Source organism: Pelophylax lessonae (assembly GCF_965119305.1).
Source record: "Pelophylax lessonae genome assembly, chromosome: 2".
In the NCBI taxonomy this organism is placed as follows: domain Eukaryota; kingdom Metazoa; phylum Chordata; class Amphibia; order Anura; family Ranidae; genus Pelophylax; species Pelophylax lessonae.
Genome location: NC_138769.1, coordinates 131,105,666 through 131,166,613, shown reverse-complemented (window position 1 = coordinate 131,166,613; position 60,948 = coordinate 131,105,666). Strand labels below are relative to the sequence as shown.

At 45.2% G+C, this 60,948-nt stretch overlaps 1 protein-coding gene across 1 annotated transcript; it reads right to left on the bottom strand.

Moving 5' to 3' along the window:
• Positions 1–365: 365 nt before the first annotated feature.
• SLC46A1 (solute carrier family 46 member 1) lies at positions 366–53,285 on the bottom strand. Its single transcript, XM_082246070.1, has 5 exons — positions 52,956–53,285; positions 31,005–31,857; positions 21,164–21,247; positions 7,846–8,002; positions 366–511 (listed from the first exon to the last, which is right to left on the bottom strand). The coding sequence occupies exons 1-5, from the start codon at positions 53,220–53,222 to the stop codon at positions 454–456; spliced, it is 1,419 nt and encodes a 472-aa protein (XP_082102196.1). The 5' UTR covers positions 53,223–53,285; the 3' UTR covers positions 366–453.
• Between the last annotated feature and the right edge of the window lie 7,663 nt (positions 53,286–60,948).

The window sequence follows — 60,948 nt, the reverse complement described above, 5'->3', positions numbered from 1 at the left end:
TGGGACTGACAAAAGCTGTAGGTTATTATTTATTTTTTTTAAACTAAACTTCAGCTTTAAGTATAGTATGAAGTGCTGATCTTTACGTCCCTTGCTAAATCCTGCCATAGCAAACGCCTTAGTGCATTATTTAAAGTGACAAGACACCAATAAATGGCTGTACCATGGAAGGCTGACACACAAGGCTGCAGGGAATAGGAAAAGTACATGAGCTGAACAATTCTGTGCATCGATAACTTGACCAACTCCTACATTGTGCAATCTGGACATCACATCCAAGTCATTCAGTCAAGTGCTGCATGGTAGCACAACCACAAAAACAGAACATCTGATATTTTTTTTACATTTTTCGTGGTTGTAAACAACGGATTTGACATGCTTGGCACAGGATGAAGCCACAAATACTTCACAGGTTTCTTTTTGAAGAGTAGCGCACTCATCTGAGAAAAGCTTTCAGGAGATTTCAGCAAATTGGCTATATACCGGGTTCTGGCCAAAGACTTCCAGCAACCTAAAATTAAAAGGAAAAAAGTTAATTTAAATCAATACAGACTATCTAAACCACTGCAACCAATGTGTTCAAGAGAACTCGTTTTTGAATAATAAGCTGCATGAGCTCTCTGGCTCTCCGGCATACAAGATTCCGGGCTGGTTCACAGTGTAACAGCATGCAGCCACCAACGAGCTGCATGCAAGCCGCCTGCTCACAGCCATAATCCCCTGGTGGCAGAAAGGCTCAGTTCAAATGCTTGTGTACATTATTCTCAAGCAATTCCAGCTGATGCTCAAGACTAGGATACAAAGGTCTCATGACTCTAAAAGAAATGGAAACTGAACTTGAGCCAGCAAGAATATGATCAATTAGAACCCACCAAAAGCAGGTGAAAACATACTCCCTTATAGGCAACAACCTGAGGTGGTCAACAGAAAACTCTGGAGAAAACCTCCAGGAAGAACAGGTCCTGCAGGGGAAACCAGCTGGACTACATGGGTAGGTGGGTGCAAGGATTGCAACCCCACAAGGGTAGGTAGAAATGGCATTTGTGTGTCAGCCCCAGAATAGTCCAGTAGGAACCACTAGAAGGCACTGAGGATGAAACAAAAACATCCTCTCCGACATTCTGAGGAGACGCCAGAATAGTCAGATAGGCCTGCAGAACAATGCGTGAATATACCCAATTACAGAGCAAAACAAGGGAAGGTTTCTAGAGGACCTTCCTGAAGAAGTTGCAGGTCAACCACAAAAAGGGTAAAAAAAAAAAAAAGGACCAATTACCATGTGAACAAATCTCAAAGTCCACTAAACCTACAATAATCAACTTTATAGGCATTCCTATAAATTTTATTGATTGACAATTTAAAAAAGGAAGTTTTTCAAACAGGAAAAACAAAAACAAAATGATAGAAATATATTGCCTCAGTAGACATATATGGCATTGGTATAACAGTCACAGTTGTGGACACAGTTGTCGCACAAGTGGAACTCAGGGACGATAGAAAAACTTTATTGTCATCGTCTATGAGACCTACAAGATGTGACGTATATACCTGGTCATACACTCCGATATGTGATATGCAATTTTGCTCTGTACCACAACTGTGACTGTTATACCAATGCCATATATGTCTACTGATGCAATATATTTCTATCATTTTGTTTTTGTTTTTCCTGTTTGAAAAACTTCCTTTTTAAATTGTCAATCAATAAAATGTATATCTTTTAAGCTATGAGTGCCTATAAAGTCCATATTTCCCCATCATTTCTTTCTAAGTAAACAGAATGTGGCACTTCCCCTATTATTTTGCGCCCAGATTTACTGCAGTTTGGTAGCGCATTTCCCAATTTCATCTAAACCTACAATATCGCCAATAGAGAGCACATGCAGCAAGAAGCTGGACTGTTGCTCCTACTAAATTCCAAGAAGGCACAAGACACTCAAAGGATGATCTTCACCTACTACATAGGATATCCCCCGTGTCGTCACTCATAGAGGAGGGGAAAGGACGTACGGAGCGATACACTATTGTCTAGGTGAGGCTGTCAGCTATCGGTGCACGCTGTGGAGACCAGCGGCGCTGTGCAGTCTCTCCCACTATACCACCACAATTTCCACCATTTACTTGATGCTATTGTCCAAGTGCATGTGTTGCACCTACAAATGTGAGATTTATCCACCTTTATTTAATAAAAGCTGATTGTTTAAGGATTTCATACACTATTGCAAGTCTTTTTGTTTGCATATATACTGCATTGATTGACGCTGCAACTCCTGTGAATGAGAGGAGCCCTGAAGGAGATGGATGGATGATCTTTTTGGGATAACAATCTATGCGCTCTTTTTAAGGATTTGAGGTGAGCGCCCATTCACAAGGGGGTGCACGGCTGGCTGTCCACTGTGACACTCTGGTCACTTCTCTCTGGGAGCACAGATCACTTTAGGATTACATTTTGAACTTTGTTTATTGGCTTTTTGCACACTGGACTTTTATATCTATATATTTTATATTTTCTCTTTTCTATGAGTATTATATTATATTTACCACTTTATTAGCACTTTAATATTATTTCACATATAAATATTTGGGGTTAATAATTTAAGCACAAATTAATTTAATAATTTTTTATTTGCGCAACACTATATATTTCGATTAAGCACACTATTATGAGAAGTGGAGTGTCTGCGGCAAATAACTGATCGATTTAGAGCCTCAGGGTCGCTCGCAGGACTTATTCCTTATACTCTTGCGATTTCTAACTGTGATTGGATGTCGCTTTACATGTAACAGCAGAGATCTACAGCCCTACATAGCAGGACCGTTAGATCTCTGCTGTTACCCAGGGAAGAATGACATGCGGCGGTTTTGTTTACATTAGCCGCCTGCCTTTCTCCCTTCACAGCGGACGACCATGAGTGACTGGCGGACATCGGGTCCCCCGGTCACTCGCGCGGAGGAGACAGTTAATGAGCAGGGGCCGGAGCGTGCGCTCGCCCCCTATTGGCTCACAGCCTAGTGACGTACCGATACGTCACTTTGCCTGGCCGGGGCTGACCGCCGCAGTATATGTACTTGCGGCGGTCAGCAACCAGTTAATGAAATTAACACCAAAGCAGCTGAAACTGATTAAAGCAGAGTTCCACTCAAAACTGGAAGTTCTGCTTAAAGGCCTCATGACCCCCAGACATGCCACATTTGACATGTCGTCAGTTTTTTTTTTGGGGGGAGGGGGGAGCGGGTACCTAGATTTGACAGGTACCCGCTCCCACTCCCGCACGGGCCACCTAGGCAGCTCAAGCAGAAGTTCTCCTTCCCCCCTCCCTGGGACACATCACAGATCCCAGAAGACTGCCTGTCCACTCAGGACCCGCAGCATGACTCGAGCATGCGCAGTGCGCACCTTGCTGTGAAACCGCAAGCAGCCAGGTGCACACGCTAAAGATGCCGGCACGGCGGGAAGAAGAGGGAGCGAACTGAGGCTCCCACCAGACGCATTGCTGGACTGTGGGACAGAGCAGTGTGTGTTTATTAAAAGTCAGCAGCTGCACTTTTTGTAGCTGCTGACTTTTATTAAACACAAAAACGAGTGGAACTCTGCTTTAAACAATCCCCTCAGTTGCTTAACTGACCAGATCAATATCCTAGGAGTTTAATTGACTTGATGCTATACTGATTAAAAAGTGTTCCTTTAATTTTTTTGAGCATTGGTATGTTCTGAGGAACAAGACATTGGCTCCAGGGAAAGAGGTAGTCCAGTGAGTGGAATCACGCATGTACAAGAAGAAGTAGGGGAGTAAAAGATCAGGCGCCCAGGACTTCAGAGGTTAAGTTAAAGCCAATAAGGGTGCAAAAAAAATTGAAAAATAAAAAAAATTGCTGCAAATTCACTGCAGGTGTGCAGGTATGGGTATGGCAATAAAACGATCAGTGCAGATTTTTGGGATTCCCAATATTCCAAAATACAAACAAACAGGCTGCTGCCTGTTTATCTCCACCACTCAATAAACGGTGCAACTGTAAAGGTGAATATAATTAATATTAAGATAACTATGGAACTAAAATGTGCCAAAAAAAATAAAAATATATAATTCTTAAGAGTGAAAGTGCAGAAATGACTCAATTCAGTTGTCATAAAAATATTTTTCTGTTTTGGAATATTGGGAATCACAAAAATCTGCGCTGATCGTTTTATTGCCATACAAGAAGCTACCAATGCCGCTATGAAAATGCAAGTCCCGGCAAGGACTTCCTCCATCCACCTAGTTTGTAAGGCTCCATGCACACAGGGCGTCATAAAAACGTGCTCCAAAGCCGTTTACTTGACGCCGGGAAACAGCAGCTGTAAAAACGTGCTTTCAGTAGCTTTTTCCACTAGCGTTATTGCACGTTTGGCCACAGTAGCTGTTAGCAGCGTTTTTTCTGCCTCCATTCAAAATCAATGGTTCCCTATGCTAGCTTATTGATTTGAATGGAAGTCGCACCGCAGGTCGGATCAGGGTGATCCGACTTGCGGAGCGACCTGCACTGTGAGAATCTTGAGGGGGAACTCCACGCCAAAAATGGGGAAAAAAACGGCGTGGGGTTCCCCCCCAGGTTCCAAACCAGGCCATTCGGGTCTGGTATGGAATTTGAGGGTAGCCCCACACCGAAAAAACGGCGTGGGGTCCCCCCCAAAATCCATACCAGACCCTTATCGGAGCATGCAGCCCGGCATGCCAGGAAAGGGGAGGGGACGAGCGAGCGGCCCCACACCCCTGGATCATACCAGGCCACACGCCCTCAACATGGGGGGGTATGGGTACTTTGGGGCAGGGGGGGCTCTGCACCCCCCACAAAGCACCTTGCCCCCATGTTGATGAGGACAAGGTCCTCATCCCCACAACCCTGGCCGGTGGTTGTGGGGGTCTGCGGGCAGGGGGCTCATCGGAATCTGGAAGCCCCCTTTAACAAGGGGGCCCCCCAGATCCCCGGACCCCCTCCCTATGTGAATGGGTATGGGGTACACTGTACCCCTACCCATTCACCCCATAAAAGACAGTGTGTGTAAATAACGACAGGAGACGTTTTAGAAAGTTTATTAAAAATCTTCATCCCGTCTTATCCCTCTCCGGTCTTCTGCTCTTTTGCTGTCCTCACTTCTTGTCTTCTCCTCTCTTCTGCTGTCCGCTCTCGTCTTCTCCTCTCCTGCTCTTTTGCGGTCGGCTCTTCTTCTTCCTCCGGTCCTCCTCCGACGACGTCTCCGGCGATTATGCCGGTTTCCGGTCTCTGCAGCTTATTATATAGCCATTAGGGGCGTGGCCACCAGATGACGTCATCGGGAGACCCCACCCCCTTATGTCACAGATGAAGTCATCTGTGACATAAGGGGGCGGGGGTCTCCCGATGAAGTCATCTGGTGGCCACGCCCCTAATGGCTATATAATAAGCTGCAGAGACCGGAAACCGGCATGATCGCCGGAGACGTCGGAGGATCTCAAATCTGACGGCCACGCCCCTAATGGCTATATAATAAGCTGCAGAGACCGGAGACCGGCATAATCGCCGGAGACGTCGTCGGAGGAGGACCGGAGGAAGAAGAAGAGCCGACAGCAAAAGAGCAGAAGACAGGAGAGGAGAAGACGAGAGCGGACAGCAGAAGAGAGGAGAAGACAAGAAGTGAGGACAGCAAAAGAGCAGAAGACCGGATAGGGAGAAGACGGGATGAAGATTTTTAATAAACTTTCTAAAACGTCTCCTGTCGTTATTTACACACACTGTCTTTTATGGGGTGAATGGGTAGGGATACAATGTACCCCATACCCATTCACATAGGGAGGGGGTCCGGGATCTGGGGGGCTTCCAGATTCCGATGAGCCCCCTGCCCGCAGACCCCCACAACCACCGGCCAGGGTTGTGGGGATGAGGCCCTTGTCCTCAACATGGGGGCAAGGTGCTTTGAGGTGGGGGGTGCAGAGCCCCCCCTGCCCCAAAGCACCCATACCCCCCCATGTTGAGGGCGTGTGGCCTGGTATGATCCAGGGGGGTGGGGCCGCTCGCTCGTCCCCTCCCCTTTCCTGGCATGCCGGGCTGCATGCTCGGATAAGGGTCTGGTATGGATTTTGGGGGGGACCCCACGCTGTTTTTTCGGCGTGGGGCTACCCTCAAATTCCATACCAGACCCGAAGGGCCTGGTTTGGAACCTTGGGGGGAACCCCACGCCGTTTTTTTCCCCCCATTTTGGCGTGGAGTTCCCCCTCAAGATTCTCACAGCGCAGGTCGTGCCGCAAGTCGGATCATCCTGATCCGACTTGCGGTGCGAATTCCATTCAAATCAATAGGCTCCCATAGGGAACCATTGATTTTGAATGGAAGAAAAAAAAAACGTATAACGTGGCTTAACGCACGTTAAGCAACGTTATTCAGCCTTTAGCAGCGTCAGACGTTTTTACAGCTTGACGCTGCAGCTCCAGAACGCACAGTTCCTGGGGTTTTTTTTGGAGCTGTAAAACGCCTATGCCACTTGGAGCTCCTAAAAGCTCTGTGTGCATGAGGCCATAGAATAACATGGAAGGGCGTTCTGCAGCTGCAAAAAAAAAAAAAAACGTCTGACGCTGCTAACAGCAGCTCCAAAAACGTCCAGTGTGCATGAGGCCTAAGTGTTAGGAATCCGTTTGTTATTTATCATTCAGCCTGCAAACTAAACAAAATAAATGTGTAGGTAACCTGCTGAAGCGAGACACTTACATTGGGGAACTGGCGCCCTCTTGTGGTATCTGGGGAAGCAACAAGTAGTCACTGGCAGCGCTGAGGGTTTCCCCTGCCTGCTCTCATTAGCCGCCCATTTCTTTCCAAAGAGAAGAGGTTGAAGGTGTTCCAGGCTTGATCTGATGCCCTGTCCTTACCAGTGAGCGGAAAGGGAGTGTGGGGCAGCTGGTTGGAACTGCCTCAGTTCCATTTACAACCTCACAAAGATGGGAACAGTTTATTTTTTTTTCCCCCCTCTTCATGAAAATTTCTTTTTTTTAATGATTTTTCATTCTCTCCCTGTCATACACAGCCGAAGGCCCTTTTCACACAGGCAGTCGGATCATGTCAGCCTATCAGTTTTTCAGGTGGACCTGATCGGACCCTGACAACTCCCCTCATCTGATCCTGTCCGCCAAAAACGGATGGATGGTGGTCCTATTTTTCATCCGTCCGGCAGATCAAATCAGATGGCATCGGATGGAAATGGATAGGCAGTCCATTTCCATCAGATTGCCCCATAGAGGAGGCAACATTAAAGCTAAAAAAGCTAAAAAAAAAAAAAAAAAAAAAAAAAAAAAAAAAAAAAACTGGCCGGCATTCGGCCCGTATGTATGGCAGGTGGTCCGACAGAAGCCGGCCATTCGACATGTGAAAAAAAAAAAAAAAAAAACCTAACTTTTGCTGGCTCCTAGATTCCAAGCAAATTTGTAAAGCCCTGAATTACTTCAGAGCAGTCTTGGTTGCTGCAAGTTACTACAATATGCTCCTTGTCCTTTAACATCATCCTGAATGTGTGTGTGTAGGACAATGCATACAAGAAACCATTTGTCTGCCAAGTTTGTCTTATGTTCTGCTGAAAAAATTGATTAATGCCAGCATTGCTGAATTTCAAGTGTATGTGACTGGGAAAAGGATGGCACATAAGTATACAGCTAATATAATCAAGGATTAATCGCTTAAAAATGTGTGCTCATTTTCTCACTCTGAATCAGATCACTAGAACAGGAGAGACAGACATATTATTACAGTGATGACTAAAGGAATTCTCTCATATCCAGCTTCCTGTAAACTCATCACTTGTACAAGTTTCCCTACTTATTACTGCTAATGAGATGCGCTTACCCAATTATTCCAGCTGGGATGAGGAGGACAATTGCTCCAAATAGGAAGGGAAAGCCTTTCATGAAAAAGAGTGTAGCAGGGTACAAGGAGTTGAAGATGGTGGTGGCGAGTATGAAGGAGATGACCTCTACACAGGCCACAAAAGAGAATAAAGTGCCTGTGGATTATAAAGACACAATCAGCATAATTGTCTTCTGTTAGATTACAAAAAACACAGACGAATGGTTATAAGCAAACAAAACTAAAACATCTAAACATTTCTGTAAATACCCACAACTCCCTTATTCACTATGACCAGCACACCCAGATGCCATTTATCTAAATGGTCAATTGCAAGTCTAGTCTAGGGCTGAATGATATTCGATTTCAACATAGACATCGAGCTGTGAGCGTGCGCGGTAGTCACATCGCCGGAACAGCGATGGTGTAGGGTAGGGCTTGACAAACCCCGGGCACCAGGTTGCATTGGTGACTAGAATTAGCGACCTGGCGCCTGGGGTGCACTGCAGGAGGTGTCCTGTCCCTTTTGTGCCCCCCTACCCCCTCCACGAGTGAACGGACTACCGCGCCATCTGATAATTGAGGCCGCAGCTTTTCGGCCTTCTTCAGTGAGAGACGCTTCCAACGGCGAACTGGCGCCCTCTTGTGGTGGCCGGGAGTTTGACAAGCAGTCACTAATGGCTCCGTTTCTCCTGCCTGCCCATCTCCTTACCAAGAGGAGAGGAGACTGAAGTTTTTGCAGGCTTCATCTTCCTGTCCACTTACCTTTGCTTTTTTTTCCTCCTTATTTAAAAAAAAAAAAAAAAAAAAAAAAAAAAAAAATTATATATATATATATATAATCATCTCTCTGCCATGCCACAGCCACACAGCCGAAGGCCCCTTTCACACGGGCTGTCTGATCAGGCCCGCCTGTCAGTTTTTCAGGCAGACCTGATCAGACCCTTCAGTCTCCTCTACACAGCGGTAATCTGCCGCCATCTGATCCTGTCCGCCAAAAACAGACGGATGGTGGTTCTATTCATCCCATGGATCGGATCAGATGGCATCGGATGGAAACAGACAGACGGTCTGTTTCCATCCGATTGCCCTATAGAGAGCGGGGTTCTAGTCGTCTTTATGTGTAAATTTAGTATCAGTTATTTTTTTAAAAAGAAAGCTTGGTTGTTCGTTAAAAAAAAAAAAAAAAAAAAGAGCTCCTTTTTTAGCTGGCTTCTAGATTTCAGGCAAATTTGTCAAGCCCTGGTGTAGGGAAGTATCACAGGTTAAGAACAGTGTGGAAGGCAGAGAAGTCGGGACTCACAGTGAGTAGAACACAAGAACACAGCCTGACATCCATCCCATCCCCTGACATGTTCAGTCTGCCCTGGAGCTAGCGGTGAGTGGAACTCCAGACAAACCTTTTTTTTTACTTGGACTTGGAGAGATTTCTGGGACAGGAATGGTGATCAAATTTGTTGAATGGGGTGCATACACAAGACTATTACTGCAGTGGCGGAGGAGCATGGAAGTGTGCATTGACCGCAAGTGCAGAGGTCGGCATTTGTGCAGTGGTCAGTGAAGTAGGGAGATTTGGTGAAAGCACTAGAGAATGGGGGCCTGTGTGCAAATGTGATGTTGGGGGGGATGGGGGAGATGGAAGTCAGCAGGGATGGAGAAAGTACAGGGTTAGAATGGTCTTATGGCACAATGGTGGGAGGATCTTAGGCATAGTAGTATAAAAAAAGACTGCAGTCACAGTGGTGAGGTAACAGGGTAGTAGATTCTGGCGCAATGATGTTGGGTTGCTGCAGGTATGGTGGTGAGTGATGCCTCTGCGAGTAGCTGACAGCTGTAACTCGAATGGTGATTCTCCTGGCCGGCAGAAAGCATTTAAAAAATGTTGCTTGAAGGTTTCTTATCCCAGGGCTTTAGAAATTTGCTTTGAATCTAGGAGCCAGGTTTTTTTGGCATGACTCCATAATGGTCAGATTCAACATCTGCTGTCATAGATTGTCCATGTAGAGACGGCTGCACATAGGGGTGGGTGATGGCACATTTCAGGGGGTGGACTCCTTTATCAAGCCTGCCCAGAGTCAGTATCAGACAATTAATGTGCAATGCTGTGCGCCACACTGTCATACATGGGGCTAACATTGGAAAATCTTCGCTACTGGGCTATACTGGGTATCAACAGCCCCCTGAAAAAAAAAAAAAAAAATACAAAAATGTAAAATAGAAGGGTAAGGGAACAGCTGCTATGCTGGGGGGGGGGGGGGGGGGAGCACTAAACACATATGTTGGTGGCTTGCGGGACTTGTTATTTTTTGACATGAAATAGTTCGACTTTATAAATTGGACATTTGTTATATATGCACTTTTTTTTTGTTAGCACAGGGCACTTTATTAGAGAATGATATATAGATTATTATTATTTTTTTTTTTTTTGCACATGAATTAAGCAATATTGTATTGTGTTTTTTTCACATGAATTAAGTAATTGATAATTGCACAGGGTATAGGTGATATATAGTGTATATTTTTTGTAGGTTTGTACATGGGAGTAGAGCTTCCCCCCTTTTTTTCATGATGGGGCTGACATTAAAATTGACTGTACCCACTTCCTTGATGCTAAAGGAAAATTACCAAATTAACTATGCAATAAAAAGTCTGGAGGACTACTAGGCTCAGCAGGCATTCTATGGGTAAATATAAAAGCAAGAAAAGAAAGAATAAAATAAAAAAAATCAATACAATTTGGTGTGTGCAGCGTGTGCTCAGGCTGGAGGTGCTGGCAGGTAGAGAATTACCTTCTCACACTCTCACAGTTCAATGAACTGCTCCTGGCTCTGCACCTCTTCTCCTGGGCTCAGCCTCTCCTCAAGCCAGAGGAGCAGGGTGCCAGGAAACCACTGACTCCGGATCTCCCATGTTTCTGAGCAAGGCCACCGCCTTCCTGAGCCAAGCCGCCGCCTCCCACAATACCGTGATACCGTGGGGTGGGTGGCAGCAACAGTAGTAGGGATGACAGGCCTTAACTGGACTTCCCTCTGCTGGCTACTCGCTCTTCCCCGCCATGTCAGCGGCTACTGCACCGCTCTATTCCTGCTCCATCCCCGCTGACGCTAGAGCTGCACGATTAATCATATGAAAATCGCGATCTCGATTCACCCCCCCCTGACGATCTAAACCTGACATATGCTCGATTCTTTGCATAGCTGAGGGAGCAAAGAAAACAGCTGTGGAAAACTCCCAGTAACTATAAACAAAATGATTACATTGTATCTTCCCTCCCGCAAACGCCTATCAGCATTAGGCTCCATTCACACCTGGGCGTTTTCAGCTCCAAAAACGCTCAAAAGAAACGCTTCCAAAACGCCCAACAAGTAAAACCCCATTCATTTAAATGGCCCCTGTTCACATCTGAGCGTTTTGCAAAACACCTGTAGCTGAAAAAAGTACATGAGCTTCTTTTTGGGCTGATTACCAGCGTTTGATAGATGTTAATGAAAAACGCCTGAAAAAAATCGCGGTAAAAAACGCTACGCTCAAGTGTGAATGCAGCCTTAGGCCCCTTTCACACAACGTCAGTTGTCATCCGTTTTTCGTCAGTTATTATCCGTTTTTCGTCAGTTGTTATCCGTCTTTCATCCGTTGTCATCCGTTTTTACATAGAGATGCATTGATGTCCGTTTTTCATCCGTCAACAGATGGATGAAAAAAACGGACAAACGGACAGCGGACAGCGTGTGTGAAAGGGGCCTTAGTCTCCCAGTAACTATAAACAAAATGATTACATTGTATCTTTTCCTTCCCTCTGCCAGGGAGAAAGGAAGTTTAACCTCTTAAAGACTAGACCTTTCTCTGACAATTGTTGCTTGCAAGTTAAAATCAGTTTTTTTTGCTAGAAAAGTACTTAGAACCCCCAAACATTTTATATATTTTTTTTAGCAGAGACCCTACAGAATAAAATGGCGATTGTTGTAATATTTTATGTCACAATGTATTTGCGCAGCAGTCTTTCAAACCCAATTAATAAACTTTAATGAATAAAAAAAAAAAAAAAAAAACATAACAGTAAAGTTATCACAATTTTTTTTTGTTACACAGAGAATCGTGATCTTTATTCCAAGCTAAAAAAATCGGGATTCTCATTTTGGCCAGAATCGTGCAGCTCTAGCTGACGCTGCTAATCACATTCCCGGCCAAGACCTCGCAGCCCCTCCACAAAAGCAGAGGAGCGAAGAAACTTGCAGTGCTGCAGTCTGAATAGACAAGCTCCCCGTTTATCTACCTCTAAGCTCCCTCCCCAACACAAATTTCCAGCTGCTTTTATCTCGTGTGTCAGAGAACTTGTCAGAAGTTCTCATACTGATAACAGAGGAGGAGCAGCAGAAAGACACGGAACTCAGAGCTTTGGAGAGAGATAAGTAAACACTACAGATATATGTGCTCAGGTCAGATTTCATGAATAGAGTTTACAACTACTTTAACTGCTTGCCGACCGCCTCACGACTATTTACTGCGGTGGTCAGCCCCTCACAGGCAAAGCGACGTAGTACTAAGTCGCTAGCCTGTGAGGGTCTCAGAAGCGAGCGCGGTCACGGACCCCCCCCCCGCACGTGTGACCGGCGGACCCGATCGTCCGCCGGTCACTCGCGATCGTCGGTGGAGAGGGAGAAAGACAGGCGGCTAATGTAAAACAAGCCGCCTGTCATTCTCCCCTGTGTATGAATGGTGATCATACGGTTCTACTATGTAGGACCGTTGATCACTGATCCTACACCTCAAGCCACAGCCAATCACAGTTAGAATCACACCCCTAGGGACACACACAACCCCTCCCTCTCAAAAAAAAAAAAAAAGTTAACCCCTTCACTGCCAGTGTAATTTTACAGTAACCGTGCATATTTATAGCACTGATTACTGTAGTAATGTCACTGTTAACCCCAAAGGTGTCAAAAATGTCAGTCAAGGGTCCGATCTGTGCGCCGCAATGTCACAGTACGGAAAAAAAAAAAAAAAACGACGTCAAATTCGTTTTAGGTACAGCGTCGCACGACTGCGCAATTGTCCGTTAAAGTCACGCAGTGCCGAATCGCAAAATAGGCCCTGGTCAGGAAGGGGGTAAAATCTTCACCTTTGGGAACATGTTACACGTTCTACCCAATTTTAGGGTGGAACATGTTCTCAATGCTGCAGCCACTGTTTGTTGTCCCCCTTCCTGTGGCAGCAGTATTGAGAGAAGTTACCCCTACTAGCTGCCACTGTTTGAAAAACAGCACGGCCGTGCGGGTCTCCGCCCGCAGGTCCGTGTCATTCAGACACAGCTCCGTGTGTCTGAATGAACTACAAGTCCTAAGATCCTTAGCAGCTGTCGGCTTGCAGTTCTCAAAGAAATACCACGGCGCTGTCAAGCACTGTGATAGTTCATGGAGTTTCCCTGTCAGGGAGTATTGGCTTACCCATACGGGAAGCGCTGACAGTGAGCAGGAGACCTGCATGGCATCAGCGATCCGCTGGTAGCTGGTGCAATGCTTTGCAGGCTCCTACAACAAAAAAATAATAAATGCACATTTTTTTTTTTTTTTTTTTACCTGCAAAAAAAAAAAAAAAAAAAGTGCATTTATTTTTTTTTTAAAAAAGTGAACTTATCCTTTAATGCCGTCTGGGAATATTAGCGCGCCCCCAAATACTTTCATGGGGGGGGGGGGGGGACCATGGATTGGCACGGTGTGTGTCCTGCCTGAAGGAAGAGGGGAGGCAAACCAGCAAACATTTCGCTGATCTCATCTACCCAGTTAGAACCTGGAAGCAACGTGTAAAATATAACTGCCCCCAGCCATTGTGGTCCTGTTGTCACTTTCCCCAGCCATTTTCCAAGAGGTTTTGATGACCTCAGCCTGCCTCTCCGCCTCAGCCAATCAGTGGAAACTTTGTAATCATTCATAGAATACAAAGCTACCTATGAATGGCTGAGCACTGTACAGCCTTTTTGTTCTGGGTGTGGGAAGTTCTCATCTCACAGCGGGAACACATTGCTGTGTACTGGATGTAGCTAAAGCTACACACAGTTCATACAGTGCAGAGACCTGCTGCAGCAGTTAGTGAGGAAAGGAAATCATTCATTTGGAGAAGCTTAATCCAAATAAACGATTTACAGTTACACTTAACATGAAGACCAGCTTTAAAGACTTACCGTGTCCCTCAATCAACAAGCAAGAAAACAGGTTACTTTTGTCTTCTTTTAGAAGTTTGAAAAAATTGTAAGGGGAGTAAAAAAAAAAAAAATCCTATTTTCTCTCATTCATTGAAGGACATGGGAAGTCTTAAAAACCCTTAAGACATCCAAAAATCTGCCTGGCTGCCTAAAGGACTTTACGCCCAAAGCTGGCATCAGATCAGGCAACAATGTCTAACTGGTAGAATTTAGAGAACAGGCGAACCTAAGCCCAGGTGGCAGCCTTGCAAATAAGGAAACTATTGCCTGATGCTGAACAACCCAGGAAGCGCTCACAGGTCTAGTAAAGTGCGCCTTGACAGGAAAGGGTGAGACTTGACCCATGAGACCATAAGCTTGACTGAGCTAAATTAACTCCAATGCAGCCGCGGTTTGGGTTTTCTCACAGCCATTGGTGCCGGATGTCAACAGAATATCTGCAGAGGGAGCTTCTCCCATCTGCACTGTATATATTTGTTTTGTTCAGCCTGCCTGGTTAGTCTGAGGCAACAGCAGGAGACTGCAGTGCTTTAAAATAGTACAGTAAAACCTTGGATTGCCAGCATAATAATTTGTGCTGGAAACATGCTTGTAATCCAAAGCACTCTTATATCAAAGCAAATTTCCCCATAAGAAATAATGGAAACTCAGATGATTCGTTCCACAAGTCCTTCAGTTTATAGTCTATTTACAAAGATTATATCAATGTGATAGGTTGTGTAAACATAAAATGTCCATCCACAATATGCAGCCTTCCCAAGGGGATTAGAAGCAAAATCTAGCAGAGCTACAGAATATAAGAGAGATGAGAGGCGCATCTAAGTGTAGCAATATGATTACATTTAATGAAGGTTCAACATTTAGCAACTGTGGGGTGACTAGCTAGGTGGTAGGCGTGGATGACCCCTTGGGGGGGATACGGTACACAGGGAGATAGCCGAGAAGTGGTTGCAAACAACAGTTTGGTTTATTCTTGGCGTTTACTTCACACAAGTGCAAGCCTTAAAACAGCAAAATAAAAATAAAAACACAAAATAAATCCTTGCCACTGTGGGCGGTTACCTTCACACACTGGAACCTATCTAATGAAGTCTGTCCCCAACCTACTGTTGGGCAGACTTGGCTGATCACACAGCAGACTCTCAATAGTCCATGTTTTATCTCTTCACATTGAACATGTCCCTTTTCCTCTTCACATTGAACACAGTTCATTTATTTCTTCCACATAGAAATAGTTCAAGACCTCACCTTGAGTAGTCTTCACACTTGTTACCCTCCTCACCTTCACATCGCTTCCGGAGGTCTTCCCCATGCTCACACAGCTTTCAGGGGGCACACGTCTGTCTGTCCTCCTCTCCCAGCCCACACGGCGACAGGAGGCAGCAATCCTTACACTTCCTTTGGACAAATTATAGAGGCCTTCATTTCCTCATGCCGAACAGCTGAATGGTTTTCAACTTCCTGCTGGCTATCTCTGCAGCCAACACCCTATAGTAATTGGTGAACTTTCCAACCCAGGTGGAAATGTTTTTCCTGTCTGTGACTACATTCACAGATTTACCTGACTTCCTGTCACATACCCCCCCCCCCCCGCCTCTTGTTTCAACCCTAGGGTTGGGACACAGATTTCCAGACACGCATGTGTCAGGCACTTCTCTTGACTTTCACTGGTAAGTCTCCTAGTATCCTCAAGCTTCCGGATGAAACGGTTTCTGTCATCTTCATTGACAGATTTCTCATAAATGTCACAGTTTGTCTCTTATCTCATATACACATTCCTCAACTGCATTTTTGGCATCATTTCGCTCCTTCTCAAGTTTGTCTTGCATACAAGTTTGTCCTATCCGCCATGGAGGTCCGTGATCCATAGGCAACTCAATTTTGCTAGTCTTAAGGTCTTCAACATTCTTGAGCCGCCTCTCTCTGCAATCAATAAATGTTTTCCACAAAACTTTGAGAACCTCTGCTTCACTTAGCTTTGTTCCAAGTAGGGACTCTTGACGTCCCTCTGTGACTTGAGTTGCCTCTCCATACAGCTGTACACAATCATTGTCTCTGTTTCTTGAGCTTAGCTTGCTCTAAGATGCTGTGCAGAGGGCCTTCCATTTGCGACAACAGGCGGTCACACATTTCTTCAAAGTGACCCCTATTCTTTTTTCCAGAGACATCATCAACTTTCCTTCCACCAACACAAGGGTCAAAGGCAACAACACAGTTGAACCCAGCGATCTGGGTGGTATCCATTATAGACCTCTCTGCATCAGTGAAGCAGCATGGAACTGCAACCCATTCTTTTACAGGTTTCTTCAATGCACTTTCTGCTGAACTATTTGACCGCTCAAGGTCACCTAGTTCCTTTTCTCTATCTGAATTCCACATGGAATGTTATCTCAAGATCACGATCACACTTCTGCCACCTGTCTTTCACCAGCTCCATTTTGGAAATATTCCCTGAAAGGCACTTGAAATTCATTTGCTTCACGTTTTCACCAACAGCCTTAGTTTTCTCCACTAGGTGGCGTTTGCTTTTTTCTCCCAGATTTATATCACTTGCTTTAGTTTTCTCCGCTTTAGTTTTCTCCACTAGGTTTTCAGCCTGAACTGAGAAAATCATCACATTTCTTACACAGCTCCTTTGTTTGCTGAAGCTCTAATGATACATTTTCCAATGCTTGAAGTTTTTGAAGGAACGGTTTATTCCAAAGGGGTGGTTCAAGCCACATGTCATCACATTTCTGAGGCTCACTCAGGACAGACCCCAAAACACTGATCCTTTTAAAAACTGCATCAGGCACACTATCCCCTCTTTGGGACAGATCCTCTGTTGCCTGTAATTCCTCTTCCAGTTCCTGCAATGGAATCTTCATCTCTTCTACTTGCTGTTCTAAGTCTCGCTTAAGACTTTTCTAGCTCCTGAACGCTTTTCCCATCATCCTTGGAGCTGACCAAATCTTCCATTTCTGTACACAGCTGCTTGTTAACTCTTTCTAATTCAACCTTACACTCTAGAGCTTCCTCCAAAGAGCGAGCCAAGAACAGGGCTTTGCTCTCGTTATCACGCGCCTCCGTTTCTGCACGGTCGCGTTCTTCTGCATATTTTGCAGACACAGTCTTCTCACCCAGCATCTGATCAAACTTCTTTTTCATATCTTCAACACACTCTAATGAACCAACGCTTTCTTCCATGCGTTTTTTCATATCCGCTATCTGAGCTTGCAATGTTGCGACTTGCTCTGATAGGTTTTTCTTGGCTTCCTCCTCCTCTTTGAATTGTTCCAGGACGCCATTTTTCTCAACTTCCATTTGTTTGAGCTTTGTGCTAAAACTCAGCCTTTGACACCTCTCTTCCTGTAAGAGTTCCTGCGTGTCTTGCAGCTGCGATTCCAAGATAGAAAAATCTTCCGCAATTTCTCTAGATTTGCTGTCTGCTTGAGAAAGCCGATTTGTGACATTGTTCAACTCAACCTGCAGTCGGTTTGCCTTCTCTGACAGCTTAGCACACAATCGGTCACCTTCTGACATCTTGACTTGCGATTCCTGCAGCTGTGCCTCTACTTTTTTTCTCTTGTGTTCAGAATCTCCTTTTCCCTGCATAAGAGCCTTCACCTCATTGGCTAGTTTCTGGGAATGAGACTAATTCTGCCACACAGGCTTCTTTCTCCTTTAACTGCTGCTGGAAACATTGGACTTCATCTTTCCAACTTTCACAGTCCGTACGCAATTCATCTACCACATTGCTCACAGTGGTGAGCTCATACACAGTACTCAGTAATTTAGCCTCTTTCACTTTTCTCCTTGTCACTGAGAGACAATGTCGTTTTCAGAGCGACATTCTGTTCCTGCACCCCCTGCAGGTCTACTTTTGTAGCTTCCAAAGACTGAAGACTTTTTTCCAGCTGATTACGCATCTCCAACATATCACACATACTTTGCTTCTGCAAAGTCTGAATTTCAATTTCCTTTTCCATAAGGATGGTATCTTTCTCCATTATAGTCTCTCTACGTTTTTGTAACTCGGAAAAAAGAAGGAGCAGTGGATTCTTCCCACTAACACCTGAGCCTGCAAGTTTCTATGCTCCATCCTAAGCAACTCCAGGGCTTGTTCCTTTTCTTCCATTTTCCGCTGCAAGGCATCCAACTCAGCCCTGCACACATACTCTGTTTCCTCCAAACCGATGGCCTCCATTGGCTGCTGGTGTCTCTGTTTCCAGCCTGCCATGCTCTCTTGGTGAGCCTTTTGTTGAGCTGCAAAGCTCCGCTGAAAATCCGAATTTGCCTGCTGTTGAGCTGCATTTGATATAATCAGTTGTTTCAGCATCTCCTCCATTTTGGGCTTACTTTCCATCTGAGAACACGGTGTCTCCATAACTGTTTCATTTACACCAGTGTTGCTAGGGACAACAACCTCTCTTTAGCAGATTCTGTTCAGGCATGGATGGGGTTCGTTCAGGCGGTAGCATTCCCTCCATCCATAGAATCCGGTCTCTCATTTCAGCTATCTTTGCATCTTTCAGGCGTTTTGTTCGCCCCATCTTCAATAACTCCACAATAAATTTTTCACAGTCCAGCAAAAATTTTAAGACCACTGTCTCTTTGAAACTAGTAGTTTTTCTCTCTCTTGCAGGATCTCCTTTCCTGTACACACAGTTTGTGCAGTCTCATGCACCAGATAAAACAAAGTCCATCAAAAATTTTGAGACCGCTGTCTCTTTAAAACACGTTTTTTTCTCTTTCAGGATCTTCTGTCCTGCACACAGATTGTGCAATCTCATGCACCAGACAAAGTTCATCAAACATATGCACTTCTTTGCAGGGATCTCTGCTTCTGCCCGCATCCTCCACCACATGTGGGGTGACTAGCTCGGTGGTAGGCGTGGATGACCCCTTGGGGGGGATTCGGTACACAGGGAGATACCCGAGAAGTGGTTGCAAACAACAGTTTGGTTTATTCTTGGCGTTTACTTCACACAAGTGCAAGCCTCAAAACAGCAAAATAAAAATAAAAAACACAAAATAAATCCTTGCCACTGTGGGCGGCTACCTTCACACACTGGAACCTATCTAATGAAGTCTGTCCCCAACCTACTGTTGGGCAGACTTGGCTGATCACACAGCAGACTCTCAATAGTCCATGTTTTATCTCTTCACATTGAACATGTCCCTTTTCCTCTTCACATTGAACACAGTTTATTTATTTCTTCCACATAGAAATAGTTCAAGACCTCACCTCGAGTAGTCTTCACACTTGTTACTCTCCTCAGCTTCACATCGCTTCCGGAGGTCTTCCCCCATGCTCACACAGCTTTCAGGGGGCACACGTCTGTCTGTCCTCCTCTCCCAGCCCACACGGCGACCGGAGGCAGCAATCCCTAGACTTCCTTTGGACAAATTATAGAGGCCTTCATTTCCTCATTCCGAACAGCTGAATGGTTTTCAACTTCCTGCTGGCTATCTCTGCAGCCAACACCCTATAATAATAATTGGTGAAATTTCCAACCCAGGTGGAAATGTATCTCCTGTCTGACTACATTCACAGATTTACCTGACTTCCTGTCACACAACTCACATGGTTGATGATTAAAATAGGCACACCCAAGTATGCAGGTATCCGGGGTAAAGCTGTCCACATAGACCATCTTCTGAACCACCGGCTCTCACCACTGTCAGTCTGCAATCGTGACCGGGAAGAATAGCCTGCAGTAGAGTGATCTGAAAGTGAGGCTTTGAATCACTCGTGGAGTGTAGCGTGGAAGGGATGATGAAGATGGCTGTGCAGAAGATGGTCTATGTGGACAGATTTACCCCAGATGCCTACATACTTAGATGTGCCTGTTTTAATTATCAACCATCTGAGTTGCAAAATATTGAACCTTCATTAAATGTAACCATATTGCTACACTTTAGAGGCTCCTCTTTTCTTTTTTATACATGACGCTACTTGTATATCAAGACATCACTTGTATATCAAGTCAAAATTTATTAAAAAAATTAGCTTGTCTTGCAAAGCGCTCTCAAACCAAGTTACTCTCAAACCAAGGTTTTACTGTATTTTCATTATGCATAGCGGTAATGCCTCTGTTACTCAAAAACCCAGCTAGCTGGTGCCTGAGAGGGTCTCAGGCAGTTGAAGGTGGTCAGGTCACTGTAGGTGGGCAGTGGAAAGACTGGGGGATCTACCTCGTGTTTCTGGAGCAGGAACAGCAACAGGCTGGTGATTTCTCTAGACCAAATGTCAGAAAAGAGTGTAGTGCACCCTTGGCAATCCACCCAATGGCATAGGCACTCAGTCCCTGAGCCTTAACCCCTTACTGTAGTAATGGCGGGAGATTTGAAAAGGTTACCAGCAGTGCAAACAATGAGGTAGCTCCCAATGCATCAGATCAACCAGCCTTACAGTCTTTAGGGCCAGGGTTACACTTGGGACTATGCCACACTAAGTGGCTAACTAACAAAGTACACAATGCAGAGCCCAGTGCCCAAAGATCCCATTCAAGGCTAGCCCTACACATCCATCCCATCTGGATACAGCCTCCAAAGCTAGGATGAGGAAACACTGATCCAGATAGCTGCTATGTATGCTCTGTGGAGGTCAACTCAAACTGTGAAAAGTAGGATGTCTGCAGCATACCATGGATATTTGTGGGGACAGAAGTGTGTAGGCAAAGAATGCCTCCTGGCCTACAGCATATTTTTTTCTAGACTACAAATCCATTCATTTATTCTGTCTGTATAGCTCAGTCTCCATAGCTGCCAGTAATCTAGGAGAGAACACAATGCTGTACAGCTCAAGAACCACAAAGTGCAGAAACACTATTATGCAATTGCATTACAAACCCAGTTATTACATAACTATACCCTTCTCCGATACCACAAAAGCAGTTCCCTATTCAGCTGTGATTTACAAACTATACACACTGGCAATAAAACCTGTTACAAAGACTTCCAGGAATGCAGAGACCTTTGAATCTTCAGCAGATTTCCGGCCAACATGCAAAAAAGGTTTGCATTAACCGATTTGTTTTTCCTGTGCTGGTTAAACAATGCCAGAAAAACACTTTACATTACAAGGCTCTGCTCTCAGGGCAATGTTTACTGTATTTACTTCCCAGATAGCATTACCTTGTTCGCCTTCTTCCACCAGCTTTGACAATTTAGAACGGATCACAGGAGTAGTTGCCATTGAAAAGAAACGTAACCCATACCCTACGGGAAAAAGAAAAAAACATTTTATTGTTCACTTCATTTGTAAATTACTCTTTTAGGTATACACTCTTCACACAAAACATCGGCTGAATGAGAAATGAGAGAAATCTAATAGAATCTTCCATCTACACTAGTGTGGAAGGCGAAATCCCCCCTGCCGCCTCTTTTAAATGAGAAAGTCAGCAGCTGTGTTAGTCTGAATATCCAAACAGCGACTGCATCAGATTAGCCACTGCTGACATTTTCCACCAGCTCCTTCAATTTTTTAAAATCAAAGTTTGTTGCGCTAGGTGGTGCCATCAGGGCTGCCCACAGCCTGAATTTCAAATGATTCTGAACTAATTGGCTGCAATTCATGCAATGTATGTCAGGTTTTAGAACGTTCTGTTTCGTACAATAAACTGTCCAACAATCATGAAGCATGTACCAGTAATGGGCTTCCCAGAAGATTTTATACCACTTTGGTTTTAGGTAGGTACATAGAGAATACTGGCACATTAACATAGCAGTGAAGAGCGCTGTTAACCACTGCTGGACCAGAAGGTTTTACCCCCTTAATGACCAGGTTCTTTTTTGCGATTCAGCACTGCGTTACTTTAACAATTGCACGGTCGTGCAACTCCTGTGCAATATTTATTTGTTGCGCTATGAAAAAAAAAAAAAAAAAAAAGAAGAGCAACAATTCTGAAAAAAAAAAAAAAAATTTCACATTAAGCTATATAAAACATTCCCAATTTATATATATATATTTATATATATATATATATATATATATATATATATATATATATATATATATATATATATATATATATATATATATATATATTATACATACACACACACACACACACACACACACATAAAAAATCTAAAAGGTCATCATTTAGGCCAATTTGTATTCTGCTACATAAATTTTGGTAAAAAAAAATCCCAATAAGCGTATTTTGCTTGGTTTGAGCAAAAAGTTATTGCGTCTACAAACTAGGGGAAAGAGTTAGGTCATTTTTATTTTTTTTATTTATTTTTTTACTAGTAATGGCGTCGATCAGTGATTTTAGTGGGACTGCGACATTGCGGCGGACAGATCGAACCCATGACATTTTTACAGTAATCGGTGCTCCAAATATGCACTGTTACTGTAACGACACTGGCAGGGAAGGGGTTAACTCAGGAGCGATCAAAGGGTGAAGTGTATGCCTAGGGGGTGTTTTCTAACTGTGGGGGGGATAGGCTTGTGGAATCAACACAGAGACCTGTTATAGGAGCATCACAGGTGCGCTGTGCTGATTCTTGGAAGAACAGTCTGCTGTGTTTACAACAGCAGAATGCCGTTCTCTCTCCACAGGGAGTGATCGCAGCTGCTGGCCCCGTGCTTACGTCAGCTTACCCACTGGCTAATGGGGGCATGCCCCCAGGATCGCTGTAAAGGGACGGAAATTTGCACAGCTGAGCCAGCCTGCCGCAGTAGATCTGCGGCGGACGGTCGGCAAGTGGTTAAATCACTGCTACTCCGACACAGTTGGAATCACTGTTCATGTGGGGCCCCCATGGATTAGGTCACAGGTAGGTGCACAGAATATAAATACATTAGCACAGCAGCGATGAGTTCTTATTCACTGCTACTCTAACAGAGGGAAGCGCTGTTTTTATGGAGCCCCCATGGATCCTTTGCAAAAGCTTTAAATGGACTCACATTTTCTACAAAAGTCAAGATTAGGCCCTCTTGGTGGTACATTGCCTTAAAGTATTTATACCCCTTTATATTTTCCATATTTTGTCATGTTACAACCAAAAACATACATTATTTTTTGGGGGGGGGGGATTTTAGGTGATAGACCAACACAAAGTGGCACAGAATTGTGAAGTGGAAGGAAAATGATAAATGGGTTTCAAAATTTTTTACAAATAAGATCTGAAAAGTGCGGTGTGCATTTGCATTCCGCCCCCTTTACTCTGATCCCTCAAACTAAAATCTAGTGGAACCAAGTGCCTTTAGAAGTCACCTAATTAGTAAGTGGGGTCCACCTGTGAGTAATTTAATCTCAGTATAAAAAAAGACAGCTGTTCTCTCAAATAGTGAAAATGTTTCAGCGGTTTTATGAGAGGCTATACCACCTCTCCACCCTGGAAGGGGAGGACAGAAAGAACAAAATCCAGACTTCTATAAAGGGAATCCGGTTTACCACAATTGCCATTAGAGGTACTGAAAGAATAAGAAGCCCCGATCGAGATTAAAGAGGTGGAGAGAGTGGTAAATCTTTCACCCTCTGGGAAAAGCCCAGGACCAGATGGTTTCACTAATCAGTATTACAAGATCCTATTCCCCATCCTGGGCTCACAATTATGTGCATACTTTAATACAATTACAAAAGAAGCCCCATTGCCCCCTGAGGTCCGGCTGGCCCATATAGTAGTAATACCAAAATTGGGTAAAGATCCGCAACATTACTAATTACCGACCTATATCGCTCCTTAATACAGATTCCAAGATAATGGCTAAAATATTGGCGCTACGACTTTAGGAACATGCATCTACCCTGATTCACCCAGATCAGGCTGGCTTTATGCCTAACCAAGAAGCCAGAGACAACACCATTCGGGCTTTACATGTTCTACATTGGTTACAGAATGGCCCTTCCAGAACCCCAAGCCTTATATGATCATTGAATGCTGAAAAGGCTTTGAAAGAGTGGACTGGCTCTGTCGGAGGTCCTCAAGGCTCTCGGCTTAGGGGTACGGATGCTAGGATGGATTCTGTCATTCTACACAGCAGCGGGAGCCAGGGTCAGGGTGAATGGCCTTTTGTCAGAGATATTTTCAATGGCACGAGACAGGGTTGTCTCCTGTCCCCTTTGCTCTTCGCCCTGACTCTGGAGCCATTCTTAAGATTTGAATTAAATCAGATATTGCCGGGACTACTGTAGGTCAGGGGGAACATAAACTATCGGCATATGCCGACGATCTCTTATTTTATATAACACATCCCCAACTTTCTTTGCCAGTTTTAGTCCGTGAACTGCGTTTATTTGGAGAAGTATCTAATTTTTAAATAAATTACGATAAATCAGAGGCTCTCCCGATTCATGTACCTCATGAAATGGTCAAATCTCTACGACAAGCATTTGGATTCAAATGGAAGGTGAATTCCTTTCTATATTTGGGGGTTTATATATCCGCAGACCAGAAGGTTCTTTATGATCAGAATTATAGAGATTCGTTGACTCGTATTATCTCAGATTTAGAAACCTGGACTTCACATTCCTTGACCTGGTTTGGACGTGTTAATGTCATTAAAATGAATATTTTACCTAGATTAATATATACTTAACACAGTCCCCATACGACTACCAAAAATGTACTTCAAACAACTTCGCAGTAGTTTCTTGAAATTTGTTTGGCACGGTAAACATCCACGAATAGCATACGATACGTTAAGGAGACAAAAAACGAAAGGGTGGGATAGGACTACCAGATATTGACATATATTATAAAGCAATGGCGCTGGTCCGAATTCTGAATTGGATATATGAATCAACTTTTAAACCCTGGGTTTCATTGGAAAAAAAAAAAAAACACTGGCAGGTCGAAATTTAGCAGGTGCCCCCTGGATTCCGAAAGACGCTCGAGGGCTTTCGGAATGGACTTCTCCAATTACACGAGCTACGTTGAACATCTGGGACGGGCTCAATGCAAGAGGAGAATTTTCCCCGGGGGTGTCACCATTGGCTCCCCTCGGAGGATTTCCCTGGTTTTGACCAGGAGAAGACCTCCGTTTTTTTTCGATCCTGGGGCGATGATGGAAAGACATACTGTGGTAAATTTGCACCAGAGTGGGGCCTTCTATCACTAAATACCCTACGTGTACGATTTGGGGACTTTGAAATGTCAGCATGGAAACAGGCAAATCACAGATTTTGTGGTTAGACTCCCTACACCCCTTCGACGATTACCCAACTTTATCCTATGGAGTTACGGGTGGTCAAGCCACCAGAGACACGACATTTATTATCACATATGCATGAGCTGATTCTTGATTTAATCTCGGGTACGATGCCGGCTTATATCAGAGAATGGGAGAGGGAATTAGGAATAGAATTCTCATCCTTGCAAATAAATAAAATTATGCAAATGGATCAATGTTACAACTATAAACACACGGATTCAGGAGTCCTCGTACAAGTTTTTATCACGATTAGCACAAATCTTTCCTCTGACTGAACTCCTTTGTTGGCGAGGATGCGGACAGGTGGGCTCATTCCTCCATATTTGGTGGGACTGCCCACAGATCCAACCTTTTTGGAATGACGTCCCATGATTGGATACAGAAGCTGGCGGTGAGTCCACCTGCCCGCACTCCTCTTCAGTACCTTTTTCATGACACCCACTCCTCTGTGAAAGTATATAAATGGAGTGTTACTCCATTCCTATTGAACGCAGCCAAATGCCTGATACCCAGATATTGGAAGCAATCTACGATTCCTACCTTAGCGGAATGGAAACAGGAAGTCAATAAGACTATGGAAGCTAATAGGAGAGTATTGACTTTAAGAGAACAACAGGCCCGTTTCATTTGGACGGGATGGTTACACTACTGAGGAGATTTCAGATTTATAGGAGGACTGGGATAATAACTAGGGAACGGAGAGGTAGTGTTACTTGCTCTCATACACACACAACTTATGAAACTTAGGCTGGCCATACATGTCCAACGTTTGTTGTACAATTTTCTGTCAGATCTACCACAAACCACATAATATGAGGTCAAAGCTAAACAACACATTCACTTGTATCCAATTTGGCAGGCCTTCGTACTACTGAAAGAAAATTTTATCATGTATGGCCAGCCTTAGGCTCCAAAAAAGGTTATGCGTTTTTTCCATCAAATATATATATATATATATATATATATATATATATATATATATATATATATATATATATATATATTTTTTTTTATTAATTAGTTTCTTCTTGAATTAGGGCCCTTTCACACGGGCGCTCCGTATGTCCGCAAATCATCCTATTTTTTTGCGGATGATTTGCGGACATAATGTAAGTCTATGGCATTGCGGATGTCAGCGGAATACCATCCGCTGACATCCGATTTTCCTCCTGTCAGTTCTGTTCCGTTTTTTGGAACAGAAAAAATCCTATTTTTGTTCCGTTCAAAAAACGGAAAGGAAGGAAAATCGTATGTCAGCGGTGTCATCCGCAATCCCCCATAGACTTACATTAGGTCCGCATATCATCCGCAAACGGATGGGATGATATGCGGACCTACGGAGCGGATGACAGAAATGTCATCCGCTCCGTGAAAAAAAAAAAAAAAAAAAAAAGTCCCGCAGCGGACCTTTCACACGGAAAGCCCGTGTGAAAGAGCCCTTAAAGTTAAAAAGAGACCTGCTATGAACTGGTTGATCGATATAATACATATAATTATTTGAATAACAAATGTATAAACTGGATGCCATGTGGGTCCTTATTGTTGTCATTGTTTTGGGATGGTGGGAAGGGGGGGGGGGGGAAGAGAGAGGGAAGAGGGAGAGGGAATTTTCCCTTTATCTCCTCCCCCTTTTCCTTTTTTTTTTTTTTGTTTCCTTCTCCCCTTTATTACTAATTTTTGGGGAATAGTTGCCTTTAAAAGGTTGAGGTCTTATTTCACGTAATGAATTTTTTCTCCCTCACCCTTTATTTTTTATATTTTTATGCACAGGAATTCTGTTATTGTATGTTTTCACAGCAATTTTGGGAAATTTTCCCCTTAATGGCTATTAAATACACTATAATGAGGAACCTCCTACCCCCCCCCCCCTTTTTTCCCCCCCTCTCTTCTTTATCACTAATTTCTGGGAATAATTCCCCCTAAAAGGTTGAGGTCTTATTTCATGGTAGGTGTGGGAATTTTCGTTCCCCCACCCTTTTTTTTTATATATACTTTTATACACAGGAATTCAGTTTTAGTATGTTTTCACAGCAATTTGGGGAAATGTTTTCCCCTTACGACTATTAATACACTATGAGGAATCCCCTCTTCCCCTCCCCCCCCTTTTTTCCCCCCCCTCTCTTTCCCCCCTATACCTCCACTTAGGAATTTAATGAATACAAATATATGGGTAAAATGACAACTATATAAATGACCAGAAAGTTGGATTTTTTTATTTTGTTTGTATCTTCTTCTATTTTAATTGATGTTTTATGTACTGTTCGAAAATTAATAAAAACAGATAAATAAAAATGACAGCTGTTCTGTGAAGCCCTCAGGAGGTTTGTTAGAGAGCCTTTGTGAACAAACCAGACAGGTCAGGGATAAAAGGGATAAAGCTGTGGAGAAGTTTTAGTCCCCGTTCACACTGGGGCGACCTGGTCGCCTCACAGGTCGCCTTCCATAGGGAAGCTGCGGACCCGTTCTAATAGGAGCGACACAAGTCGCTCCGACTTAGAAAAAGGGTCCGGAGCTTCTTTGGGGGGACCTGGAGGCGACCGTCATAGACTTCAATGTTATGAAGTTCGTGCCGGCCGATCCGAGGTCGCGGGGCGAGCCGCGACCTCGGAGGTCGCCCCGGGAAGTAGCGTCGCTGCTATGTGAACGGGGCCTAAGAGTAGGCTTAGGTTAATAAAAAAAAAAATAAATAAAAAAAATGTATGTATGTATGTATGTGTATATATATATATATATATATATATATATATCCCCCATCCAAGCTTTGAACATCTCACAGAGCACTTTTCAATCATCCAAAAATGTAGGAGTATGGAACAACTGCAAACCTACCAAGACTTGACCGTCCACCTAAAAACGGACAAGCCAGGCAAGGAGAGCATTAAAATCAGAGAAGCAGCCAAGAGGCCCATGGTAACTCTGGAGGAGCTGCAGAGATCAATAGCTGAGGTGGGAGAATCTGTCCACAGGACAACTATAAGTCATGCACTCCACAAATCTGGCCTTTATGGAAGAGTGGCAAGAAGAAAGCCATAAGTCCCGTTTGCAGTTTACGAGAAGCCATGAATGAGATAGAGCAAACATGTGGAAGAAGGTGCTCTGGTCAGATGAGACCAAAATGTAACTTTTTGGCCTAAAAGCAAAACGCTTTATGTGGGGGAAAACAAAACACTGCACATCACCCTGAACAAACAATATCCATCGTGAAGCATGGTGGTGGCAGCATCATGTTGTGGGGATGCTTTTTTTTGTCAGCAGGACAGGAAAGCTGGTCAGAGTTGATGGGAAAATGGATGGAGCCAAAAACAGGGCATTCTTAGAAGAAAACCTGTTAAGAGTTTGCAAAAGACTTGAGACTGGGGCAGAGGTTCCACCTTCCAGCAGGACAATGACCCTAAAAATACAGATAGAGATACAATAGAATGTTTTAGATCAAAGCATATTCATGTGTTAAGATTCTCAATTGGATTTAATCATTCTTTGGCAAGACTTAAAAATTCCTGTACAGACGCTCTCCACCCAATCTGACAGAGTTTGAGCTATTTTGCAAAGAAGAATGGGCAAACATTTTACTTTATAGATGTGCAAAGCTGGAAGAGACCTCCCCAAAAACACTTGCAGCTGTAATAGCAGAGAAAGGTGGTTCAACAAGTATTGACTAAGAGGGGCTGAATACAAATGCACGCCATACTTTTCAGATATTTGTAAAAAATAAAAAATTTGAAATTAATTTATAATTTTCCTTCCACTTGCCAATTATGTGCCACTTTGTGTTGGTCTATCACATAAAATCTCAATAAAATACAAGTACATTTTTGGTTGTAACATGATCAAATGTGGAAAATTTCAAGGGGTGTGAATACTTTTTCAAGGCACTGTAAGCTCCACCCCAGGTCATATTCTGGAGCTTCAGTAGAGACTTTGCCATTTTACAGCTGAATGACAGGAGCTAGGAATAAAGTGGTTGTAAACATCAGACATGAAATGTGAACAAAGCTTATCCCTCTATAGTGTGTCCTTGTGTCATTTAAGAACACTTATGCCCCATACACACGTGCAGATTATCTGCATACTTTTGTCTGCAGACTTACCAAAACCATATAATATGAGGTCAAACCTAAACACTTTCAATTTGTATGCAATCCGGCAGACCCTTGCACTACATAGAAAAGGTAAGTCTGCAGATAATCTGCACGTGTGTACGGGGCATAAGTCTCATGTCTGCCTGCTGCTTTGTTTCTCTGCTATCAGCATGAATCACTTCTGACACCAAAAAAAAAAAAAACACAACAGCCAGAAAAAGTAGTGACAGGGGAGGGAACTCCAGCTGATTGACAGCCTCAGCTCTGTTCCTATGTGAAGGGGGGTCCCTTCCCTTCAATCAGCTGTCAGATCACTCCTCACTAAGTCCTGTAAGTGCAATTTCAGCTCTCAGCAACCTATTTTTGACAGTTAAGACAACAAGCTTTATAATTGATGGACTTTAACCACTTTAAGACCGGAAGGATTTGCCCCCTTAATGACCTTAGCTTCCCACGCGACCGACGTAGGTCTAAGTCAGTTTGCGCAAGAAGCCACCCTGCCGCAGTAAAAAGGTGGCGGGTGGTCGGGAAGTGGTTTAACAGCTTTTGAGCAGAAAAAGGGCTGCAGATAAACAGATACAACTTATTTCGATTTTTTTTTTTTTTTTTAAATAACTAACCCCCAAGGCCAGTCACTTCACAGGGTATATGCAAGGGTTTACAACCAATTTAACATAGGTCCTAATTTGAAATGGAGCAGAAGTAGAGGCCCCATTTACAGTCTAGGGAGAGAATCCAAGGGAGTCACAGAGACACAAGGATTGATTTGCTAAAACTATGAGGTACCTGCACTTCAGCAATTTTGCTACCTTTGGCCAGATCAGGTTTAGTTAAACATTGCTGCAGTTAGGTTATATTCATGCAAATGTTCAGGCCCATTGACTTTCACTGTTCCCCCAGGACAGTATTGAAAACTAGGCAGAATGCAGCTTGTAGTCACAATTACCGGATACACCTCTCCATTAAAGTCTGTGTAAATTCAAAAAACAAGTTTAGCAGGTTTGGGCAAAGGAAGCTTTACAGCAACTTCAGAAGACAAAACACAGTTGTGAGTAATGCAGTCTGAGTTTTCCTGGATTCTCAATGTGCCATCGGCAAAAAAATAAATAAATAAAAAAAAAAATAAAAAAAAACACACAACACCTCTAAATGCTGCTAAAAGCCTATGTGTGCATGGACACATATGCTAACATGCAAGGACACATATGCTAACATGCAAGGGAGTTTGGAGGCAAGGAAAAAAAGAAAAACACTGAAGGCCTAAAAAGGTACAGGCTCCAGGCCTGACCTAATTATCCTGGTTTCACTAATAAAGTTATTAGACATCTTTAATTGTATGCTTGTTCCAGCTCAGTGACAAATTAGGTAGTGAAGCCATAATGAAGATGAAGACCCTGCAGGTCCCAAATTCCTGCCATCAAAAGTTTACTTTAAACATACATTGACAATAGTGCTTTTTAGACATGTTTACCACAAAGAATCTCAAATTCAAACACCCCGAATGAAGAAAACGCATTTTAAAGGGCCAGAAACGCTGCAGTTGTGCGCAGTCTGGGGAGAGGGTACAGCATTTAGTCATACGCATTTTTTTTCAAGAAAAAAGTATAGCAAACAAATCCTTTGATGCCTTTATAATGTATATGGCTAATTACCTTTACTGAACTGTATTCATACTTGAAGAAAAAAAAATACATAAAAAAGAACCTCAGGGTTCCATGGTATAATATCTCACCTGTAAACATAACTGGAGTGGTAGAGGCCACAGAGAAGACAACCAGGCCTGCGATATTGGATAAGAATCCCAACTCTGCCACCCAGCCATCTGCAAGGAACAGCTGGAACAGGCGCAGTCCAGCCAAGCTGCTGAGGTATGTCAGGTGCTCAGCTGCTGACCCATAGCCAATAAGGAAAGAGTCCCAGCACAGAGGAAAGCTGAGTTCATAAATCACCATCAGGTCCTTTGCTCCCATGTGAACAGTTACAACCAATAGGAGGGCAAAACCGTACAGCCAAAGCTTGCTCTGTCGTTTATTCTCTCCGGGCAAAGCGAAGAGTTGATAGACTGTCTTATAGTGCTTGGGAGTAATCAAGCTCGATGGCTTCTTGTCTTTTACCGACTCCCTGACACAGAAATATACATAGAAAGCAGTGAAGACATTAACAGCCAACGCAAGCCAGAATGGGTTCATGTAGCCTTGGCTCTTCCGCCAGTACCCGCCGATGATACTTGCCACCATTCCAGCTATACCTAGACATGCCTCCAATACAGCAACACGGAATGTGCGTGACTCACGATCTGTGATGTCTGCTATGTAAGCAAAACAACCAGCAAGGATGGTGTTGAAGTCACCGGTGAGGCCAGCAAGAATGCGTCCAATTAATAAATAGCCAACATGTAGCTCTAGGTACATAACCAACAGATACACGCCAACTTGCAAGGACAGTCCGATGAAAGGAAGGATGAGTATTGGGCGCCGTCCCACATGGTCGCTCCAAGGACCCAGGAGTGTCACCGAAAACAGGCCAACGAGCAATCCACTCAGGTTTAAGTAAAGACTCCAGTGTGAAGTTTGCTTTTCCACTTCCTACAAATAAGAGACAGAACAAAAAATAAAGTACATCAGTGCAAGCAATCATTACAAATAGTTTATCTGTAAATACTGATATGAACAGTGGTCATGGGATTTCACTCAAGAACAATAATCTAAAAACGATCACATATAGCAGACATTTAAGTTTTCATTAAACTGAGTAGTTCTGGAAGTTCTTAAAGTACTTTTCAGCTCCAGTATGGTATTGCTGAATACAGAGGTTTAGGACAGCGATGCTGACTCTAGCTTTAAACTGAATGTCTGTTTTTTTCCAAGATGTGCATGCATTAGATCCTAAAGTGGTTAAGGATAAAAGTTTTTTTTTTTTTTTTTTTACATTAATGCATTCTCTGAATTAAGGCAAAAAAAACCTTTTAAGTGCAGCTCCCCTCTCAGCCGCCCCTAAATATTTACTGGAGTCGATCTCGGTTCAGCGCTGTGCACACCTGCAGCAACTCCTTTCCCAGGTCTCGGAGGCTTGGCTAAAAGCAACAGGAGCTATTGGAGAAACTTGGCCGGGCGGGGGGAGGAGGAAGATTGGGGCTGCTCTGTGCAAAAACATTGCAGAACCACAGAGCAGGTACAGTGGATAACGAAAAAAAAAAAAAAGTGTACACACCCCTGTTAAAACATCAGGTTTCCGTAATGTAGAAAAAACTAGATAAAGATAAATCATTTCAGAACCTTTCACCTTTAATGTGACCTATAAACTGTGCAACTCAGTTGAACAACAAACTGAAATCTTTTAGGTGGAGGGAAGTAAATAAATAAAAAATGATATGGTTGCATAAGTGTGCACACCCTTAAACTAATACTTTGTTGAAGCACCTTTCGATTTTATTACATCACTCATTCATTTTGGGTATGAGTATCAGCACGGTACAACTTCACTTGGCAATATTTGCCCACTCTTTGCAAAAACACTCCAAATCTGTCAGATTGTGAGGGCATCTCCTGTGTACAGCCCTCTCCAGATCACCCCACAGATTTTCAATTGGATTCAGGTCTGGGCTGTAGTTGGGCCATTCCAAAACTTTAATCATTTTCTTCGGCCATTCCTTTGTTGATTTTGATGTATGCTTTGGGTCGTTGCCATGCTGAAAGATGAAAGTTCCGCTTCATGTTCAGCTTTCTAGCAGAAGCCTGAAGGTTTTTGTGCCAATATTGACTGGTATATTTTCGGCAATTCCCTCTACCTTGACTAAGGCCCTTGTTCCAGCTGAAGAAAAACAGCCCTAAAGCATGTTGCTGCCACCACCATGCTTCACTGTGGGTATGGTGTTCTTTTAGTGATGTGCAGTGTGTTTTTGCTCCAAACATATCTTTTAGATGTATGGCCAAAAAGCTCAACTTTGGTTTTACCAGAGCAGAACAAATTTTCCCACATGCTTTTGGGAGACTTCAGATGTGTTTTTGCAAAATTTAGCCAGGCTTGGAGGTTTTTCTTCATAAGAAAAGGCTTCCGTCTTGTCATTCTACCCCATAGCTCCGACATATGAAGAATACAGGCGACTGTCGTCGCATGTACCACACAACCGGCACTTGCCAGATATTTCTGCAGCTCCTTTAATGTTGCTGTAGGCCTCTTGGCAGCCTCCCTGACCAGTTTTCTCGTGTTTTCATTAATTTTGGGGCGACGTCCAGTTCTTGGTAATGTCACTGTTGTGCCATATTTTCTTCACTTTAGGATGATGGTCTTCACTGTGTTCCATTGTATACCCAATGCCTTGGAAATTCTTTTGTACCTTTCTGACAGACCTTTTAACAATGAGATTTCTCTGATGCTTTGGAAGCTCTCTGTGGACCATGGCTTTTGCTGTAGGATGTGAATAAGACAATGTCAGGAAAGACCTACTAGAACAGCTGAACTTTATTTGGGGTCAATTGGAGGGACTCTAAAATGATGGCAGGTGTGTACTGACTCCTATTTAACATGAGTTTGAATGTGATTGCTTAATTCTGAACACCGCTACATCCCCAGTTATAAGAGGGTGTGCACACTTATGCAACCACATAACTGTAGTTTTTATTCCCCCCCCCCCCCCCCCCTAAAAGATTTCAGTTTGTTTTTCAATTGAGTTGTACCGTTTATAGGTTACATTAAAAGGTGGAAAAAGTTCTGAAATTATTTATATCTTTGTCTAATTTTTTTTACGTCACAGAAACCTGACATTTTAAAAAAGGGGTGTGTAGACTTGTTATACCCACTGTAAGTATGACATGTTTTTCAGGCAGATGCGTTCGGACCATCTTTTACACTTTATGGAGCGCCGGATGTCAATGGAGATGTGTCCATTGACACCTGCTGTCATCCAAATTTAATCCTGTCAATACAGACAGATGGTGGATCGGAATGGATTGAGAGTCGGATGGAGACGGACAGGTGGCCTATTTCCCCTCTGACAGCCCATAAAGGACAGCTGGCTGTGTCCACTCAGTATCCGCGGAGTGGACACAGACCTGTCATCTGCCTGCACAGCAGGGATTAGCGGAGAAATCGCTGCTCCGCCAGTGTGAAAGAAACCTTAGAGAAGCAGAAGCTTCCTGCTTTGCACTGCTTTTGCTTTAAAATAAACTCTCGTGACCTGTATGGGGGTTGCCACTGCTGACAAAGCTAGTTCACTGGCTGTCATGCTGATACTTTGGCTTCAATTCTTTCCTAGTCTCTGACCCACAAGTATACAAATAAGGAATTCATCATGACACTGTTCACAATGCAATTCCAAGAGTCCGACAACTCATTAAAAACAATGTGTGTGGCCTTTTCTCAGACTTTAAGCAGGGAGGCAGAGAGATTGCAAAATGAGTGTTTGCTCCTAAACTAGAACTTTGCCTGAAGCTGCCTAAATGAAATAACCATCTGCTCTGCTTTAATATTTAATGCTTCCACACTGGAACGTCTTTAAAAAAGGGAATCTGTCTGTTTGCCCTCTCCGATAAAAGGGATAGGTTCCCTTCCTAGCCCACCCCACTAGCCATTGATATTCACCCTTTTCTGTGCTCTCCTGCCACATAATTTGTCTGTTGAAAATAACTAGCATTTCTGGGTATGGGGAAGCACACAACTTTCCCCCTTTCTTCCCACGATGCAGTGCTCTTGCCAATTTCCAGGCCCAAACAAGGTCACATAATGGAGAGGAGCAGATCATTATCCCTGTAAAGCTCGGACACAACGTGGCTTGGATTGAGTAATAGAGTGGCAGGCAAGCATGGTAAGAGTCAGTGTTTGGAGGGAAAGGCTAGAAAAAGAACTTGTCACTTTTCTCCAAATGGGCAATCTGCTGGGTTCGTTGGACTGGATAGTTATGCAGCCAGTAAATACTTGTAATAATTCCCATAAAACAAATAGCACTGACTGGAAGAAAGGCCTGCAATAAAAGACTTCTGCCTAAACAAGAGTGATGATCTCACTGGTGTGATACTGCTTTGTCATTGTGCAGTTACAGTCTGGGGCAGTTCCTAGAAAAGGCTGCATATTTTACCTGCGGTTTAATTTGCAGCGTGGTATCAGGATCTGTTCACATGGCACAGCTCTGCATGATTGCCAATCAGCTTTTTCAATTAACCACTTTACGACCAGCCGTCGCAGATGTACTGCGGCAGGCTGGCTCGTACAGGCAAAGTCCCGTACATGTACGGCGCTCGCCTGGGCGGAGCTAGGGGGCGAGCGCGCGCCCTCCCCCACTCGTCAGCGGGGAAGCCAACCAGTGCGTGTGTCAGGCGGCTCCGATCCCCGCTGACCGAGAAGGACGGATGGCTGATGTAAACACAGCTGTCCGTCCTTCTCCCTCACTTACAGACAGATGTTCATTCCTTTGATCTAAAAGAAGGAAATTAAAATATTGTAAAACATTGTGTTTCTAGTTCCAGCTTCTAGTTTTTTTTTTTTTTTTCTTTTTTTTGACAGCTGCGAGTGGGTAGAGAACAGCTCTGTAAGAATCGAGGCCATGCCGTTTCAAACAGTTGGAAAGCATCCCCTAGGCACACATATAACCCTTTGATTGCCCCTGGTGTTAACCCCTTCCCTGCCAGTGTTATTAGTACAGTAACAGTGCATATTTTTAGCACTGATTACTGTAGTGTCACTGGTCCCACCAAAAGTGTCAGTTAGGTGTCCAATCTGTCACAGTCCTGCTAAAAATCGCTGACCACCACCATTACTAGTAAAATAAATTTAAAAAAGAAAAAATCACAAAGCTTTCCCCTAGTTTGTAGATGCGATAACTTTTGCGTGAACCAATAAATATACACTTATTGGGATTTTTTTTTACCAAAATTATGCAGCAGAATACATAATGGCCTAAACGGGTGAAAAAAAAAAAAAAAAAATGATTTTTTTTATAGCAAAGTAAAAAAATAGTTTTTTTTTTTCAGAATTGTTCTTTTTTTGTTTATAGCGCAAAAACCAAAACCGCCGAGGTGATAAAATATCACCAAAACAAAAGCTCTATTTGTGGGGGGGAAAACAGCCTGGTCATTAACCACTTAAGCCCCGGAGGATTTGGCTGCTCAAAGACCAGGCCTATTTTGCGATTCGGCACTGCGTGACTTTAACGGACAATTGCGTGGTTGTGTAACGCTGTACCCAAACAAAATTGACGTTCTTTCTTTTCCACAAACAGGGCTTTCTTTTGGTGGTATTTGATCACCTGTGCAATTTTTACTTTCCTGATGGACTCCATGGCAGCATACGTTCGGGTAGGCCCCACCTCCTCTCCTACCTCATAGGACCCCACTCCCATAAATCTTTGCTCCCTTTCAGCATCAGTGTTCCTTTTTTGTCCTCCTCATACATATGGTATTATGTTCCTACTATCGTCGGTCCTATATATCAGTGGCAGATTGAGTCTTGGAGTCTCCGATAAGCCCTGGCTCTTAGCGGGGTATGGAGGGGGCAATGGAAGAGACCCTTAGCAGGAGCTCTGTGGTCTGGCCGAGAGAGCCCTGCTGCTGCGGGTGGCCTATTATTGCATGAAGGCACAAGCCGGTGTTGCGTCTCCTGGACTCGGTTATGCTGTCGGCAGGGTGGTAAGCCCTGATATGGGACCATTTATTATCGTTTTCTCTATGTTGTGTTCTTATGCTGCCGCTTGTCTGTGCTGTATAGTGTGTCATGTCTACAGAGTGTTCCTGTGTTGCTGATACATGTGGTTTGTTAGATTACTGTGTTCGGTTTCAGTCCGGTCATGGCCGCGGCCACGATCACGTCCGCCGCTTCCGGGTTGTCCGGCGCTCCTGCGCAGTGCGCGCCGGATAGTATTTCCGTCGCGCATGCGCAGTAGCGAGGTCTGACGTCACTCGCGGTTGTGCAATACGGCGGGATGACCGCAGGGCGGTCTATTTAAACATACATTTTGGCCAGAGCTGGTGGGAAGGTCAGCATATCGGTAGCCTCACCCAGACTCTGGCCTAGTGTTTTAAAAGGTAAGGTTTCTTTCTTATCGGGGTTTTTTTTTATGTAGTATGGCTTGGGTCTGATAGTTATATATCCTCCCTCCAGCTAGTCTACAGTATAAAGATTGCTTGAGCCATGGACTCATTGCCGCCCCCTAGTGGCCAGCCCGCTCTTCCAAGGTATGTGCTGGATATTCTGATAGATGGAATGGTCTGTGTGTCTTATTGTGTTCTTATGGTTTGCTGTATGGGTCTGTCTCCAGCTCTTTCAGGTCTGATCAACAGCCCTGCGCACGCAGTGAAGACAGACATAAAAAAAACGCAGCACCGGCACTCCTCATCTAAATCCAAGCGCAGCTCCCCCCATAGTAGGGGACGTGATGGCCAGTCCTCCACGCATCATGGCCACTCGGAATGCCCGCATGGGAAAAAATGCTGGGGATGCCGTTCCCTGATAGCGGACGGTTCCTCTCTGTGTAAACCCCGTTATGCCCAAGCTACGGGTGAAAGGGAAAAAAAAATCGGATCAACATATTGAGGAGGTGGTGCGCAGAGTTCTAAAAGACTCTCGCTGAATTGCACAGGCCAAATCCTTCCGCAGGTCCGTCCCGCTCCCCTGACAGAGATCTTTTGGTTCAAGATCCGTTTGAGTCTTCCCAGCCCAGCCATCCGTCTATCCTCCCGTCAGAGTCCGAATCTGATTCAGATGACTCCGGTACTGGATTTGAGTTTAGCCTCGTATCCCCGTTAGTTAAGGCGGTGAGAGAGGCCCTTGATTGGGAAGATCCTGCTGTCTCCTCTCCAAAGAAATATTTCAAGCAGTTGTGCAAAGAGCGCTTGAATTTCCCATTCTTAGGGGAGCTGGGAGACAATCTCTGAGGAATGGAGCAAAGTGGAGAGGAAAAACTCCATGACCACTAAAATGGCAAAACTGTATCCTTTTAAACAGGAAGAGGTGAAATATCTGGAGTCTTCCCCCAGTGTGGATGCCGCGGTGATGCGTCTTGTGAAGCATGTCACTCTCCCAATGGAGGATACAGCATCATTTAGGGATCCTTTGGATAGGAGGATTGACGCTGATCTTAAATGGGCGTATCTTTCAGCCGGCATGGCTTGTAAGCCAGCCTTGGCTACAATTTCTAAAGCCATGGAGGTTTGGGTCAACGCCCTCGAGGATACTCTTGGAGGAGTTTCGGATGAAATTCTTCAGAGCTCCCCTATTCAGGAACTGAAGATGGCTGCGGGCTTCTTGGGGGAGGCGTCTTTAGACACCATTCGCCTCTTGGCCCGAGTTATGCTGTCTTCCGTTACGGCTAAACGTGCCCTTTGGCTTCGTCCTTGGGTTGCCGACGCTGCTTCCGAACAGGCATGGTGTCGGATTCCCTTTGAGGGTTCTTCCCTCTTTGGGAACAAATTGGATGCAGCCATAACTCGGGCCACGGGTGGAAAATCTGGGTTCCTCCCTCAGGATAAACGCCCAGGCGCTCAAAAGCGTTCCTTCCTGAGGAGGAGACAGAACGCTAATCGTTCTAGGGAAGCACGCAGCTACAGACCAGGAAAATCCTACGGAAGAGGCTGGAAATCAAGACAAATCACCTTCCAGAAAGGTCCCAAAAGCTATTCGTCCGGTGACCGGGAGGCCACCAAATCCTTTTGAGGTTGGGCCCATCCAGGCTTTTCCGGTAGGGGCCAGGTTGCTCCAATTTCGGGACGTCTGGGCGGCCTCGATCCAGGATCCCTGGGTTTTAAATATTGTGTCCCAAGGGCACTCTTGGGCGTTAGACAACGTTCCCAAGCCCAGGTTCCTTGCAACTTCCCTTCCTCCTGCAGCAGAAAATAAGAAGGTTCTTCTCGGTTATGTGGACACCCTACTGGCTCAGTGAGCCGTTGTACCAGTTCCCGAAGTGGAAAGAGGTCAGGGAGTGTATTCGCCTCTCCTCCTTGTCCAGAAAAAGAATGGTACATGGCGCCCGGTAATAGATCTCACATATCTCAACAGATCTATCCATCGAGAAAGATTCAAGATGGAGTCCCTGGTCACAATACAGCATTCCGTTCTCCCAGGAGACTGGTTAGCATCGATAGACCTAAAAGATGCGTACTTCCATGTTCCTGTGGCAAAAGAATATCATCAGTTTCTCCGGTTTGCTGTCGGTCATGCCCACATGCAATTTACATGCCTTCCCTTCGGGCTCTCGACTTCGCCTCGCACATTCTCCAAGACCTTGTTGGCGGTTGTAGCTCTCATCAGGACCAGAGGTGTCAGATTGCACCATTACTTGGACGACCTCCTTCTGTCCCAGGACAGACTTCAGTTACTCTCACATCTGGAGCAGGTGATCTCTACGCTGCAGGATTTCGGGTGGATTCTGAATCTAGAAAAGAGCCATCTGGTGCCAACACAGTCGCTGGTGTTTCTCGGAGCACTATTCAACACGGTGAAGTGCACCATTTCTCTGCCCGAAGAGAAAATCCCAGTAGTTCAGAGCAGGGTGGCTCTCGCTCTTGCTGCCTCCCGTCTCACTGCTCGTCAGTGTCTGAAGGTAGTAGGGACTCTCGTAGCTACTTCACCCATGGTGAAGTGGGCTCTGTGGAAACTGAGACCCTTCCAGAAAGGGTTTCTCTAACAATGGACGACAGAGAACTTGTCGCAAGTTATTCACCTGACCCCATTCATGAAGGGGTGCCTTCCTTGGTGGTTACGCCGTGCGAATCTAACCAACTGCCACTCAATTGCTGCAATCTCCTGGATTACGATAACCTCCGATGCCAGCAGTACCGGTTGGGGAGCCCACTGTCTGTCAGAAGTGGCACAAGGCAGATGGAATTTTCCCAGTCACGGAGTGGTGTCCAATATCCTAGAACTACGAGCTGCCCTCAAAGCCCTTCAGGCTTTTCACCATCTAACTCAAGGGGCCTCAGTGTTGCTAAGGATGGACAACACCACGGCAGTGGCATACGTCAAGAGGCAGGGAGGAACTCGCAGCATGTCTCTCCTCCAAGAAACAGAACCAATTATGTCATGGGCCCAGCATCATCTGGCCAATCTTTCGGCGGTCTTTGTTCCGGGAGTGTTGAATGTGGAAGCAGACTTCCTATCCCGATTCCAATTAGACAACAATGAGTGGTCCCTCCATCAGGAGGTGTTCAATTGGGTCCTGTCCCTGGGGATGTCGCCAGAAGTGGATCTGTTTGCGAGTCCACGCAACAAGAAACTTCGGAAGTACTATACGAGGTTCAGGGATCCTCGAGCCTTCGGAGTGGATGCACTCACGGACAGATGGAACTTCCAGTCTGCTTATGCTTTTCCACTAGTGCCAATAGTACTCCAATTCCTGCGGAGACTGAAGATGGAAGTAAAAATCATAGCAATAATTCCCTTCTGGCCCAACAGGCCCTGGTTTCCCCTGCTGTCCCTTCTCAGCTTCAGGGATCCGATCCCTCTACCTCTCAGGCCGGACCTTCTATCTCAGGGTCCTACTCTGCATCCATGCCCTGCGCGTCTGCACCTCAGGGCTTGGTTCTTGAGAGGGGGAGGTTGGAGGCTCTCGGATGCCCAGAAGAGGATTCCTACTCTGAGTTCAAGAAGAGCTAGCACCAACAGGGTATATGAAAGGATCTGGGCTAGGTTCATGAGTCATCAAGCCCAGAGTTCGGGTTCAGTAGGTACACCTACTATTCAGCAAATCCTGAGTTTCTTGCAATCTGGCTGAATCTCTCCCTCTCGGTCAGTTGTCTCCGGGTGCAAGTCTCTGCCATCTCAGCCTTCACCGGAATTCAGTGGGCAAGACATCAACTGATCCAACAGTTTTTCAAGGGCGCAGTCAGGCTCAGGCCTCAGAGAAAGCCAAGATTCCCAAAATGGGATCTCCCATTCGTTTTGGACTTTTTTTCTTCAAAGGATGTTGCTACCATGTCAATCAAAGAGCTTAGGCTGAAGACAGTGTTTTTGGTGGCCATTACCTCCGCAAAAACTTTGGCGTTCAAGTTCTGTCAGTTGACAGTGCCAATTAAAGTTTTCTTTGTTCAGCATCTTCCCACCCGGGAGTGTATAGCGAGTTATTTCCCGAACGTATGCTGCCATGGAGTCTGTCAGGAAAATGGAAAATTGATATTAAATACTTACCGTAACTTTCCTTTCCTGATGGACTCCATGGCAGCAGGAGTCCCCTCCCAATTCCTGAGTAGGCTAGTTACAGAACACTGATGCTGAAAGGGAGCAAAGATTTATGGGAGTGGGGTCCTATGAGGTAGGAGAGGAGGTGGGGCCTACCCGAACGTATGCTGCCATGGAGTCCATCAGGAAAGGAAAATTACGGTAAGTATTTGATATCAATTTTCCATTTTTTGCACTATAAACAAAAAAAAAAAAAAAAAGGCGCGACAATTTTGAAAAAACAATAATATTTTCACATTTTGTTATATGAAATCCCCCGCCAAAAAAAAAAAAAAGTAAAAATCAATTTAACATTTTAGGCCAATTTGTTTTCTGCTACATATTTTTGGTGGAAAAAAATAAAAATAAAAATAAAAAAAAAAAAAAAAAAAAAAAAAAAAATCGCAATAAGCATATTTTAATTGGTTTATGCAAAAGTTATTGCGTTTACCAACTACGGGAAAGATTTATGTCATTTTTATCGTTTTCTTTTTTTTCACTAGTAATAGCAACGATCTGCGATTTTTTTTTGCGGGACTGCGACTTTGCGGCGGACAGATCGGACCCTTGACTGACATTTGACACTTTTGGCAGTACCAGTGACATTACTACAGTAATCAGTGCTATATATATGCACTGTTACTGTAAAAATTACACTGGCAGGGAAGGGGTTAACTTTATTAGAGATCTAAGGGTTAAGTTGTCCCTAGGGGCGTGCTTCTGTCAAGGGGCGTGGCTTTTGATGTAACCACAGAGACATACAATCCTTCATAGCAGGATCGTATGATCTCTGCAGTTACATCAGGGAGAATGACAAGCGGCTTTGTTTACATCAGCAGCCTGCCTTTCTCCCTCTCCAGCGGGAGATCGCGAGTGACCGGCGGACATTGGAGCCGCCGGTCACTCATGCGGGGATGGCAGACCGAGCGGGGGCGGGAGCGCGCTCGCCTCCTATTGGCTTGTGGGTGAGTGACGCACCGATACGTCACTTTGCCCAGGGGGGGCTGACCACCGCAGTATATGTACTTGCGGCAGTCGGCAAGTGGTTAAGGGGGTAAAACCTTCCGGTCCTTAAGTGTTTAACATGTCATATTTACCTGCCCTGTGCAGTGGTTTTGCACAGAGCAGCCTGGATCATCTCCTCCCTCCCCCCCCAAAAAGCTATACCAGACCCTTACTTGAGAATGCAGCCAATCAGGTCCGGAAAGGGAGAGGATGCCCACCCATGATGCCAGGGATGCCCACCCATGACCCCAGGGAGCCCGCCAGTGCCCGCCCCATCAGTGCAGGAAAAAAAACAGCATTACACAGATCATCCCAGTGAATGGCTGGGCAGGGTACAGTCAGCACAAGGCTAATCATTGGGGGACAGCAGGCTAAATAAAGGCCTGTACACGCAATACGAAAATCGGAAAGGAAAAAATTTCGTCCGAACGAACGATCTGCAGATTTTCGGATTGTTAGTATGGTGCTCTCGACACCCGATTACGAATTTTCGGACAACAAAAACTGGATGTGCAGGCTATAAAATTTATATCGTACGTCAACACAACCTCCGATTTTCGTTTAATTAGTACACAGTTTTCGTCCGAAGAAAATCGCAAGAGCAAGACTAGGCATGCTCAGAAACGAAAGAACACATACAAAACAATTCAACACATGACATCACTTCTGAAGTTGAATTCTGTCGTACGGGAATTTTCGTATGAAAGTAACCTCTTCACTTTCCACATGAGACTAGCATGCAACAAAAACGGACGACAGATCGTTCAATAATCTGATCGTAAGTTTCCAGTACAACCAAAAAAGTGACCATGCTGTGCTCTCATGCCTAGTGTGCTCATTTTTAAATAGGAATGTAGAGCGACAGGCAGGAACACCGGGGATTTCACACAAAGGAAGCAATACAAAGAGAACAGGATACTTTTTCATACAAGTACATGGTACAGCAGGCACATATCAGGAATATGAAATGTTGGGTTTACATATTCTGTAAGCCTGCATCTATGGTAAATGTTTCTAAACCCAACTGAACACAGGCCCTATATAGTGGGTGGCTGTACACAGAAACCTGAGATAACAATCTGAGCGTGGTATTTCATTTGCAAGTTTTGCAAAACACTATCAGTATAAATTATCCGGTGACTCAGGCAGTGTTGTGATGTTTGATCCTCAATAAACAGTCATGCTATAAAATGTCTAATTACGCGTTTATGCACACCTATTACCACAGCTGTATTATAAAACTATTAAAGTGGTTCTAAAGTCAGAAGGTTTTTTTTTATCTTAATGCCCCCCCTAAAACGTACCTTAACCCCTATCTCGATCCAGCGGTGTTGCATGAGAGTCTTGGCTGCCCAGGACTCTCTTGCCTCATTTGCTGAGACAGCAGTGGGGCACCATTTGCTCACGCTGCTGTAAATTAAAGTCAGTGAGGAGAGACAGGGGTGGGGCTGAGATGCGGCTCCATGTCTGCATGGACACAGAGCAGCAACTCGGCTTGGGAGCCCCCATTGCAAACTGTTTGCTGTGGGGGCACTTAGCAGAAGGGAGGGGCCAGGAGTGCCGAGAACAGGAGGATCTGGGCTGCTCTGTGCAATCCCACTGCACAGAGCAGGCAAGTAGAACAGGTTTTTTTTTTTTTAATAACAAAGGACGACTTTATAGAGGAGTTCCACTGGCATTTGTGTTAATGAAAAAAGTCAGCAGCTACAAAAAGTGTACCTGACTTTTAATAAACACACACTCACCTGTCCCATGATGCGGCCGGGGGGAGTGTCGGTTCTCTCCGTCTTCTCCCCATGGCGCCGGCATCGCTAGTGTGGGCACCCAGCTGTGACAGCTTGCGGCTTCACAGCCGGGTGCGCACTGTGCATGCGCAAGTGGCGTTGCGTGTCCTGAATAGACGGGCAATCTTCTGGAACCTGTGACGTGCCTCAGAAGATTGCAGGAAGAGAGGGGGAGCAAAGTGGGAACCTGTCAAAACTAGGTACCTGCTCCCCCCCCCCCCCCCCACCCCTCAAAAAAAAAAAATGGCATGCCAAATATGGCAGGTCAGGGGGGTCAGGACCACTTAGAGCAAGTTCCACTTTTGAGTGGAACTCAGCTTTAATACGTACTCTCAATTTATACTGCTACAGTAGTCAAACCTCAAAGTCCTCCACAGTTTCCAAAATCCTCAAAGGATGCTTTTCTTTGGATGTCAGAGGTTAACCTGTAGTACATCAAAAAAAAAAAAAAAAAATATATGTGTTTTTTTTTGTTTTTTTTTTACATAGGATATCAGCACAAAGCGAAGCTGTGGGCAGACTTGTTTCCAACAATGGACTTACTTTTAAGCTGGCCATACAGTCTGAAGTTTCTGATTAGCTTTCTTTAGATTTACCTTCCACTATGAAGTGCAAGGGCCTGCCTGATTGCATACAAATTGCGTTTCAGTTTGACCTCATATTATATGGTTTTGGTAGATCTAAAAGGGAAATTGTAAAAGAAAATTGTATAATGTATGGCCAGTCTGAATGTGCTTTTCCTGAGTGTGAAGCCACAGCAGTGACTGATCATTGTACTTATGAATTGCACAGAAGAAAATCTTCCTTTCTAGCTATCTTCTCTAAACTGCCAATTTCCCTGCCCCCAATGTAATACAGATAAACACACGCACACGTTTGTAGCCCACATCAAGAGAGCAGGAGAGAGGAGCGGCGTAGCCACCCTGGAACAGGAAGTGTGTTATTTGCAGAATCATCAGGTGAAAAAGCAAAAAAAGCTTCAAAAAGAAAATGAATGCAGCCTCAGCACCAAGCACTAGTAAACTGAAATAAATGACAATATACCGCATTACAGATTTAGATACGCTTTAACCCCTTTTGCTGCTACTAACTTAAGGCATACGATGGCACACATAATTCAAAAAGGCTATCAGCGCAAAAATGTGTTTGAAACATACGACAGCACAGAACCGCTTTCAGCTGGCTAGGTCAGTATGCCTTGTATAAAGTGCATTTTCCACTCTGCTATAAGCTTATGGTCACTTTAGCGACTATGATCATTTATCAGATTATTCCTCCTGATTCTTCTGATAAAATGCATAGCTATGTTTAGCAGATGACCCCTCTACCGACACAGATTCTCCCCACTGCTGTGCCCCTTACACAGTGTGATTAACCCATGTCTTCTGATAACCCCACCACCACCACTGCCTGCACCAGGGATGACAGCTGGCTGTGCAGAGGAGAAGCAGCCAGCGGCATGTGGGGAGGATCCATTGACAGATGGTCCCCTGAACATTTCGCCATCTTTTGCTGTGCCTGCTGAGCTGTCCCCTGCTCTCTCCCAACCTGTACCGGGTAGAAGACCGCGGACTGCGCAGGGGAGAAGACTGCAAGCACCCAGCGGGTAGGACTGATCTTCAGGATGGCAGAGTGGAAGTTCAGTCAATGACGGTCTTATTTACTAATCCTTGGTCTATCTGAATGAACACTGAGGTGATCAGTGTTGAGTGCCCATTATTGATTCATACATACTTCCTGAGATAGTAAACATTAAAGGAGATGTACAGCCAAAGCTTGTTCGGCTGTACATCTATTGATCACAGGAGTGCTTTCCATTCTGCACTTCTGTGACACATTTTCAGCAAAGAGCGGTCTGAAGTCTGTGCTCCGCTGACGTCACAGATGTCGGTCCAGGCACCGCATCATCACAACCACAGGGTCGGGATCTGAGGTGCCTGGACTGACACCCAGCTCAGCCTCTCAGCGAGCCGCCCGCCCCCTCCAAAACCCAGCGCAGTGAGCGAGGAGAGGGCAGAGCAGAGAACTGCTGACTGAGTCAGCAGCTCTTTGCTGGGGGAGCTGTGAGAACCAAGCAGTCTGCGGTATTAGATCGCTCGGTTCTTAGTGTTGTGGTGGTGGTGGAGGACCAATTCTGCATCCACTTAAAGTGTTAACCCACTCTAACTGCTTTACATAATCCTCTCTGTACCCTAATTACTAATGCTCCTGTCTCGGATAAAAAAAAAAAAAGCTGCCTTTATCAAATTTCAGAGTGGCTCCTAGCGATCACGTGTCTGGCCTGCTCTCTCCTCTCCCCATCTGATAGATGCAGGGGGCGGGGCTGAGATTTCCTGGCTGACGTCAGGTGGGGCGGGAGGAGAAGAGGAGAGGCGGCCAGTCAAGTGATCATCGGGAGCAGCTCTGAATTGCGGTAAAGGGGGCTTTTTTTTTTTTTTTTTTTTTATAAAAAACACAGAGACAGAAGCATTTGCAATCAGAGAACAGAGAGGATTATAGAGAAAAATAAGTTTTAATAGCAGCAGGAGGGTGGGCACTGACACAGGAGCAGAAAGGGGGGGGGGGCAGAAGAGCAGAGAGCAGGGCTGCGGATGACACAGGCATGTACACGGACCACGATGTCAGGGCTCAGCAGCCATGATACACCGTAGTCATTGTACAGAGGGGAGGGTAGAAACTGGCAGGATCAGTCAGGTTTTTTTTTTTTTTTTTTTTTTAAGCGATACGGTGGGCCAAATTACACAGCACAAGCACTGTATAACATGCTTTAACCACTTCAGCCCCAATGACCAGGCAATTTTTTGCGATAAGGCACTGCGTCACTTTTAACTGGCAATTGCGTGGTTGTGCGACGCTGTACCCAAATAAAATCAATGTCTTTTCTCCACAAATAGAGATTTCTTTTGGTGGCATTTGATCACCTGTGTGGTTTTTATTTTTTGCGCTATCAACAAAAAAAGAGCAACAATTTTGGAAAATTATATATATATATATATATATATATATATATATATATATATATATATATATATATATATATTTTTTTTTTTTTTTATACTCTCTGCTATTACACACACCCAATAAAAAAAAAAAAAATAAATTGTTTATCAGTTTAGGCCAATTTGTATTCTGCTGCATATTTTTGGTAAAAAAAAAAAAAAAAAAAAAAAAAAAAAAAAAAAAAAAAATTCAAAAAAGCATATGTTGATTGGTTTGCGTAAAAGTTATAGCATCTACAAACTATGGGATAGATTTATGGACTTTTTTTTTTTTTTTTTAATTGTTTTTATTAGTAATGGCGACGATCAGCAAATTTTATTAGGACTGCGACATTACGGCGGACAAATCTGACACTAAGTGATACTTTTTTTTTGGGGGGGGGGGGGGGGGGACCAGTGATACCCATACAGTGATCAGTGCTAAATATGCACAGTTACTGTATAAATGACACTGGCGGGGAAGGGGTTAACATCAGGGGAGCTCAAGGGTTTAAGTGTGCTCCTAGGGAGTGCTTTCTAACTGTGTGGGGGTGGACTGACTCCAGGAAGAGAGAGATCCGTGTTCCTGATTAGTAGGAACACACGATCTCTCTCTTACTGTCTGGCAGAACAGCCATCTGCCTTGTTTACATAGGCAGACTGCCGTTATTGTCATTCTCCTGAACGATCACAGGTGAGATTAGACACAGTGGGAGACAATCACAGCGGGAGCGAGGCTTCAGCAGCATGCCCCCTTCAGCCCTTCAACAAAATCACATACAGGTACTTGATTTTGCGCTTAAGGGCCGCAATGACGCAGTTAATGTACGTGAGGCGGTTCTGAAGTGGTTAAGCGAACAGGATTTTTTTTGTTTTGAGTAACAAAACGCTTTAAATATAAAATGTGCAATAAATGTGAAAAAGAAAAAGTGCGCTGGTCCGTGATAAAGCTGCTACCAGAAAAATAATGAATAAATAGTGTAAATATAGGTGGTGCGCTAAATCCAAATAAATATGAACAAATCAATGTACATAAATCATAATCATAAAGTCCCAAATTCAAGGTGATGAAACTCTTCAAATTATATGTTCTGGTGATACAAAATAACTGATGGTAAGAGGGTTCCAATGGTGACTTTGAAATCCCTCCATCTAGTGAAATTCCTCCTTACCGGACGGATATGAAGTAAGTGCAAAATTATGAGGTGTTTCAGATAACCGATTTCTTGTGACAGGCACAAAAAGAAATAGTGCTCTTCACCGTGCATGCAATAGCCAAAAATGGCCTCTTACCGGAACGGTATATAAGCAGCACTCTGCAAACTCATGGGGATGATCCAACTGCCTCTTTCCAGATAAATCAATGCGGTCAGTTGCCAGGGTTCAGCAGGGTTAATATCATCGTTTCCAACGTGGACATGTAAGGCAATGATGACTAATAGTGTATTACCCTTTATAAAGCGTTTATTGTATATACAAATGCACTTACATGTAGATGGCTTGATATCGCATGAAACATTCAATTTAAGCAGTGAGGGAATTTCTGTAATGCTCGTGTCCGGCTGCAGCGCGGACTCCCGAGCGACGTAGTGACGGCACGCCTCCTTGCGTTCCGGTAAGAGGCCATTTTTGGCTATTGCATGCACGGTGAAGAGCACTATTTCTTTTTGTGTGGTCACAAGAAATCGGTTATCTGAAACACCTCATAATTTGCACTTACTTCATATCCGTCCGGTAAGGAGGAATTTCACTAGGTGGAGGGATTTCAAAGTCACCATTTGAACCTATCACCATCAATTTTGTATCACCAGAACATATAATTTGAAGAGTTTCATCACCTTGAATTTGGGACTTTATGATTATGATTTATGTACATTGATTTGTTCATATTTATTTGGATTTAGCGCACCACCTATATTTACAATAAATGTGCAATAACCCTGACTCCCATACTTCTCTTTTAATGCACCAATACAAGTTCCACTGTCTGTGTCAATAGACGCAAGACTCAGGAACGCGCCCTCACGGGTGCCCCCATGGAAAGCTGCTTTCCGTGGGGACACCCAATGAAGAGGAGGAGCCAGGAGCACTGCCCGGCACCCCAGAAGAGGAGGATTGGGGCTTCTCTGTGCAAAATCCTTGCACAGAGCAGGTAAGTATAAGGCCCCGTTCACACTGGGGCGATCCAACTTGCCAGGGCGACCTCACAGGTCTCGGCGCGCAGCTCGCATCGCGACCTCGGAGCGGCCGGCACGGACTTCATAACATTGAAGTCAATGCAGGTCGCTCCAAAGAAGCTCCGGACGCTTTTTCTAAGTCGGAGCGACTGGTGTCGCTCCTATTAGAACGGGTTCACAGCTTCTCTACGGCAGGCGACCTATGGCGACCTGTGAGGCGACCAGGTCGCCTGACAGGTCGCCCCAGTGTGAACAGGGTCTAACAGGTTTATTTTTATTTTTTATTAAAAACAAAAACCTTTAGTGCTTATTCACACTAATACGACTTGTCAGGCGACTTGGTCAGCCTGGCAAGTCGTGCACCGTCGCGGTAATTGAGTAGTACAGGACCGGTTCTAATAGGAGCGACACAAGTCGCTCTGACTTAAAAAAAGGGTCCTGTACTACTTTGGGGCGACCTGGAGGCGACTTGCATTGACATTCATTTTATGAAGTCCATGCAAGTTGCGCCGAAGTCGCGCTGCACGCGACTTCACCGGTCACCCCCTAAGTCGGAGCGACCTAGTGTGAACCGGCACTTAAGAGCCCTTTAAACTTTGTTGTTTGCAGTTTCTGGTGTGAAAGAGCCCTCAATCCATTTAAAGACCAGGCCTTTTTCTGGCACTTTTTGTTTAATGTAAAAAATCTGTATTTTTTACTGGAAAATTACTTAAAATCCCCATACATACACATATATATATATATATATATATATATATTTTTTTTTTTATTATTTAGCAGAGGCCCTAGAGAATATTAGTTTTGCAATTTAGGTCGCACAACATTTGCGCAGCGGTTTTCCCAAGCGCATATTTTTGGGAAAAGAATACGCTTTGATGAATTTTAATGCACATGAACACAATATAATACACTATTTTTGGTAAAATATAAAAGATGGCATTATGCCTAGTAAATGGATACCTAACATGGAATGGCGACAAACTACCTCACCATAGACAATGCTTTAAAAGCCCTTACAAGTTACCAGTTTAGAGTTACAGAAGAGGTCTGGTGCTAGAATTTCTGCTCTCGCTCTCACGTTCGGTGCAATAACTCACATGTGTGGTGTCATCGCTGTTTATGTATGCATGTGGGACCAGCTTTTTTTTTTTAAATCACTTAATGCTGTCAGGAGGACTGTAAACATCCCATGTGACAGCAATAGGCAGCAACAACTCTTTTTTGAGAGACATGGGGTCTATTAGACCCCAGATGTCTCCTCTGCCCTTTAAAGCATCTGATCACACCAAGATATGCGCTGTTTACATCCGGGAAGCCAGAAGGGAGGAAAATTCTCATTTCTGGTTTCCTTTACCATAAAGCTCATTGGGGACCTTCCAGTCCTCCACAAGCTCTGTGGTAAGGCAGCAGAAACGCCAGCTTAAACTTCAGGCTCCCCACTGAGACGGTAGAACAAGGAAAAGCACGCCTCCCGCCACCTGTAAAAGCCATCCAGTAATTAGCCGCAAGGATGGCTTTTACATAAAAGACGGCTTCCGGCTGTACAAAATATTACCGAGATGATTCCTATAGCTGCAGGCATCATCCTGGTATAACCATTTTTTAGCTTTAATTATTTTGCAGATTCTAGCCTAGAACCAATATAAAGACACAGTGAGTATTTTGCACTTGTGGTGCATACTTTTTCCGGGTCCGACTCTGTGGCACTGGAGGCAGACATAGCCAGGCAACTAGTATTTTCAGAAGGATGGAAGAAATGGCATTCCTTATACTTCCTGACCAGTTTCCATAAAGGGTTGTTTTCGTGAGTGACATTTCAATACAGTTCTATTCACTGGAGCAGCATTGCGATGGTTGACATTACAACCCGCTGCACTGAAAGAAGTAGGGCATGCAGTACTTTCTTCTGCACAAACCACAGCAATGATGTGGTGTGAACTGACACCGCTGGAAACAAGCCAATTTGCCTGGTCTATGCTGGAACACAAACATCTGACAGCGTAAGCCCAATGCATCTGGTGAGAAAGGGTCCTAAAATAGCGCATCTTATCGCCATCCGTTCTCCTGCACTGATACACAAACTGTGGACCATTCATAAAATGTGGGCTGGGAAGTGAAACTTTTGTTACCACACAGAGTTCTCTCTGCTTATCGCAGCAGAGAGGTCTGTAATTGGATGAAAACTGGTCACATGACTTTGAAAGGATTCACAACTAGGTTCTCCTCCTGGCTCTATGATTTATGTAATAGGACAGTTTGTTAATGTGTGTTTTATCACAGCAAAGTGACACATTCATCTTACAACCTGATATTTCCACTCTGACAAGGACAGAATAAAAGTGTACATGAAGAGGGGACAAAAATAATCAGGACTTCTGTACAAGGCTGCAGTATTATACCAACTAAAGAGGGGGGGCTGGTCAGTGTAAGTGTCCTTTGGTGACCTATTCTCATGAGAAAAACGTGTGGGCGCTCGGTGGAGGAGGCGACGGGCGCTCGGTGGAGGAGGCGGCGGGCGCTCGGTGGAGGAGGCGGCGGGCGCTCGGTGGAGGAGGCGGCGGGCGCTCGGTGGAGGAGGGGACCGGTGCAGTGCTCTGTGGAGGAGGTGACGGGGGCTCTGTGTAGGAGGTGACGGGGGCTCTGTGTAGGAGGTGACGGGGGCTCTGTGTAGGAGGTGACGGGCGCTCTGTGGAGGAGGGGACGGGCGCTCTGTGGAGGAGGGGACGGGCGCTCTGTGGAGGAGGGGACGGGCGCTCTGTGGAGGAGGGGACGGGCGCTCTGTGGAGGAGGGGACGGGCGCTCTGTGGAGGAGGGGACGGGCGCTCTGTGGAGGAGGGGACCGGTGCAGTGCTCTGTGGAGGAGGGGACCGGTGCAGTGCTCTGTGGAGGAGGGGACCGGTGCAGTGCTCTGTGTAGGAGGTGACCGGTGCAGTGCTCTGTGTAGGAGGTGACCGGTGCAGTGCTCTGTGTAGGAGGTGACCGGTGCTCTGTGGAGGAGGTGACGGGGGCTCTGTGTAGGAGGCGACGGGGGCTCTGTGTAGGAGGCGACGGGGGCTCTGTGTAGGAGGCGACGGGGGCTCTGTGTAGGAGGCGACGGGGGCTCTGTGTAGGAGGCGACGGGGGCTCTGTGTAGGAGGTGACGGGGGCTCTGTGTAGGAGGTGACGGGGGCTCTGTGTAGGAGGTGACGGGGGCTCTGTGTAGGAGGTGACGGGGGCTCTGTGTAGGAGGTGACGGGGGCTCTGTGTAGGAGGTGACGGGGGCTCTGTGTAGGAGGTGACGGGGGCTCTGTGTAGGAGGTGACGGGGGCTCTGTGTAGGAGGTGACGGGGGCTCTGTGTAGGAGGTGACGGGGGCTCTGTGTAGGAGGTGACGGGCGCTCTGTGTAGGAGGTGACGGGGGCTCTGTGTAGGAGGTGACGGGGGCTCTGTGTAGGAGGTGACGGGGGCTCTGTGTAGGAGGTGACGGGGGCTCTGTGTATTAGGTGGAGGGTGCTCTGTGTATTAGGTGACGGGTGCAGTGCTCTGTGTATTAGGTAACAGGTTTACCTCCAGTGAAGCTCAGCACACAGTCCAGCCCCACCCAGGTGTCCCGGTCTCACCTTCTCCAGCACATTGGTGAGGTTGGTGCAGCCCTCAGTCTTAGTCCCGTTGTAGCCGATGTCGGCGCTGAGCCTCTCCCATAGGTACTGGGTGGTGAGGGGACCCTGCAGCGCCACACCGAACATCGCCAGGAACATCACCGGCTCCACCGTCACCCGACTCACATAACAGCGCCAGCGCTCCCGTTTCTCCAGCACCTCCATTCCCGGCTCGGAGCCCACCACCTCCCGCATATCGCTCTCACACATAGCGAGGCCGGGAGACATGCAGCGGCCGGGGAGCTGCGGGGTCCGCACTGCGGCCACAGGCAGAGGAGAGGGAGGACCGAGCGGGAGAAACCCGCCCACACACCGCCCCTGGCACCATGGAACTCGTCTCATCTGTACCTCCTCCCTCCAATCATCCATCTTCATGCATACAAAGTCCCTCCCTTTCCTCCAATCATTCCTTGTTATCCATACATTGTCCTTCCCCTTCCTCCAATCATTCCTTGTTATCCATACACTGTTCCTCCCCTTCCTCCAATCATTCCTTGTTATCCATACACTGTCCCTCCCCTTCCCCCAACCATTCCTTGTTATCTATACACCCTTCCTCCCCTTCCTCCAATCATTCCTTGTTATCCATACACCATTCCTCCCCTTCCTCAAATCATTCCTTGTTATCCATTTAGCGTCCCTCCCCTTCTTTTACTCATTCCATGTTATCCATCCATACTGCATTCCTCCCCTTCCATTATTTATGTTTCATTATCCATACTGCATCCCTCCTCTTCCTCCAATCATCCCTCTCTTTCCTCCAATCATCCCTATCTTTCCTCCAATCACCCCTCTCTTTCTTCCAATCATCCCTATCTTTCTTCCAATCATCCCTATCTTTCTTCCAGTCATCCCTGTCTTTCTTCCAGTCATCCCTCTTCATCCATACTGCATCCCTCTCCTTCCTTCATTCATCCCTCTTTATCCATACTGCACCCCTCCCCCCCTTTCCTCCAATCATTCCTTGTTCCTTATACTGCATCTCCCCCTTCCTCCAATCGTTATCCATACTGCGTCCCTCCCCTTCCTTCATTCATCCTTTGTTATCCAAACTTTGTCTCTCCACCTACCATACTGCACCCCCCCCCCTTCCTCCAATCATTCCTTGTTATCCCATCTGTGTCCCTCCACATCTTTCATTCATAATCCATACTGCTTCCCTCCCCTTCCTCCAATTATTGCTTGTTCTCCACACTGGATCCCTCCCCATCCTCCATTCATCCCTCTTTATTCATACCGCGTCCCCTCCTCTTCCACCAATCATCCCTTGCTATACATACTGCATCCCTCCCCTTCCTCCAATCATTGCTTGCTCTCCAAACTGCGTCCCTCCCCTTCCAACAATAATCCCTTGTTATCCAAACTGCATCCCTCCCCCTTCCTCCAATCATTGCTTGTCAGACACGTGCAGAGCAGAAAAAATTGTTTAGTTTTGTTTTGGATAGATTCATTACGTTACTAATTTCGTTTAGTTATGGAATTTGTTTAGTTTGGTTTTGGGATTCATTTTCGTTAAAATTTGATTTATTCATTAATTTTGTAACAAATTCCAACTTTTCTGAATGATTAGAATTTGCATTGGTTGAAAGACGATCGACCAATTCTATTTCTGTGTGAAGAAGTAGCTGGGTGTTAAGCAGTGGACTAGGAAGCCTCCCTAACAACCATATGTCATCATCCATCTTCGGGTTTCCCCATTGACGGATGAATGTAAAAGAAAAGAAGTTCCCGGCAATAGAAAAATGTTAAAAATAAATAGCGTAGGGTCCCCCAGTCCATACCAGACCTTTTCCGACCATGCAGCTTGGCAGGTCAGGAAATGAGAGGGGCGGGGGGGAACGAGCAAGGCCCCCCCCCCCTCTTGAACCATACCAGGCTAAATGCCCTCAACATAGGGGGGTGGGTGCTTTGGGGCAGGGGGCTCTGCGCCCCCCCACTCCAAAACACCTTTTCCCCATGTTGATAGGGACAATGGCTTCTTCCCGACAACCCTGGGCTGTGGTTGACGTGGGCTGCGGGTGGGGGGCTTATCAGAATCTGGAAGCCCCCCTTAACAAGGGAACCCCCAGATCCTGGCTCCCCCCTCCTATGTGAATGGGTATTAGGTACATCGTACCCCTACCCATTCACCAAAAAAGTGTCAAAAAATAAGAACCACAGGAAACAGATTTTTACAAGACCTTTATTAAAAAAAAAAAAAAAATAGAGTCCCTCGATGTTAATCCATCATCAATCACGACCCAAAAAATTTAAAAAATAAAAAACGCTCCCCCTCCCGGGAGGCCTCCCACCGTCTGCCCGCTTTGCGCTTTGACAGTTTTTTTTTTTTTATAGGCAAGGGACGGGTGTAAAAACGTCCCTCTTTATCCATACTGCGCCTCCCCTCCTCTGTTTATCCTTCGTTATCCATACTGTGTCCCTTCCCTTCCACCAATCATCCCCAGTTATCCATACTGCGTCCCTCCCCTTCCTCCAATCATTCCTTGTGATTCAAATTGCATCCCATCCCTTCCTCCAATCATTACTTGTGATCCCAACTGCATCTCTCCCCTTCCTCCAATCATTCCTTGTGATCCAAACTGTGTCGCTCCCCTTCCAACAATAATCCCTTGTTATCCATACTGTATCTTTCCCCTTCCTCCATTCATTCCTTGATATCCAAACTGCGTCCCTCAGCTTCCTCCAATCATTGCTTGTTCTCCATACTGCATTCCTCCCCTTCCTCCAATCATTCTTTGTGATCCAAACTGCTTCCCTCCCCTTACAACAATTGTTCCTTGTTATCCAAACTGCGTCCCTCCCCTTCCTCCAGTCATTGCTTGTTTTCCAACTGCGTCCCTCCCCTTCCTCCAATCATTGCTTGTTCTCCAACTGCATCCCTCCCCTTCCTCCAATTATTGCTTGTTTCCTATACTGCGTCCCTCCCCTTCCTCCAATCATTCCTCGTTATCCAAACTTCATCATTCCTCTTTTTCCAATCATTCCTTGTTATCCAAACTGTGTCCCTCCCCTTCCAGCAATAATCCCTTGTTATCCATACTGTATCTTTCCCCTTCCTCCAATCATTCCTTGATATCCAAACTGCGTCCCTCAGGTTCCTCCAATCATTGCTTGTTCTCCATACTGTGTCCCTCCCCTTTCTCCAATTATTCATTCTTATCCAAACTACATCCCTCCCCCTCCTCCAATCATTCCTTGTTATCCATACTGTATCTTTCACCTTCCTCCATTCATTCCTTGATATCCAAACTGCGTCCCTCCCCTTCCTCCAATTATTGATTATTATCCAAACTGTGTCCCTCCCCTTCTTTTAATTATTCCTTGTTATTCAAACTGCATCCCTCCCCTTCCTGCAATCATTGCTTGTTCTCCATACTGAGTCCCTCCCCTTCCTCCAATCATTGCCTGTTATCCAAACTGCGTCCCTCTCCATCCTCCAATCATTGATTGTTCTTCAAACTGCATCCTACCCCTTCTTTTAAATATTCCTTGTTATCCAAACTGCATCCCTCCCCTTCCTGCAATCATTGCTTGTTCTCCATACTGAGTCCTCCCCTTCCTCCAATCATTGCTTGTTATACAAGCTGCGTCCCTCCCCATCCTCCAATCATTGATTGTTTTTCAAACTCCATCCCTCCCCTTCTTTTAATTATTCTATGTTATCCAAACTGCAACCCTCCCCTTCCTGCAATCTTTCCTTGTTATCCAAACTGCATCCCTCCTCTTCTTCAAATCGTTGCTTGTTCTCCAAACTGCATTCCTCCCCTTCCTGCAATCATTACTTGTTCTCCATACTGCATCCCCCCCCCCCCTTTCTCCAATCATTCCTTGTTATCCAAACTGCGTCCCTCCCCTTCCTCCAATCATTCCTTGTTATGCAAACTGCGTCCCTCCCCTTCCTCCAATCATTCCTTGTTATCCAAACTGCATCCCTCCTCTTCTTCAAATCATTACCTGTTCTCCAAACTGCATTCCTCCCCTTCCTCCAATCATTGCTTGTTCTCCATACTGCATCCCTCCCCTTTCTCCAATCATTCCTTGCTATCCAAACTGCATCCATCCCCTTTTCTCTAATTGTTCCTTGTTATCCAAACTGTGTACCTCCCCTTCCTCAAATTGTTCCTTGTTATCCAAACTGCGTCCCTCCCCTTCCTCCAATCATTCCTTGTTATCCAAACTGCATACCCCCCGTTCCTCCAATCATTCCTTGTTATCCAAACTGCGTCCCTCCCTTTCTTCCAATCATTCCTTGTTATCCAAACTGCGCCCCCCCCTTCCTCCAATCATTCCTTGTTATCCAAACTGAGTCCCTCCCCTTCCTCTAATCTTTCCTTGAGATCCAAACTGCATCCATACCCTTCCTCCAATAATTCCTTGTTATCCATCCTGCGTAGATATGGCCTTGCAGTTCGCCCGGCGGTTGGGTCCCTGTGAAATTTGCTCGTTCGCGATTCGCCGAACATGCGAACATATGGCGATGTTTGCGACCGCCATATTAGTTTACATTGTGAAGAATTTTGACTCATGACACATTCATCAGGTGGTACAGAACAGCCAATTGAGACATTTCAGCACATGGACATACCCCCTACCTTATAAATAGACCTGATCTGGCTGCCATTTTACATTCTGCCTTTTGTCAGTGTAGGGATAGGTTGCTGTGGGGAGCAGGGACAGACTGTCAGTGACACAAATCACTAGGTAACAGGTCCACAAAAGTCCTCTTAAGGACTGGTATAGGTGTACTATTGTTTGGCCTATATTCTGTCTTTTGTCAGTGTAGGGAGAGGTTGCTGTGTGGAGCAGGGACAGACTGTTAGTGACACAAATCGCTAGGAATAGGTCCACAAAAGTCCTTTTAAGGACTGGTATAGGTGTACTATTGTTTGGTGTGCAGTATATACAGTAGGGGTGTAATACACTTATAATATACTTTCTAATATAGAAAGCATATTATAGTGGATTTAAAGCGGGGTGTTATATAACAATATACTTTCATAATAGTGTATTTGGGTACTGCAGAAAATTTGCCTCTTTCCCTGCATTCCCTCTGCTACACACAGTGACAAACGTTACTGGGAAAAAAGTATTATAACGGTGTGATATAACAGTGGCCCCCAAAAATGACAGATTGAAGCGGGGTGTTATATAACAATATACTTTCATAATAGTGTATTTGGGTACTGCAGAAATCTTGCCTCTTTCGCTGCGTTAACTCTGCTACACACAGTGACAAAAGTTACTGGGGGAATTTTTTTTATAACTGGTGTGATAGACCAGTGGCCCCCCAAAAGGACAGATTGAAGCGGGGTGTTATATATGTAGCGGGGTTAAACATGCCTAAAGACACTGTTTGATATGTGGGAAGGAACTAGGCTCCCTCTAGTGGTAGCTGCATGGAATTTCCCGGGCTGTGACTTCCTTTTCACAAGATGAAGAAACTACATCTCCCAGGCTGCTTTGCAAGATCTAGGAACTAGGCTCCCTCTAGTGGTAGCTGCATGGAATTTCCCGGGCTGTGACTTCCTTTTCACAAGATGAAGAAACTACATCTCCCAGGCTGCTTTGCAAGATCCAGGGTGCACGGCTGCACCGCACGGCACTATGGGGGAGGTTATTTAAAGGAAGAGAGAAGCGCGCGAAGGGGGGGCCTTTCTGCGCTGGACTCTGAGGAACCAGCGAGCGAGAGTGAAGGACTGACACTGGATATTGGGCCAGAGCCTTTTAGCCTGGAGGGACGACGTGGAACCGTCCCATCTCAAGCACGAGGCACATTCCTGGAGGTCATACTGCTGTTTGCCGAGACCGGAAGTCATCCGCCAGAAGGACCCCGCGCGGCTGGCATATAGCCAAAGGACTGAGACCGCAGTGGAAGCGCGCGAAGGAGAAACTTCTGTTGGTGAGAGGGCACATGCCCAATAACTGACTTTATCTGCTGAAGAGACAGTTTTATCTACAGATAGCGGTAGCGCAGCAGGAGGTGATAAAACCCCGGGGTTTATCACCATACTCTCTCAGGAGACTCATAGACAAACAATAAGGTCTGTAAAGGAGTCGCCAGAGGCTTATCTCTCTCGCAGAAGTTATTGCTCAGTTACGCAGACACCCTGCGGTGACAACTAACAGCTCGTTGTTTTCTCTCTCTTGATCTTTATTCCTAATCTGGATTACAAATGAGCTCTATTCAATAACCTTGCTAGCGAAGATCAACAAGAAAGAAGAGAACTCTGGGGGAGGGACTCAGATAGGCCCACCTACCTGGTACTGTGTCTAGCCTTAATGCAGGAGGAGTGTGGGGGTATTCTTTTACCTTTTTAAAGCTGTTTTAAATAACCTTTTATGGACTTGTATTGTATTGTATTGTATCTCCCCTATTCAATTTGATATATAGTAAACTAAGTTTGGTTAATTACAATCTTGTGCGTTGTTCCATTGTGTCACCCAGAAGGACTACTATTCAAGAAGGTAACAAGGTATTGTTGCATAGTGAAGTATTGTATTCCAACCTGTGTATCTATTTGATAGTCCAGTCCTATTCTGGGTCAGTTGTGCCTGAGGAGGGATCGAGCCAATTTGATTGGGTTGTTAGGCAGGGTGTAGACCCAATAATATAATCAGCAGCTCCTGCGGGGGTGGTGCTACATATACCTTCTTCCACATATACTGCGCTTCTCTAGAGACTTTTTTCACAGGGTCATTTAAAAAATGGTAGGCAGAGAAAGAGGCAGGCCCTTCCGCAGGGGTGGTAGGGGTAGGGCAGGAGCACCAGACCGGAGCCAAAATGGGAAGTTGCAGAAGGTGTGTTCGATTACGTCAAAGGACGCACCAGACTTGGTTGAGTGGCTCACTCAGCCTTCCTCTTCTGCACCCTCCTCATCCTCTCTATCTGCACCCTCTTCACTCTCTGCTGTGTGCACCCCCAAAGACACCACCACTAACACCACCACCACCACCACCACCATATACCCTTCGCTTGAGTTACAGGAATTATTTTCCGATTCATCCCACGGCATTTACGATGTGCAGCCATTCTTGGCATCGGATCAGGAAGAGGGGGTAGCAACAGCCACCACTCAGCAGTCTGACGACAGTACCGAGATCAGTCCAAGGAAGTTGGTCCCCGCTGTTGCTGCCTACTCCGAGATCTCTATGTTAGTGGTGGGGAAGGTGACGTCGATGATGCAGAGGCAAAATTTCTGTAGTACCCAAATACACTATTATGAAAGTATATTGTTATATAACACCCCGCTTCAATCTATCGTTTTGGGGGGGCCACTGATCTATCACACCAGTTATAATACTTTTTCTAATTGCGTTTGTCACTCTTTGTAGTTGTAGTATCGCTGCAGAACCGCTCACCAGTCACAATGCTGCACAATACAAATCCACTATAATATGCTTTCTATATTCATCCAGCATTGCGACTTCCTCATCTTCCTGCTCCTCGACGGCTTGATCAATGACAGGATGCAATGCACACTCCAGAAAGAAGGCGTAAGGTACAATGTCACTGATGGCACCCTGGCTGCGACTGACCAGTTTGGTGATCTCATCAAATGGCCGCAGAAGTCTGCATGCATCGCGCATGAGCAGCCACTGGCGCGGTGAAAAAAACCCAAGCTCCCCAGAACCTGTCCTTCGTACAGGTAGTCGTTACGTTTCTGCCGGAGCAGCCTATCAAGCATATACAAGCTTGAGTTTTATCGCGTCGGGCAGTCACAAATAAGACGTCTGACTGGCAGGTTGTGTCGCCGCTGAATGTCAGCAAGGCGAGCCATGGCTGTGTAAGATCTTCTGAAATGGGCCGAGATTTTCCTGGCCTGCCGCAAGACGTCCTGGACCCCAGAGTATTGACAACGAATCGCTGCACGACCAAGTTCAGGATGTGTGCCATGCATGGCACGTGTGTAATTTCGCCCTGTTTCAGTGCGCTCAGCAGATTGGCAACGTTGTC

Bases quoted from the DNA above. Each gene is read 5' to 3' on its own strand.
- SLC46A1 (XM_082246070.1), bottom strand. From the start codon at position 53,222: ATGTCTCCCGGCCTCGCTATGTGTGAGAGCGATATGCGGGAGGTGGTG. The intron at 31,858-52,955 runs GTGAGACCGGGA...TCTTATTTGTAG, and splicing joins TCACCAATGTGCTGGAGAAG to GAAGTGGAAAAGCAAACTTC. The intron at 21,248-31,004 runs GTGAGATATTAT...TTTTTCCCGTAG, and splicing joins CACTCCAGTTATGTTTACAG to GGTATGGGTTACGTTTCTTT.